Raw genomic sequence first — 72,089 nt, forward strand, 5'->3', positions numbered from 1 at the left:
TTAGATCATCAAGATCTACGATAGGTTCAATCTCACACACATTAAAATTAGTAAACTCAAATTCTTCGTAATTTATTCATGATTTCATTGGAGATTACAATAGGCTCAATCTCACACAAATTTTTTTTTCATACTAAAAATAATTACTTGTACAAATTATTCTAATTTATTAAGTATGTGATATACATATACATATAAATATATATATATATACACACACACACACATATATATAGGAGGGCTATCGTGAGAGCACCTCTTAAAATAAAAAATAACAACTACAAATAAAGTATGAATTTTATGTAGAACACATATCAATTCGCTGTATAAAGGTATGAATTGCGAAAAATAATTTTTTGCTACTTTTGGGATTCTGAGTTAGAATTTTATGTAGAACACATATCAATTCGCTGTATAAAGGTATGAATTGCGAAAAATAATTTTTTGCTACTTTGGGGATTCGAACTCAGGATCATGAATTCATCCAACAGGATGTTGAATCAACCGTAGATCTTGATGATCTAAGGGCTGAAAATGATTCTTATTTTATATTTTAAGAAGTGTACTTATTTTAGTCCGCCCTATATATATATATATATATATATATATATATATATATATTTGTAAATAAATCATATCATATATATATGAAAGCTCAACCAATTACATAAATAGTAACATATTGCCTAAGTTTATAATATTATGAAAAAATTTCATATTGCGTAAATTAAATTATTAGTTAATTTTTTTATCTTTTTAATATTTTATATTTGTTAGTCATACAGATAAATGAAAATAAATTGTCCAACCAAAGTTCATAATATTATGAAAATTTATATTGGTAATATATATTATTAAAATAGACTTTAAATTAAATAATATCATATTTTTGTATTAAATGATCACACATGTTCAGTAAATGTAAATAAAATATTTAGTAAGTATATGTATTAGAGATTTAACAAATGGTGGTGTTAATGATTGTTATGCATCTATCGATCTCCTTTAGTGTACATTGGCATTGCTTAATGCATCTAAAGTTTCAATAATAGACACTATTTCAAACATTTACACATCCTATTCTAACAACATCTGCGATCATTTTTATTTTGGTACATCACGAGCAATAATTGTTCCTACCCGTTTCTTGTATAACATAAAATTTTAACATTCATATAATATTATTTTCATAATTTAAATAAAAAAAATACTTTTACATAATATTTATTGTTAAATATAAAACGCTTCTCAAACAATCTTAAAGTCAGTGGATTGACTCATGTGTGCATGTGTTTCTAAAATTAAAAAAAAAATGTATATATGCAAGGACGATGTACGAAATTGTAAACCCTCTACCCTTGATAAAATATTGAACTATTTGTTTATAGTTAATGAATATTAAAAATTATGAATTAATTATATTTAATAAAGTATAGTTTATTTTCGTCAAGTTACCATACTAAAAGCTACAAAACTAATACAATCACTGTAGTTAAGCCGTTTTTTCGTATATATTAAGCAATAACTTTCATAATGCATTAAGATATCCACCGAAAAAGAATGAAAAGTACACAATATATTTTTAAATTGTGTTGGCGACCACTAAAGCTAAAGTTGTTATTCATATATATTTGTGAGCAAGAAAAATATATACTTCAATTGTAGCAATTGGACAAGAGGTGACAATTTCATTTACGTGTATTTATTTTTAAAATATAAAATTTCGACTCTTTATTTTTAGTTAATAAATATAAAAATTAATTATATTTCATACAATATATATAATTTATGAATTATGTTTATATTTAAATCACTTTACATATTATCAATCAAATGCGTACGAAAACTTTAGCTTAAAATGTATCCATTGAATTTAGTCTTTACATTTTCCTGTAAAAAATCATGAATTAATTATATTTAATATAATATAATTTATGAATTAAGTGTATATTTACTTTGATATTTAATAGAGACGTTTTTTTTTTGGACATGGAATAGTACATACGTATTAATACAACTTTAGTATACTTACTTTGATATCTATGTTTTTATGTTTAATTTGTTTCATATTTTTGTTTTTGTAATATTTTTTATTTAAATAAAGGGTGTGTTTACAAAAAAGAAAAGCATACATAAGAAAAATAAATGTAAAGAAACACTTCAGGAAAATAAAAGTAAAACATTTTAACAAAAAAAAATAAAAAAACGTAAATATCAAAGCATGATATTTACAAATTCATGATTGAGTAATTAAATACATTCATGTTGGTTTACAAAATATATTAATTTTACTTTGATATCTATGTTTTTATGTTTAATTTGTTTCATATTTTTGTTTTTGTAATAGTATTTTTTATTTAAATAAAGAGTGTGTTTACAAAAAAGAAAAGCATACATAACAAAAATAAAAGTAAAGAAACACTTCAGGAAAATAAAAGTAAAACATTTTAACAAAAAAAAATAAAAAACGTAAATATCAAAGCATGATATTTACAAATGCATGATTGAGTAATTAAATACATTCATGTTGGTTTACAAAATATATTATAAATTAGTCAAACTTCTCATTGAAAACACAAAAGTATTTATTGAAAATAATGTTCCCAATAATATATATACATATTTCATTAATATTAAAATGAAAAATACATAAAGGGTAAATATGTCTTTTTATGTTGAACATTAATTATTTTTTGGATTTGATCCGGATCAAATTGATCCAAATAGCAAGGTCCTTTTACTAAAAATAAAAATGAATAACAAAATTTGGGACAAACTAAAGTGGAAAATTGGATGCTAAAAGTTGGGAAGAGAGTTGAGTAATTACTAAAAATTAGTCTTTTTGAATGATTTTGCGAACTAATAAAAGTCGTTGTTGCATAGGATTACAAAGTCTAGGTGATAGTTTAGTTGTCCACATATATATATATATTCCACAAGTAGGCCAGTCCGCGTAACGATTTTTGTAGCTAGTAATCGTAAATCTTTATCTTTATATATATAAAAAGCAAAGTAAATGTAATTTAATTCAATTACAAGGTGTAATTGGAATTTATGGAAAAAAATTGCTTCATCCACTATTGAAAATGTTGACCACTTCCAACAAAAAGAAAACTGCCGTGTATATTGCTTTTTTAATTTCTTTTAACTTTTTTTGTTTCTTCCTCAAAAAAAAAAAAACTTTTTTGTTTCTTATTTCTCTTTTTTTATTTATTTATGATATTTTGATTATATTATGCATTTAGATTTATTTAATGCATATATTTTGTTAATGGAACAAAATAATATTACTATTAAAAAACATTAAAATATAAATTATAGTTTATTTTATGAAGGAAATTACAAAACGATGGCATCATAAAAGAATTATGTGAATATTCTTTAAAATAATAATAATATTGTATATATATATATATATATATATAGTTTGTAGAATGATAATAATATGGGAATTAAGTTCTTGAACATGTGGACGTCTCATCCGAATTTCCTGGATGCCGTGGCTGATTCATGGAACATGGGTGTTGATGTGAGATGCCCTATGTTATCTGTTATGTTGAAGTTAAAACGCTTAAAGGGGGTGTTACGTTGCTGGAATAAGTCGGTGTTTGGGAATGTGGACTCGGCCATTGCCCAAACTCAACATGATTTATCTGATATTCAGGCGACTATTGCGGATTTGGGTTACAATGATAGCAGATTTGATGCGGAAGTCAGTTGCGAAGCTAAGCTTAATAGATTTTTATCGCAAAAAAACAGTCTCCTCCAGCAGAAGAGTAGAGTCGCGTGGCTCATGGATGGTGATAAAAACACGAGCTTTTTTCACAATATGATCAAGTTCAGGAAAGATAAGCTTCATATTGGGCATTTGCGGATTGGCAATGATATTGTTTACGACTCGGATGTCATTGAGCAGCACATTATTGGTCACTTTACTTCTTTATTCACTAACACGGCCTCTGATGTGGTGGATTTGGCGGCTTTAGAGGCTAACGTGGATTTGGTTATTACTGAGGAGCAGAATAAGGGGCTTGTCTCTATTCCGGACGACACGGAAATCACTGCGGCGGTCTTTAGTTTGGATGGAAATAGCTCTCCTGGACCGGATGGATTTTCCGGCTTGTTTTTCCAAAACTGCTGGAGTGTGATTAAGAATGATGTGATCAAGGCGGTCAAGAGCTTCTTCTTGCACATGTATTTACCTGTGGGGTGTAATTCTAACACCTTGATTTTGATTCCGAAAAAAGATCTGGTGGAGTCGGTTTCTGATCTCAGGCCCATTGTCTTGGCAAATTTCCTGTTCAAAATCATCTCTAAGGTTCTTGCGTCCCGGCTCAGTTCGGTGGCGGCGGCTTCTGTTTCGCCAAATCAGTTTGGCTTTATTTCTGGGAGATCCATTCATGATTGCATTGCGATGGGTTCGGAAGGCTTCAATACCATGAATCGTATTAATCGTGGGTCAAACTTTGCCTGTAAAATTGACATCCATAAGGCTTTTGACACCATGCGCTGGGATTTCATCTTTGCTGCTCTCCGCGCCATGGGGTATCACGATCAGTTCATTCGTTGGATCGAGGTGATTTTTGAGTCGGCTCGTATCTCTATCTTATATAATGGGAGACTTAGCGGTTACTTCGCTTGTTCTCGTGGGGTTAGGCAGGGCGATCCTCTCTCCCCTATCCTTTTCGGTATTGCCGAGGATGTTCTTAGCCACATTATCAGGAATTGCGTCACCTCGCGTCATTTGGTGCCCATGGGTTTTGATAGAGTGTCGGATTTCCCGACACATCTTTTCTATGCAGACGATGTGCTTATTTTTTGCCGTGCTTCTGTCAGGAACGCGAAAAAAATTAAGCATATCTTGGACTTCTATGGGGAGCTTTCGGGCCAGATTTGCAGTCAAGCGAAGTCTAGAATCTTCTTTGGTCGTGGGGTGTCCTATACTATGACGCAAGGGATCAATAGAGTTCTGGGTTTCACTCAGGGATCTCTCCCGACCACGTATTTGGGCGTCCCTCTCTTTGTGGGGAGACCGCGTGCTTCTTACTTCATGAGTATCAAAGAGAGAATTGTGCAGAAATTCTCAAAATGGAAGGGATTACAGTTATCCATGGCGGGTCGTCTCTGTCTTGTCAACTCTGTGATTAGAAGCTCGATTGTTCACTCGATGATGGTCTTTCGCTGGCCAAGATCGCTGCTCCACGACCTGGATAGAAGTTGCCGCAACTTCATTTGGTCGGGCTCCATCGATAAAAAACCGACCTGTGCCGTGAGTTGGGGTCGGTGTTGCGCTCCCAAGGAGGAAGGAGGTCTAGGAGTTCGGTCCTTTGCGGTGATGAATCGCTGCTACATGATGAAGATGGCCTGGAAGTTGTTAAAGGGAGAGGATTTTATCTTCCGAATTCTCCGATCTCGTTATTTGAATAGTTTTGGCTTGGCTAAGGCGTCGGTGGTGGGTTCTTCTTTTTGGTTGAGTGTCAAATCGGAGGTTGATGAGTTAGTGGAGAATTCTTATGCTCTTGTGGGTAACGGGCAGCACACCCGTTTTTGGACGGATGATTGGCTCGGTTACAAAATTTGTGATAAAATTGCCATCCCTTCCTTCATGCACGAGTTTTTGCATCAATCGGTGGCAGATTACTTTTGCGATGGTGTCTGGCACTTCTCGGCGAATTTTATTGAATGCTATCCTGAGGTGGTGGTGGATATCATCACCTGCCAGTTCGTGGGGGAGAAAGATGGTCGGTTTTGGAAACCGTCTCTCCGTGGGGATGTGACCGCGGCTTTGGCTTTTGCCCAAATTGGGCATCGTTTTCCTAAGGTTATTTGGGGTTCTTGGATCTGGAATAAGGTTATTCCGGTGAGACGTTCGATTACCTGCTGGCGTATCATTCATGGGCGCCTTCCTACGATGGATAAATTGGTGCAGAATGGTCTTATTGCCCCAAATCGTTGCAGTTTGTGCATGGCGGATGCGGAGAATCTCGACCATATTTTCTGGAGCTGTCCTAGTGTGACCCCGATTTGGAATGAGTTCCTCACGTGGTTTCATATGCCACATCTTATGGCTTGTGTGGACATCAGTTCTTTCTTAGTTCAGACGTGGCAAGTTTCTTTCTGTTCTTTTATTCAGAACTTTTGGAAGCTGGGGATTGCTAACATTTTGTGGTGTATTTGGTCGTTACGTAATAAAGCTATTTTTGAAGACCAACCTTTTGAGCAGCGACGCGTCTTAGCTTTTGCAAAGGCGTCCTTCAAAGAAGTGGATGAGGAGTTCCCTAAACTTGGCCATACTTCTAATTTGTGGTCTGATTATCTGATCACTCGTTCCATAGGTGTTTCCATGCGGGCTGCTCCGCCTCCGAATTTTGTTAGCGTCAGCTGGTGGCCTCCTGTGGAGGATTGGATTAAGGTCAATACTGACGGGGCAGCGTCAGGTGCCCCAGGCGATATTGCGGCTGGGGGGGTTTATCGGGATAAGTTTTGTGTTGTCAGAGGCTGTTTTCACTTGAAAGGTGGCAAGGGTTATGCTTTTGAGGCGGAGTTACTTGCCGTTATCACCGCGGTTGCCATTGCGCACTCGCGTGGGTGGCACAAACTTTGGTTGGAGGCGGATTCTCTATATGTGGTGAAGCTTCTGGAAGATCGCTCGTTGGCTGTTCCCTGGCGTTTTTATGCGGCTTGGAAAGTCACTTTAGCTCGCCTTAATGACATAACTTTTCGTGTTTCTCATATCTTCCGTGAAGGAAATGCCGTGGCCGATACCATGGCCAATTTAACGCAGCCAGAGGGCTGGTGGCCGTTTGGGATAGAAGCTATTCGGAAGCCTGTGGTTGCGGACATCGCAACGCACAGCTTCTCTAGGAAGGTTCGGTGATGTTGGCTGTGGTTGGTGTCGGCTGTTTGTTGCGATCTTTCCTTTTCGGCTGGCTGGTTGATTGGGGCGGGCTGGTCCTGCTGCTGCTGGTCGCGGCTGTCTTGGCTGCTGGGGGTGATGTTGGCTGTGGTTGGTGTTTTTCGGCTGGTGGGATGGTTGGGGCGGGTTGGACCGCTGCTGGCTGCGACGGTCGTTGTTGCTGCTGCGGGCTGCCTGCTGTGGCGCGTTCGGGTCTGTCCTTAGGGCTCGGTGTCGGGTGTTTTGGTTCGCCTTTGTTGGGTGGAGCCGGGGTAGCTTGAGGGCGATGGTCCGGCCGGAGCTCTCGAAGCTACTCCTTCCGCTCCCTCGACGTTTTTTGTTTTCTTACGAGTACTCTTTTTCCGCTTTGAGGTTTTCCCTACGGGGTTTTTCTTTAAAGCGGTTTTAACGAGGCTCGGCCCTTAGTTTGCTTCTCTGTGCTCTCAAGGGTGTTTCGTTTGTTTTTCCTTTTCTTTCAATAAAACTCTATTTCATTCAATAATATGGGAAATATATATTCACCACTTCAGCATATTTAATATTCCAATTTAAATTCAATTTGAAGGATATAACTGGAATTGAAAAAACAAATATCCACTACCTAACTAGAACTGCCGATTTTTTTTTTTTGCACCACTAATTTGTTGGTTGCTTGTGTTGTAGAAGTTGTTTAAAATTTTAATTATCTTCCCATTTATCTCATTTTGAATATAAAATATATTTTTGTTATTTTCATATAATTATATTTTGGATAAAATATCTAATATACATGTTATATAAAATATCATGAAAGAACCCTTAATTTAATATATGCTATGTAAAAAATGAATTTAAAACGAGCAACTTATAGTAAATGAAAGTTTTAACATATTAAACTATTTATATTATTTTTCTAGAAACAAGAATCAATATTTTAAAATTCAGTAATTTTCTATAGTTTTTCTAATTCTAATATTTTAATTTTTTAAAATTATGTATTCCTATTTATTTTATAGTATTTAAAGTTATTAATAGGACATATGTAATTTATCATAAAATGGAAGGATAAAATTTAAATTAAAAAAAATAAGGAGTTAACAAATAAAAATCAAATTTAATATATTATTTAAAGTAATATATTATTTGAATGAAGTAACTTTTTATTTTTTTTATATTATATATTACTTGATTTGACTATTAATTTTGAATCTGAAAGTAGATGTTAATCAGGTTTATATCATTAGCAACTTATTATATAAGTGATACTATATCTATATATAAACAAATGTTATATTTTTGCATAAATTACATGATTATGGAGTAAAATATTAGATCAATTTGCAAATAATAAATTTGATAATAAAATTATTATTTTTAGGTTATACTAATAATTACTCTCTACGCCCACAAAAACAGTCACAACAAGAAACTGGGCGATTAGCGACGGAATTTTTCGTTGCTAATCGCCAAAATTCCGTTGCTAATTTCGATCACCGACGGATCAACGACGGCCGCCGTGTGTCGTTGTAAAAGTGGTCATAAAAAAATTACTGACGGAATTTCGCATCCGTCGCTAATTACCGACGGAAATACCGACGGATCGTCCGTAGGTAAGCACACGACGACGCCTGCGTCGTCTGAAATCAGCGACGGAAATAGCGATGAAAATGACCGTCGGTATTCGTCGCTATTTTTTTTACGAAAATAATATATATATATATATATATATTTTAAATATCAATCTAGCTTTATTCTCCACAAGTATTTTGGTATTTCTAATGTATTTTGAACTTAATTGCATACGTTAAAACGAACTTCCCATTGGGTCACCCATCTTAATTGTGCTCTAATTCAAGCACGCTTAACCTTGAAGTTCTTTTTGAATGGTCACCAGTACAGAACACGCGTATTATTGATATAACTATCACGTATTAATTCATTTAAACTCTATTTCAATATAAAATATCATTTATTCATAACCTTAGAATATGCTGAAGTCATATCTAAAACTTGTGGTGCCGACGAAAGAATGACGGTAAATATACGATCGAATTTAAAATAATAAAAAATATGAATATTATAGTTAGTTAAAAAAATATATATTATTGTTGAAAATAACAATAAATTTAAAATATTCTCAATAATTTAAAAATAAGAATAAATTAGAATATTAATTAAAAAATAATAAAAATATTAAAAAAAATAATAAAAATAACAAAAAAATTAATAATATTTACCGACGGAATTACCGACGGATTATTAATTAAAAAATAAATAATATTTAACGACGGAATATGTTCTGTCGTTAATAATTCCGTCGCTATTTTCGTCGGTAAATTAAAAATAATAATTAAAAAAATTTAAAAAAAATTAAAAAATAAAAATAAAAATAAATAATATTTAGCGACGGAAAATATTCCATCGCTATTTCCGTCGGTAAATTTAAAAAAATAATCAAAATATAAATTAAAAATAATAAATAAAATTTAACGACGGATTATTTTCCGTCGCTAATAATTCCGTCGGTAAAATTTTGAAAACGTCTTCGTCGGAATTCCGCCGTTGTTCCGTCGGTGATTACCAACGGATTATTTTCCGTTGGTAATTTCGTCGGTGTCCGATATGTTTTTTTGTAGTGAGTCTATTTTTACCATTTAAGGATGCCCACAAAAAATTAGTCTCATTATAGTTTTGGAAAGTTTGCATCACATGATGGATCTTTTTCTTCACTCACAATATAATTAATTAAATATTATTTATATTAATTTTTAAGTATGATCCTTTATTCTTTTACAATACACTAATCATTTTTATTAAAATATGTATCATCTCTTTCTAGGACTATTTTTAGTGGACGAAGAAAATATAAAATACATACACAATTTATACGAGTCTAAGATTACAATCACCGCGCATAGCGCGAGAAATACATTAGTATATAGAAAGACAAAAAAAGTGGGGAATAGAAGAAATTGATATGCTTGTGGATGTGACGAGAGGTAGAACTTTTTTTAAAAATGGTTGACTTGGAAGACCGAAGCAATTCGTGTATAATATTAATATATGTATCCAGTTATTTTATTTATAAAAAAATATAGTACTAATAGTTTAGTTCATAATTGGTGTCTCATTTTGTACTTAAGTACTAACCGTGGACTAAAAAGTTCCATCTCTAATAAATCACGTAGAGTTGTAGGCAATTAATTTGTTGATTCCTTGATGAGAAAAAATTAATGGAACGATTTTTTGCAAAATATATAGTTTTTTTTAAACTAAATATAAATTCAATTTGATTTGATCTTAGCAAAAAAAAAAAAAAAAACACACACACACACACACACATAAAATCTCCAATACACCCGGGTTGACCCGTACCAAGATCTTGACCCGTATGCTAATCGAAACCCGCATTCTAACCCAAATCGTGTAAATGATACTATTATGTTATACAAATGACACTGTTTATAATTGACACTATACAATTATATAAATGACACTGTAACATTTTAAAATGTTATAGTGTCATTTTCAATCTTATAGTGTTATTTAAAATTTTATAGTGTCAATTATAAGAAGTGTCATTTATATTTTTGAATAGTGTCAATTATACAGTGTCGTTTACAATGTTATAGTGTCATTTATACGCAGTGTCATTTGTATAACATAATAGTGTCAATTACAGACAGTGTCATTTGTATAACAAAAAGTATCATTTACACGATTTTAATCAGGATGCGAATTTGAATCAGGATGCAGGTCAATATCTGGGTACGAGTCAACCCGGATATACCCAAGACCACCTAAAAAAAAATCGCACTGAAAACTGAATGCACACTTCGAGACTCTAGTACCATTCAAAAATATTATGCCTTTAGGCCTATCATTAAACAATTTATATAATGTTGTATATATATTATACATACAACTCAGGACCAAATGAAACCCAATGCATTGAATGGCTGGCATTAAAAGCCAAAGATAATATATTTAGGATTGAGTATAAAATGATTTCTGGAAATTCTTATCAACCAGAAAATTAAACTTATTAATATCTGAATAGTAAAATAAAAGAAAAAGAAAATATCGCTGTTGTGTATGTGTGCATGTTGAAATTACAAATAGTGAAAGATGGTTTTGTCTGATTAGCAGCTAACCCCATTAATACGCTTAATGTGGAGACCAATTTAATATTCTAATGCTAATATTTAAGATAAGGATTGATTGGTCGAGCTTATAAGCTTTTTCCAAATAATTTTTAGTAAGGACTTAAGAAGGACCTCAGACAACGCTGTGTACCCCGCACGTTAAAGCCACATTTGAGTTCTATCATTTTCTTCCAATCCCAATCATCTAGGCCTACTTGTGGAATTTACAAAATATAGATTTATTGTTTGGTATGATGTATTAAAGTTAAAGTTAATGGTTAATATACAAATTCACCCATAAACTAGACACCCCTAGAACGTATACCTCCATTCTCGACCTTGGTCAAATACATCCCTAGAGTTCATAAAAAGAGTGCATTTAAACACAGCAAGTTAACGCCAATGCTATCCCCGAAGAATGTAAAAGAAAAAACTAAAAAAAACCAACTTGAAGCCCACCAAACTCAACCAAGTTGAACCTAGGGACGGACATGCCCATTTCAATCCACTAGCATGGGCCCAGCCAAGGCCCGCTATAAAGGTTATCCTGAGCCGAGCTGGGCCTAAATATTTAATAAACCTGACCCAGGCTATTATATGTAATATCCAAATACATAATTAATATTTGAATTTAAATCTCAACTAGTGTATCTCCCGCGCTATGCGCGGTGATTGTGATGTGGTGTGGATGAAAGGACACAGATTTTAAAAAATATTGAGATGTATATGTGAATGAAGTAGAGAAAGGTCACACCGATTTTTTTTGTTAGGTAATAAATAAAATGGTTCGTGAAATGAGTTTTTTTTGTAAATAATGTATGTGAGTGAGATAAAGTATCATGATATATCTTTGTAAATGGAATGACTACACTTATTGTGGACGTGCAAAAATGACAAAAAAGATCACACTAATAATAATTAACACATAACCTTCTTTATTTCACTTTGAACTTCACTCGTTATCAACTTATTTTGAAAAATTATCTACTAATTAAGTAATTGATCAATACTCTTTTATTTTTTAAATTTAATTGCATGTATTAATTTTATTGACTTATTAACTTATAATTATTTTAATATTTATTGATTTAAATAAATTATTAATCAATTCAATAATAAAGGATCCATGCGTATTATTATCTTTAAAATATTCGCAGACATTCTTTTGTAACATGACAACTTTATTATTTCCTTCTTAACATAAATTATACTAATATATAATATTATCTTCTTATAATAGTGAAATTATATCTTGTAACAAATTTTCGTTGTTAACTAAATAGAACTACATGAGCTCAAAAAAAACTACATAGAACTACATACTATGAAAATTGAAATGTCATTAAATAAGAAAACCATGAACAAACAATATTTAGAAAAAAATATTTAAGAATGTCAGTTGTCTCAAATTGGAAAAAATTAATTAAAAACTAAAAATAAATAGATAAATTAGTATATACAAATTTTAAACGGTCATAACTTGCTCGTTAAATTGATTTATAGTTTTCATGTATCAAAATAAGGTTATTCATGATATTTTGTTTAAGATACATAAGTAAATATTGCATATTTTATTATGAAGAAAATTATAAAAAAAAATTTAAATTGTACCATAAAGAAGAAAATTAAAAAAAAGTATATTGAATCTAAATAGTCCATAAGTAACAAAATAATTTGTACGATCCATATGAATTATATATTTAAAATATAACAATATTAAAATTTAACTTTTAATATTTATAGATTTAAAATAATAATAAATAATAAAATACAAACTATATAATATTATTGTTATTGTTAATATTATTTTAAAGAACGTTAACATAATCTTTTTATGATGCATCGTTTTGTAATTTCCTTCATAAAATAAACTATAATTTGATGTCTTTTGATAGTAATATTATTTTGTTCCATTAATAAAATTTATATATTAAATAAATTTAAATGAAAAATATAATAATCAAATTATCATAAATAAAAAAAGAAATAGAAATGAGAAACAATTTTTTAAAAGAAATTAAAATTCAATATACACGGCAGTTTTTCTTTTTTGTTGGAAGTGGACCAATATTTTTAATAATAAATTATACAATTTTTTTAAATTCCAAATTTACTCTTCAAATTAAATTTATTTCCACTCACTTCTCCTTGTATATATATAAAGATATAGATTAGAATTAGTCCAAAATTAATGTATTTATGTTTCAATTAACCCTTTTAAAAACTTATGTATAGTCTGTAAATATACTTCAAATTTTATACTCCCTCCGTCCCACTATAAGTGAGACCCCTTTTTGGGCACAAAAATTAAGAAATGTGTATTTTGTGTGTAGGTGAAAAAGTGAAAATGTGTTTAAAGAATAAAACTTTTATCCAAAAAAAAGAGTATCACTTATGGTGGGACATCCAAAATAGAAAGAGTCTCAATTATAGTGAAACGTAGGAAGTAGTTAAAAGAATTCGCATGATAGTGTGTTTATCAATAATTAAATATTTAATATTCAATTAAATTAGTAAAAAGATTATTTAATATTGAATTTGTTAGGTTCTTGTTCTCTTTTTCTTTTTTATATAATCGCATTTTAATAATAATATTGAATTAGTTAACTTATTTGGAGAGATAAAGGCTAACAGTACAGTAAAAATGTTCAATTTATTAATATTTATATTTATATTTATTTATCTTTTCGAAAGGGACAATAATTAAAAAAAAATCACACAAATCATTTAAGATTGATTTTTGCTAATACCGAACTCATTTTATTTTGTTTGCCTTGGTTATTAGTTAAAAAAATTGGACAGTGTTGTAGGATAGTAGCTATCGGCAGTTTTTATAAGTTTTTTAAATGACAGCGAAAAAAATGCATGGAAATAAATTTTATTGTTAGTTTTTCTTTTTCCAATATTTTCGGCAGTTTGAATTAGAGTAGTGGGTGTATTTTTTTCCCATAAATTCCAATTATATCCTTGCAATTGAACTAAATTACATTTACTTTGCTTTTTATATATATAAAGATTTATAATGATCATTTAAACTTGAATAGAGATTGGGAATATGGCAAAAAAAAAAATGCACAAACTTTCCAAAAAATTGTAATTTTCACCTGAATTGTCAATTAAGCAAAAAAAAAAAAAAATACATGAATTTATATTTTTGTTGCAATTTTCACATGAGTTTGATTTTTGACGAAATTAGAGTTTAATTGACAGTCATAAGTTCATTTGTTGTTGGTCTAACTTTTGATGATGAAGAGTATTTAGAAGCTCGGAGGTCTAAGAAGGCAATAATTAATATTTGTGACTTAATTTCGCTGGTCAATTAAGCATCTCCATTTCCAATTTCCCAAATCCAACTAGGTACTTCCCCTGGTATTTGGTTGTGAGACGTCCAAAAAGTTCAAGTTGGATTGTTTTAGAAAATGGGGAAATCTTTGTAGGTTGCAGGAAGATAGGCCCGATCAACTTCTTTAGTTGGGAAAATGTAGACCAATTTGAACTAGTGCTGCTTCCATCAACTTTATAATTCTAGTCATTTTGAAAATTACACGTCAAAAAAAAAAAGCAAAACAAAACCTTCAACTTACATTAACCTCTAAACAGCCTTGTTTATTTAAGAATCTAAATTGCATATCACCAACTTCTCTGCTGTCTCCTAACCTCATTCCTCATCTCTACTCTTCTTCTTCTTCTTCTTTCATGTCTTCTTCTCCTCGCTCTCTCGTAAAATATCTTGTCAACAATCTCTTCTATTTTCTCAAAATATCTTTCTCTGAAGCTTCTTTGGCATAAAAGTGTCCACGCAATGCTTCCCAATCCCACAACATAACCAAGCGCAGAAGATACATACTCCCACTCGATCTCGCTCTTCTCTTCCTCATTTTCATCTCCTTGTGGCGACAAATGATCATTGCCATCACTATCACTGCAGCTTATGTTGAGATTGAAACCACACAACCCCGCATTCCCTTTGAAGGAATCAGCTGAAAATGTTTGTAACTGACGCCCATTTGGGATCTCTCCAACCAGCTTATTGTAGGACAGATTCAAAAATGAAAGGAATGTGAGGCCTGCAAGCTCCACGGGGATCAACCCCGTCAGTCGGTTTCCAGAGAGATCGAGAGATTCGAGGTTCCTCAATTCACCAAATGAGTTTGGGATGCTTCCATTGAGGGCATTGTGGGAGAAGTTGAGCTGATGAAGTAAGGTAAGATTACCGATGGCAGTTGGTATCTCTCCTCCGAAATTATTGCAAGAGAAATCAATGTTACAAAACTCTGGCCTCTGAAACTCTAAATTTATCCCCTTCATGATTAATGCGACGCTTGGTGAACTCCACAATAGTGAGTAATACACTGAACTGTCCTGCCTCAACTGTTCACCACTCTGTAGCATCATTGTCTTCCAAGTAGAAAAGTTAATTGATTCCAGATTTCCACTGAAATGATTGGAAGATATATCTAGAATTTGAAGCTTTGGCCAGCTCATGTCATGACATCTCACCTCTCCATGGAATTTGTTGGAGCGCAAAACAAGAAAGCGCAACTTGGATGATAGCTTGCACGGGAAAGTGTCGTTGATGTTGTTGTTCCCAACGTTCATGAACTCCAACCACTCGCATCTTTCAAGGGACTTTGGGATTTTACCTTGTAAACTATTATTGTTAAGATCCAAATATTCTAGGTTACAATAAACCATGGGAAAATTATCTGGAATGCTACCGCTGATGTTGTTTTGGCTTAGATCTAACTCTGAAATGTTTTCAAGTAGCAGTAGGCAAGGGGGTATGCCGCCACTTAATTTATTGCGAGAAAAGTCAAGAACAGAGATAGTTGTGGCACTGCAAAGGGAGGTTGGAATTGATCCACTTAAACTGTTATTAGCAAGAGACAAGGAAAAGAGTTGAGATGCAGGTGGAATGGGCAGGTACAACTCACCCTTGAGCTGGTTAGACTGCAAGTATAGGTATACAAGAGAAGCAGGGATATGGTAAGGCTTTTGCAGATGTGTTAGAAGATTGAAAGAGAGGTTCAAATACTGAAGCTGTGTTCCCCAAATCCAACTAGGTATCTCCCCACCAATCCGATTGTCTGAGAGATCCACTTCTTCCATATCCAAATGTTTGATGAAATTAGGAAAATGGGACAAGTTGCAAGAAGTTAGTCTTAACACTTTTAGTTGGAGACTTCCATATGAAGTTGAACTGAGGTTGCCAACATCTACTGACAATCTATTGTGAGATAGATCAAGTCGGGTTAGATTGGCAAGGTTTTGACATTTGTCTAGTTGCAAAGTTCCATTAAACTGATTGTTGCTAAGATCAAGCCCCAACAATGAAGGAAGAGCAAAGAGAGAGTGGGGAATGTTGCCAGATAATGAATTACCTGACAAATCGAGACGAATCAGGTTGGTTAGGTTAGCAAAGGTGGGTGGAATCGAACCCTTCAAACGGCAGACATGAAGACTCAAGGTAGTTAAACTTGGAAAATTGGCGAACGAGTCCAGAACTTCTGTTGAAAGATCGTTCAAATCTAGTCGAAGGATGGAAAGGGAATGGAGTTGCCAAAAGGGCTTAGCTAAAGGGCCAGATAAACCACAATCAGCCAAGCTCAACGCGGTGAGGTTGGGTAAATATGATGATATAATGTGGCTCCATTTTCTCCTCTCATGAGAGGAAGTAACATTAACACGACCAAGATAGAGCTCTGAGAGCCGTGTTAGACTTTGGACAAGCATCTCCAAATTTGGGAGCTCAAGACCGAGAGCTGTCGGATACTCGGTTGAGATATCGAGACAAACCAACCTCCTCAAGGAGGAGAGTTGGAGTGGAACCTGCCCACGAAATTCAGCATTTGACAAATTCAAGTGTGTCAAATAAGTCAGATTGTGAATACCTCTTGGAATGGGAGTGTAGAAATAATTGTGGGCTAGATTTAGCTTCTGCAAGTGCACAAGTTTGAACAGACTCGATGAATCCTCGATTCCACCAGAAATGTACTCATTATCGAGCTGCAAACCAACGACGTAGCCAGAAGGATCACATTCCACACCGTGCCACTTGCAGCACTCATCACTTTGATTCCATTGCACAAGTTTTGTTGAAGCAGAAGAATCGAAGTTCAACTCATTCCTGAGCTGAAGCAACAAGGTTTTTTGATGGTGAAGGCACTGGGTATTATAAGAATGAGTAGTGAAAATGAAGGAGGAAATTAGTGTAGAAATGATGAAGAATAGCTTTGGAAGCATTGTGTGAGTGTGTTGTGAACTAAGTTGCTGCAATGAGATATGTAGCTTTATATTGCCACAGAAAAGTCTTATTAAGAAAGACTAATTAATATTAATATTTAATTCAATAACTTTTTTAGTACTCCCTCCGTCCCACTCCAATAGGCTAATTTTTTTTTGGTAAGGAGATTAAGAAAACTTGTAGGAAAGTGGTAGAAAAGTAGTGTGGTCCACACCAATTAAGTACACATTTTTTACTCAAAATGAAAAACGAGCTTATTAGAGTGGGACATCCCAAAAAGGAAAACGAGCCTATTGGAATGGGACGAGGGGTATTAGTTTATTTCAATATTATCCTATCTAGAAACTTTCCAATGCTTTGCATCAAAATTTCAAAGTCTGGGTCGTCCCACATTAATGTTAGCGCGTTGATTGAGTAGTTGCTACAAAACAGAGTCATCTTATGTCCATATATTTCACATGTAGGCCAATGCAAGATATGGTAGAAAGATTTCAACACAATTTTTTCTTTTATATTTAATTTTTTTCACAATTTTTAATTTAAGCTGCACTCATAACCCCTAGTTTCAAATACAAAATCAAATTATTTTTGCTTTTCTTTTGATAGTGCACTATACATTATAGAGAAGCCTACACTTTTCGATATAAGACTTAATACAAAATCAAATTAATGTAGCTTCTCTTTTTATGCTACACTGCACATTATAATTGTAATTTTTAATTTCTTTTTTTATATTTTAATTATTGTAATTTTCGATTGTAAAATTTGGTATCTACTTTATTTAGAATTTGATTTTTTAAATAATTAAATTAAAATCGATAATGCCCCTCATTGTGAAAGGGGTGGCTGTAAGAAGAGGTCCACCCCGTTAAGCCCTAGGGATAGCAATGGATTATGGACCCGGTCCAGATCCGCGGATCCAGATTCTTTTTAAAGGATCTGGACCTTGTAAAAAATCGACCCAATGGATTTGGACCGGATCTGGATCACTCCTAGGATTTGCGGATCTGGATCTGGAACAAAAGTTTTAAGACCCAGATCCGGTCCAGATCCGGCCCGTGAATCCAGTGATATATAAATAATACTCCCTCCGTCCACAATTTAATGCCCTATTTGGGTGTGGGCACGGAGACTAAGAAAGCTGAAAAAGGTGTTGTGGTGAAATATAAGGGTAGTTGACTAAAGTGATAAAGGTAGTTGACTAAAGTGATAAAGTGTAGTAAATATAGAATATAAAAGTGAAAAAGGTGTTTGAAGGTGGGTCCATTAGTGGCAAAGGGTAGTAAATATAGAAAAAGTAGGAGAGTAAAAGGGTACAAAAAGCAAAACAGGACATTAATTTGTGGACAGTTTTTTAAAGCCAAACAGGGCATTAAATTGTGGACGGAGGGAGTATATAATTTTATTTTATTGTTATTGAACTCTACCCTAAAATCTATTACTATTCTATACATCTATTTTCATAAATAATATATAATTCTATTAAAGATAACATTTTACTTATATCTTAATTTAAATTTTAGTTATTATTATTATTGATATTACTCTTATTTTTCTTTTTTCAATGTCAAAATAGAAGACACATTATTCCACTGTTACTAAATATTGTGGTGAAGATAGAGATGAAATTGATTTTAATGATGTTATAATTAATTTTCACCATTTTTTACATACACAATTACAATAAGTGTATATCTCATTATTTAGTACTTGATTATTATATTCTTACTTATTATGAATTTTTATAGTAATTTTTTATATAGATTATGATTTAGTTATTTATTTTTAATAGTTGTTGAAAGTCTAGATCAAATTCGATTTTAATTTGAGTTTATTTAAAATTCATAAATGTTTTAAAAAGAAAAAAACATATGGATCTGGGTCTGGACCCGAGACCCTGTGGACTTTATGGATCTGGACCTGGATCCTATTTTTTAGATCCAACGGATCTGGACCGGATCCGGGCCTAAGTAAGAAAATACGGATCTGAACCAAGTAGGATCCGTTCCAAATCTAGCCCATTGCCATCCCTATTCAGCCCACATGCAAGGGCATTTGCGTTAAAATGCTCTTACAAATTTCAAAGTCATTGTTGTTCCCAAAAAAAAAAAAAAAAAAAAATCAAAGTCATTGCTCTTAGAATTTAATATATTACTTTGAGAATTATCAAAAAACATACAAATTTTGGCTCATTTTATTTTTCTTATGAAATATATTGTTATTAAAAATTATCCAAATAATTTTTTTATTTTAAATTTTCTTCAAAACAGCAAACGAACTATATTTTATAATTTTAAAAAAATCATGCCACGAACTATATTTTATAATTTTAAAAAAATCATGCCATGAATAATTGTTGTCTATCATTCATTAAATTAATTAAACTAGCTAGTTAATCATAAAAAAATTATTTGAATAATTTTTCATAACAATATATTTTGTAAGAAAAATAAAATGAGTCAAAATTTATGTATTTTTTTGACAATTGTTAAAGTTCGTGGGAAAAAGCAAAATTAATCAAAGTTCGCGTATTTAGGCAACAAGACAACAACTCTGAAAAAATGCTAGAAGAAGGAGTTGAACCCAGAAAAGCAAAATTAAATATCTTTACCACCAAGCTATACTACACGCTTTAAAAATTATAAGGGTTGCAATAATTATATAAATACTTATATTAATCTATATTTTGGGAGCCCTATTTTTTGGGGATGATATTCAGTGTCCCATAATTTTATGTGTGCCACCGTGTCCCATGCTTATATCTATTATTTTAAAAATATTTTTTATAAAAATAAAATTTATTATAATATTATAATTATATTTAATTTTTATTTAAAAAAATCAATTTTTTTAAAAAGTATATACCATGATTTTGAATTTATCAACATATTATTAGCTAATAAAAATGAAATTAAATGATAAAAAATAATTAATGGAATAAACTCTAGTCAATAATCACAAAATTAAACTACAGCATGCAAAGTTGAAATTAAATAAAAAATATATAAAATAAATAAATAAAATTAAAAGTGGAACACAAAATGAGACATAAAATATGGTATGGTGAATCTCATTCCTATTTTTTGTCTCTTTCAACACTACGAGTGTTAGTTTAGGGTTCATTCCCTTTCTTCTTCTTCTTCTTCTAAATCTATCAATTTTTGATCGACGATCAATAATTCCGATGAGAAATGGCTTCTTGTGAAACGTAGCAATGTAAATCGTGCTATGTGTTACTTAACTCCTCTTTCTCCGCGAGATTTATCCGAAATCTCTGAAGAAAATTTCGACCTCCCTTTTTTGGATCCAAACCAACCCACTCGTTCCAACAGTTGCGAGGGTTTGTTGTTGGCTATGATTCCAAATCTTTGCAACCCCACAACCAAACAGGTTCAGATCTTTCCTCCCAAGGAAGCCTCTCCAATTCCAAATTACCTGACCTATTTGGCTGGTGCTTGTGTTGGCTATGATTCCAAATCTGATGATTACAAAATACTAAGAATTTGGGATCGTAATTACTGCGCGTCGGGGCCTTGTTACCCGATCCGAACTTTAGAGTTGTATTCGTTGAGAAACGATTCTTGGAAGGAGATTGCAATTCTGCTATTGGTAATATTACTTATGTTAGAGGTAAGTGTTACTGGCTTTCTTTGCCTGCCTCGAGAGTTATATCGTTCGATTATAGTGAGGAAAGCTTCTCTTACTTGCCTTTACCACGAAAGGCGTACGTTTTAGCCTTGTCAAGTTTTATGATGAAGATTTGTTAGGTATTGTTTTCTGTGGGCGACGAGGAGCTAGTTATAAAGTCCTTACGCCTTTGCCTTTGGGAGTGAAGCTGGTTATTATTTTGAGGTGTTGGGATACAATGTTTAATGTCTCTCTTGGTGGTGCTGTAGATGGAGTAGAGGGGACGATATACGGCCGATTCTTGTTTCTTCATGGAAGGAATGGCCAAAATTGCCGTCTAGTAGTTTATCATTGGAGTAAGAAAGAGTGCAAGGAACTTGGTGTTTATAATTATCACAATCCAATAGAGATTTTTTGTTATGTTGAGAGCAATGTTTATATGCGCCGTGGAAAGCCAATCAATGAATCCCCTGTTTTTACTTATCCTTATTTAGGCAAGGACGAACACGACGAGGAGGATGAGTGCCATGGCATATACACTTCTCCTTATGACTATGAGAAAGAGTATGACTCTTTCGATGAAGCCTGCGATGCAGATCTCGATGATTTTGCTGCTAATGGGTACGTTTCCTGACATTTTACAATTGAAACTAATTTTGAATGTATAGGTGATGCATATATCCATGGTGTTATGTTTGTATGAAGTTAGCTTGTTAAGTAGCATAAATATACTCTCTGTGTTTTAGATTAGTTTTATAATGCTGCATACAAAGATGCCCAGAGAATTGGCTGCCCCATCTTCCTCTTCTTTTCTGTCAGTATATAACCATTATTTTCTCACATTATAATTATGTTTTCATGGCTATTTCCCTTGTTAATGTGTTTGGCCAGTTGTGTGGTATGGCAGAAATGAGTGGCCAAGTGGATTTCCAAAGAGATATGGATTTAGATAGGAGTGGAAGCTTTCCTTTAAAGTGGCACATCATAAAGGATTTGTCACACTTAAATCCTTTTAGGGACAACATATTGCAGAACAATGAGAACATGCCAGTGATTGACAACAGAGACATACAAAGGGTATGTATATATATATATATATATATATATATAATTGTCTTGTCTTTGTCCTATGTCTTTGTTATGCATATCTTGTTAGAGCAACCAAGTCCATTTATGTGGAGAAGATGATCCTTTTTATTTTGTGTTTTTTTTTTTCCAGATAAGCTTCGATAAAGGTCTGGGTTTGTTTAGCTTATTCAAGGGCCATACGTCGAAGACATCCCTACTCTCCCCGGCCCATGAGTAGGTAGAGGGCAACAATGCATGAGAGGAGTAAGAGTTCATTTGAGAATGTCATAAGAGTTCAATTTTTATGAGTGTTAAAGTGATTAAAGTGGAGTAAGAGTTTCACTTACTTTTACTAAAAATAAAAATAAATATCAAAATATAAGACGAACTAAAATAGAAATATAGATACTAAAAGATATAAATGTGGGAGGGAGTATATTTTTTGACAATTTCAACTCAATTTTGATATAAACTTTTTTTTACAATTAACACACTGTTCATTTAATTGATTGCAGGGAAATAATTTCTTGATTTGCCACATTTTTTTGTTTCTCTCTTTCCGCTGCATATTAATACTCCAAGAGCGTCGCTGCATAGTTAGTCTTGCGCTCAACACGTCAGCCAGCGTCGTTGCGGCTTTTCATGGGTGGCGCTTCCGTCGGTTTCCGCCCGACTGGGCTGAACTCTTATGTATTCTACGCCCTTCTCATAATATTGTTGGTTGTGGGCAAGTTTTGTGCCGACGCCTTGCCGCCGCCGTCCAACACTATTGCTTGTTGTAAGCAAGTTTTGTGCCGATGCCGCCCTGTCGCCGTAGTTTTTGTTTTTTTAAAACTGCAGAGCAAGCGGCCTCTCTGTATAGGTTATGACTATGTTTATTTTTAATTCAAACCTTTTCAATTCCAATTTTGAATGTGTAGTGTACGTGCATGTTAAATTATGTGGACTTACAAGATCATGGAATCTTATAAGAAATTCAAAATGATTAAATGAAGAATGGATAATTCTTTTTGAACAAAGGGACTCGCTACAAAAAAAAATTGCGATTACGGGCGGCAGTTGCAGCTGGTAAATATAGTAATCCTGCCGGAATAATGATCACCGGCGGCGCCTCACCGCTGGTATTTCGCTCATCGGTGACACGTATACCGGCGGCAAAAGACGGCCGCCGGCCCCTCTATAGTATATTTATCATTTTTAGGATTCTAAAAAGAGTTTCAAATATACATCAAATATATTTTTTGGAAAAGCAATGCAATTAATAAATATTTTTTATAGTATTTTAATATCTAATAAATTAATATATTCTTCTAAATATATAATATAAAATTTACACAATCACCCTTAAAATTAATTGAAAAAACCTTTTCGGGTGCATTGCCTTCTTCTTATTTGCAACTATTTTAATAAAATCTGTCCAAGTTGATGAGAGCAAGAACATCTATTTCGTCATCCATATCCCAGTTGTGGGACTGCACCTCAGTTTTGATTTTGGAAAAAGACTACCAAAATTGAATGTATATAGACGGTGGCTTGCTGGTGGTGGTCGGGGCAGCATGTTTGTAGTTTAATTTCTTCGAATTTTAGATACAGAAATTAAAGAAACTGATGTTGAAAGACTCGAACGGAAAGAATGGAGAAAAGAAGAATTTGAGTGCAATTTATGCTTCAAGTAGTCGTATTCAAACACATGGTTTGTTTTTCATACTTGGCTTTACAAGGAATCATTTTAATTTATCTTGTCATAGCCTAATTCCTTGTGTAGATTATGATAGCTAGGGGTGTAATCGAACCGAGCCGAACCGGATAGTGATGTGCTCAAGTTTGGTTTGTTTAGTATCGAATCGAATCCCGAACTTTACTTATCGAATACTTTAAATTGAGGCTCACGAGCCTATACGAACTTTCTAAACTTATATTTATATTCAAAATATTGATTATTTTATTTTAAAAATAAATTATTTTATTCAAAATAATAAATATATTAATTATTTTCTTATAACAAATAAAGTTAATAAAAGATTTAATACAATTATTATTAATTTTAGTGGATAAATCTAAGTTGTATCTACTAATAATTTATATTTTTCAAACTGAATCACTTGACGAACATGTTCACGAGCTAACGAGCCGAATACTACTAAGCTCAAGTTTGGTTTGTTTATTTATCGAGCTTCTCTAAACGAACTTGAACGAGCTTTTTTCGAGCCAAGCTCTGAATAGTTCTCCATTATTCTTCCAACTTTATTGATGGTAGTTTAGGCACTAGCTTTCACCGAAAACCAAAGAAAACTACACTAGAAAATTTCGGAAATGATGTGAAACTAGATTGTTCAGTCATCATAGCACAAAAGCACAAAGCATAAAGACGAAAATGTTAGAGAATGATGAAATCTAAAGAATGTTGAAACTCTTTTGCAAAACTTGAAACACTTCACATGCATTGAATCAAAATTGCTGATACGAAAAGATAAAACTTGCGTCATAAGCGTAGCTACCAGCTCGATCACTCGGTATCACACGCAGGACCCACGATTAGATTGAATGGCACCTCAAATTTGCCTTTTGGTTCTCCCTTCTTTGCTTCTTCGATTTTCTTGGCAGACTGAACTGCAGAGAAGCGAACGCGTTCTATTTCCAATTTCTCAAGATGTGTTCCCAAACACTCTGGAATTTCTTTGAGGTTTTCACAGTTCTTAACCACAAGAATCCTGAGCTTAGGAAAGGAGTCGGTTGAGGCCTCCCAGAGAACTAGATCTGTGTAGAAAATGAGCAAGAGTTGGAGATTAGGAAAGCTGTCAAGACCAAGATTCCACAGCAGTCCAACGAATGCGTTGTCTTTCAACTTTAGGGCCTCGAGGCTTTTGATCATTGCCAAAGCGGACATGTGCTGCCAACCCAGGAATGTATTAGTTAATGTCAGCCTCTTGAGATATGGCGGGAAACGATTCTGTGGAAGGAGACTGTGCAGCTTATCTTCAGATGTCTGCTCATAAGCTACACTATTCACCAACTTCAACTTTTCTAGATGATGTAGATTTTCTAGGAACTTATTTTCAAAAACAGTGGCCACTTTGCCAGAAATCCCCAAGGTCTTGAGATTTTTAAGCTTTTTGGAGACGGCCTCCGTGCAAGATTCGGGTGACAACCTATTCAACGTATGAAGGTTCTGCCCTGCATCACCACTCCATTTACTGTCTAGGACAATGGCTGCTCTTGTCTCTAGATACCTCAACCGCACCATATTCCAGATATTTGCTTTCATTGTAATCGAACGAGTTTTGGTCTCGACTACAAAGGATTGTAGGTTCCGTAGCTGGGTGATTGGTTCCGGAATAATTTTCAGAGTTTCAATATATAGGGTGAGGTACCTGAGATGAATTAGTTTGGTAATCTTTGCTGGAAATTGGTTGAATATGATGCACCTGGACTCCAGAATCCTAAGCTTTTTGAAGCCGTCTGGTATAACTGTAACGTATTGTGGCTCCAACTTGACAGGCCGCTCGTAGAAACACAAAAACGAACGAATGTGTGGTCCACATGGGTTTTCCTCGAGGAACTTAGACAGACCAGAGCGGAAACAAAGACGATGAGAGTCTTTTATCTCAGAAACTGGAGCTTCAAGTGCGCCTGTCTTGGATGTTTTAATCTCGTGACATAAATTCTCGTCCTTGGATATCTTTATGCAGAATGCACGTACCATATCATGAACCCGGCACGTTTTAACTTTGCCCATGTGATTTCTTTTCTCGGCCTTTAACAAGTTCCTGCAAATGAGATCATTCATATTATCTTCAGCGCTTTCCTCCAAGCTTCTTCCATTTCTGGGAAGTACAAATCCTTCTGAGATCCACAGCCCGCACAACATCTTAGCTGGAATCTCATAGTCTTCTGGAAATACAGCCAAGAAAACAAAACATTCTCTCAAGTCATCAGGCAACCTTTGGTAGCTCAACTCTACAACTTCTCTTATGCGCTGCGACATCGTCTCCCATTCACTCGCAGCTGTAGATCGAACGGTGCGCAATTCTGGCGGGCAGTCTTCCAAACCAAACACTTCATATTGTAGGAACTTCAGATTGTCGGGAGCTTTGTAAACCCTAGATTTCTCTGCTACGTCTGTTTCTCGGGTGGTGATGAGGACTTTACCCTCCGCATTGTCTACTGGCAGCACCTCCTTGATCTGGTTCCATGCAACTACACTCCACACGTCATCCAAGACTAACAAGAATTTCTCTTTTTTTAAACATGCACGAACTGTTTGAGCCAAGTCGTTCAAGTTGAGGCTGGACGTGTCTCGGCTGGGGAAGAATTTTTTCAGGATTTGGAGGAACACATCCCTGCTGTCGAACACTTGAGAGATGTTAACCCAAATACGAATGGGGAAATGATAACCGATTTCATTGCTCTGATAAATCTTCCGTGCCAATGTAGTCTTCCCCAGTCCAGGCATGCCCACGATGGAGATAACGTCGAGCTTATCTGTTTTTTCCTTCAGATAGCCAGTAATGGTATCTTCCTCCTTGTCAAATCCTACTACTTTGTTTTGCCTGATTGGTGTATCCTGTGTGAATGTTACAAAAAGTAAGCATAGGCGACAACACCAATTTAATATTGAAACAAACAAGGGATAAGCTGTATCATGCAAGCCGGATCCTCGGTGATAAGATTTTGTGCATGTATAGAATATAATTTATGATTCTCGAGCAAAATTTATAGATGTTTTAAGTTTTCTTGATGTGTGGTTATTGAATAAAAGTAGATCGATGTTCACAATGATGTACTTAATAGAAAGGGTTCATGGTAAAACATATTCATTTTGAAAAAATATAGCACCATACTAAAAACATATAAAATATACAACATTTTATATGAATTGACAAGCATGCCCTTAATGCTCAAACAACGGAATTGCTGATTTATGGAGAATACTGTTCATGACTTGTGTATATAATCTAACCATTTATAACATCTATCTATTCGTATTTTAACCATGGTACCTAAATGTATAGATAATCATACTGCATAAAAATTTCTTGCGATTGAGGCATACCATGTTGGAAATTCATATGAATAATTAACATTACTTTTTGTCGAACAAACGATCACCTACCCACCGTGGGCATGCATAATATACCCACCATGATTTAAAATTGCCACATCAGTGGTGGGCACGTTATGTTTGCCCACGGTGGGTAGGTGATCAGTTCTGTTCCAAAGAATAGGGTAAAACTTGCCATATTTCAGAATTAATAGTATGAGAATGCGTATTTACCCGGCCTTTTGAATCGGCCAATGAATCCTGGACGACTCCAGATTTGAAATCAAGTGTAGCAAACTTATCAAGCAATGGTTTGATTCTGTCTTCTCTAATAGATTTCACCTCCTTGTCGAGTCTGACATTCTTGTGGATGGATTTGTTGGTGATAGCGTTGATCGAGCATGTGTCTATGGTGTCCTCCACCATGTAAACCGCATCCCTCATCTGCCTCTCCAGTAAAATCAACGGATCTTCCTTTTGCTTCTTCTCCGCCATCTGCTTGAGGAAACCCTTGAGTAAAGCCAGGTCGCTCTTCAACTGCTTCAACGCGTCCTTCACTTGCTCCAACAAGAATTCCACTGCAGCCTCCGCCATCTCAAAAACTTTTAAATACAAAAACTTTTAAACTAATTTTGTTAATCTCCTTCAATAGCAAGACTTTCCTCCTTTTATTACTAGATAGAGTCATATTGATATAGGTTGTCTAAACATCAATAATTAATATTTTACCTTTTTTAACTAAATATTTTTTATTCATTTAATTAATATTTACCTTTTTTTTACTCAATGTATAATTTTTTTTGTCCAAGTAAGGAAAATCATCTTCATGATTTCGGCAGATTTGTTACCTTAGTGAACGCGAACACCTTCAATTCACGGCTTCAAATTTCCATTCTCACAAGCTCTTGTTATAGCAACAGATTTATACTTATATTTTGTGGTTGGAATCAATAATTTGTTGCCTTTCGTTTACTCAAAGTAATTTGACGGCAAAAAAATTTCCATTCATGACAAAAGCCAACTCTATATAAAGAGTAAGCAAGAATCGCATAAAGTTTCATCTTGGTTTTTTTTTTATTTGGTGGTATTGGCTGGTGAGCTTCTTCACACTTCATGATGGCTAGAAACCAGTTTTTAAGTTGTGCATATTACTTGCTCGACGAATTGCTTGAGAGAATTTCTCTTTATCTTTAATCTTGCTCTCTTCGATTTTTTTTTTGTTCCTGATTAAAATTCTTATTTATGATTGCAGTGGAATAATTGATTGAACATATTTGTTAGTAATGGAGTTGCTGAGAGTAGTAATCGCAGTTGTCATAATTGTGTCATCGCAACTCCACCACGCATGCGGCGCCTGGTGGTCTTCCTCCGACAAAGCAGAGAATTTGACAGCAACTTATTTGGATAATCAGAAGCTGATTCTCAATGCGCAGACGGCCGCCATTGAAGGCCTTCGTCTGCTCACAGCCTCTCAATCACACGCACTCGAAGAAAGCAGGTATATTTGAAAGGGAAAATTGCCTTGCATGCAACCTTTGAAATTTGAAATAAAATACACACCAAGTTTTAATTTTTCCCCAATTTAAAAATCCCCCTAAATTTAAAACATTGGAGTTCAATATGAAAACAAAATTTTCTCTCGCAATCAAACATTAATTCACGAAAAAAAATATTAATTTTACTCACAAACTTTTAAATTTGAAATAAAATACACTAAATTTTAAACTATTATAATATATTTTCATTTTATTTTGAATTAAGTTTTGATTGCGAGCGAAGCTTTATTTTAATATTGAATTGTTGAATTGCAGAGTTCATTAAATGCATTATATCTACGAGTTATGAGCTTCCCGTGTTAGGTTGTAGTAGCAACTTTTTAAAAAGAAAAAAATTGTGGAAATTTTAAATCAGAGGAAAAATCGGGAAAAAGTTAAAACTTGGTGCATTTTATTTCAAATTTCAAAAGTCGTATGCAAAATCAAAATTCGTCCAAACTTTTTGTAATTTACGGCAATTTTCCCTCTTTCAAATTACGTAAACAGACATAGAGATAGAGATAGACTTGGTGTATTGAGTGTAGTGTACTTGCAGGGGGTGCTTTGCAGGAGTTGTCCGAATTCCTGAAGAGGCAGCAAGAGGAGCTGCTCAACCGTCATTGCAGAGAACTCAAAGAAAATACTAGCAACTCAGGTAATTACATCATTAATTCTTTCTGTTGTGGAATTGCTTAGGAAGAAAATCAACGCATCAAGAATAGAAAAGAAACGAATACAAGCAAGACTTACGTGGTTCGGATTTTTCAATCCTATATCCACGGAGAAGAAACGAAACAATTTCACTATCAACACTCAAGATTGTTTACAGATTACAAATTGAGAACTCTCAAGCTAGATGAAGTGTATAGCTATCAAATCTATCAAGATTACTATAATTCCTCACTTTCTAACTATGCTATTCTGTAATGAAAATCTAGAGCAACAACAACTCAAGAAAACTAGGTAAACTAAGCTTATAAAGGAGATGATATGCAGCTGGAAGAGAGCTGAGAAACCGTTCCTCTCAAACTGCAGAATAGATCCGTTAGATCTGTTTTAACCAATCTTACCAGCTTGTTTTAGAAGACTCCCTTAACTCTTACTTATTTGCTAACTAACCCCTGAGCTATAAACTAATTGCATATAGATACTATACTCACAATTCTCCACCTTATCTGTATGCAGTTAGAGCACACTAACTCACCTTCATGTACCTGCACAAATTACACAAGCAACTTGCTCTCCTCAAGAGAGCTCATACCAATCAAAGAACAACACTTTTGGAACTTAACAGTTGGTAAAGCTTTAGTATAAGCATATCTGAAGCATTATCATCAGTTGAAACTTTCTCTATCACAACTTCACCTTTTTCAACTAAATTCCTAACAAAATGAAATCTAACATCTACTCCCTCCGTCCCATTATTCATGGCACACTTTCCTTTTTGGGCTGTCCCATTATTCATGGCACGTTTCCTTTTTGGGAAAAAATAAGGGGTGGATTAAGCATTAAAATACTCCCTAATTACCCTTAAATAAATCATACTCCACCGCCTATCTCTATTCTCTCTCTCTCTCTCTCTCTCTCTCTCTCTCTCTCTCTCTCTCTCTCTCTCTCTCTCTCTCTCTCTCTCTCCTCCCCCCTACCAGTTGCCGCTTGCCTCCCTTCTCTCTTCAAACACCACCGCCCGTCGTCTCCACCGCCACCACCGCCCTCGCGCCCCCCACCACCCGGTCGCACCCGCGTCGCCGAAGGAGGGCGGCACCGCCGCCAAGAAGAAGAGGCGCGCCGTTCATCTTCTCCTTCATCCCGCGTCGTCCTTCCACGTCATCAACGTCCGCCGTTCATCTTCTCGTTTCTCCAGCGCGCCGCCCTCCTCTAGGCTCCGATTTGTGGAGTTGTGGATTCGAGAGGAGGCCGTGGATTTGGGAATATAGGGCTCCGATTTGGGGATTTAATTTCGAAACTTGTTTGGAATTAATTTTGATCTGGTTTCTGAAAATTTTGTTTGGTTTCTAAAAAATTTGTTTGGTTTCTTCGATTTCTTCGATTTGGTTTCTGCAATTTCTTCAATTTTGGGAAGAATTTTAATTTTTGTTTGGTTTCTGCCATGGAGAGAGGGAGAGTGAGGACGGGGGGGACGAAGAGGAGCCGACGAGGTGGCGCTCGCCGGCGCCGGCGCCGGCGCCACCGTGTACTGGTGAGGCAGAGAGAGAGGGAGTGTGTGTGACTGTGTGTGTGTTTTAATTAAAATAACACTACACATCTAATTCCCTTAATTCTACTCTTCTTAATCTCCGTGCCGAACAGTAAAATCCTACTATAAATGGGACGGAGGGAGTATATGTTTAGACCTCGCATGAAAAGATTGATGTTTAACAAGGTGAATAGCACTTTGGTTATCACAAAGAATAGAGACTACGTGTTGATTAATACCTAACTCAGATAGCATACCTCTCAGCCATATGCCTTCTTTCACTGCTTCTGTGACAGCCATAAATTCGGCTTCTGTAGTGGAAAGAGCTACCACAGATTGTAGTGTAGATTTCCAACTCACTGCTGTTCCATAAAGTGTAAATACATATCCAGATTGGGACTTCCTTGTATCTATACTTCCTGCATAATTAGAATCAGTAAAGCCAACTAGAGCTTGATTTAAATCAGTAGCTCCACCTTGAAATACAATTCCTTTATTCATAGTAGCTTTATGGCATCTTAAAACTCCTTTTAATGCAAGCCAATGTGGTTTTCCTGGATTTGCCATAAATCTACTTACAAGACTAACAACATGAGCCAAATCAGGCCGAGTACAAAGCATAGAATACATAATGCTTCCTACCACATTTGCATAAAGAATAACACTCATGTCTTTAAGCTCTTCACTAGTAACAGGACACTGACTACTAGACAGTTTAACATGTTGAGCTATAGGGACCTGAGCAACTTTTGCTTCATTCATATTGAATTTTAACAATACTTTCTTCAAGTAATCAGTTTGAACAAGCATAAGTTTCATATTTTTCCTATCTCTCTTGATATTCATACCAAGAATTCTTCTAGCAACCCCTAGATCTTTCATATCAAATTCAGCACTCAGTGATTGCTTTACTTTATCAATTTCAGTACTAGAACTACTAGCAATAAGCATATCATCAACATATAAGAGTAAGTAAACAACCACAGACTTAGCAACATCTTTCAAGTATACACACCTATCATGCAAAGTCCTTTTAAAACCTATACTCATGAATTCATCGAACCTCTTATTCCACTGTCTTGGACTCTGTTTCAGTCCATATAAGGATTTTTTCAAGAGACATACCTGACCTTCACAGCCAGCTGACTCATCCAGAAACACCTAGTGGATGGACTCGAATTTATACGAGGTCGTCCTAGGGCGGTAAGGTGACTCAAGTCGTCTCTCAAGGAAGGCTTAGCAGGGCTTCGATTGTGCTACTCACAGGAAACAGGAAAGAAAACCTAAACACTCTAATCGGGTAATTGGGTCTGGCACTCTCTCTTTAATCTAGGCGTAATTTAATAAAGCTTGTAGAATTATCTAGTGCAGAATCAACGGAAAGCATATAAATCTATCTAGGCGGAATGAAAAGGAAGCATATTAAGAACGCAGGAAACTAGTAAACCTAGGGTTCTAACTAGCGATCTAGAAAGCAATAGTAAATCAACAATCATAAACACTAATTATCTAGGCGAGATAGACGAACAAGCAATTCATCAATTGAGATCGAAGCAACATTAATCTATGCAGAGGAAATAAACTACCATTCAATTCTAAAGAAAACATAAACAGAGTTCTTACAGCGAGAACGATCCGGAAATCCAATCCAACGTAATGCAAATCGACATTAGCTTTAATCTAACGAATCAAAGATGTTTAAGACGTTTCTAACTATTCTAAACTAAGGGAAAACAAGGGAAAAACGTCTAGGGGGCTGCTGGGGTCGGAGCTGTGAAATAAAACCCTAAAAATCGGTTTTTATAGGGTGAAACGTAACTGCCGGAAATAGTCAGGGACGGCGGCGCCGTGGGACGGCGGCGCCGTGGACGGCGGCCGCCGTGGGACGGCGCTGCCGTGAGTGCCTTTCGCAGAAACCACCAAAATTGTACAGCCCGCGCCGTGGGGCCGCGGCCGGCGTCTGGACGGCTGCCGCCGTGAGACGGCGGCGCCGTGGACGGCGGCCGCCGTGACACGGCGGCGCCGTGGTCCATCTTCGCAGATTGCTTCCAAGGTTGCACGGCCCGCGCCATGGGGCCGCGGCCGCCGTCTCCACGGCGGCCGCCGCCGCCAGGCGGCGGCGGCCGTGAGCCTGACTCCAAAACATGTTCGAAACAATGCCAAAACGCTCGGCAACTCGCGAATCCTGCACGCGACAATAGTACATCCAAAAAGATCATCGAGCACGTGAAATATAGAGCAAAAAGGTACGAAACGAGCTCGAATGCACAGCAGGAAAACTCACAAAATCAACACAAAATAGGGCTAAACACCAGCTACCTCAAACCCTCTGGTTGATTCATGTAAATAGTTTCCTTTAACTCACCATTTAGAAAAGTTGTTTTAACATCCATCTCTTGCAATTCTAAGTCTAGGTGTGCAGTTAGAGCAAGTATATGTCTAATAGAACAGTGTTTAACAACAGGAGAAAAGATTTCATTAAAATCTATACTTTCTTGCTGAGAGAAACCTCTAGCAACTAACCTGGCTTTATACGTGATTACCTCAATGCCTTTGTGAACCTCCACCTTCTTCTTATACAGCCATCTACAAGTTACACACTTCTTATTCTTTGGTTTATCTACTAGTTTCCAAGTTTTATTTTTCAGCAATGATTCTATTTCTTCCTCTATAGCTTTGATCCAATGTTTGCTTTCTGAACTCTGAATAGCTTCTTTATAATTTCTTGGTTCTTTATAGCTTATTTCTTCAGCTACTGTGAATGCAAAGCTCACTTGGTCTGCCTCAGAATATCTGGCTGGAGGCTTGATTACTATTCTAACTTTATCTCGAGCTAAATGGTACTCAATGAGGTCATGTTGATCACCATCTTCCTACTTTACATCTGCTTCTGGTGCTCTTGGTATCTCAGTATCAGTAGCTGTACTGGTCTTATTCCTTTCCATATTTACTTCAACTTCTGTACTCTTACTGCTGGTGGTGGATGGAGCTTTTAATGGCATGACATTCTCCTTGAACACCACATCTCTGCTGACTAGAGTTTTCCCTTTACCAGACTCTATACACTAGAGTCTATATCCTTTTATACCTGTTGGATAACCCAACATGACACATCTTAAGGCCCGGGGTTCCAGCTTATCTTGCCTAATATGCACATAAGCTAAGCATCCAAACTTTCTTATATGTGAATAGTCAGCAACCCTGCCACTCCACCTTTCCTCAGGAGTTTTGAACTCTATAGCTGCAGATGGACATCTGTTGATAAGGTAAGAAGCAGTAGTCACTGCTTCTCCCCAGAATTTAGGTGGCATCCCTGAACTGTTTAGCATACATCTAACTCTCTCCAGAAGTGTTCGGTTCATTCTCTCTACTACCCCATTCTACTGGGGATTACCAGGACTTGTGTCTTTTTATGCCTCTTTCTTTACAGAACTCTTGAAACTTCTCAGAGGTAAACTCTAAGCCATTATCAGTCCTTAGACATTTCAGTTTACACCCCTTTTCATTTTCAACAACACTACACCACTCAACAAACTTGTTAAATGCATCAGATTTTTGTTTTAGAATATAAACCCAGACTTTCCTAGAGAAATCATCTATTAAAGACATAAAATAAGAACCTCCACCTATTGTGGTGGTCTTAGATGGCCCCCACAAATCACAGTGTACATATTGAAGTGGCATAGAAGATACATGTTTACCTACAGGATATGGAAGTTTCTTACTCTTACTTAGTGCACATGCTTCACAGTTGCTTAACATAGCATCAATAGAAACACTTAATATGCCCTGTTTTCCGAGTTCAACTAATCTTTTTTCACTAACATGGCCTAATCTATCATGCCAAAGTTCAACATCAGAGGTAGAAGCAATTTCAGATTCACCAATAATAGTATCAGCTAATAGATGATATAAAGTCTGTCTCCTAATGCGTTTCATAACAATTTTATCTCCTTTAAAACATGTAAATACTCTTCACATGATTTAAACTCATAACCTTTCAACTGTAATGAACCAAGAGAGATTAAGTTTCTTTTTAGACTAGGAATATATCTCACTTTAGTTAGAAGCCTTACAGAATTGTCATGGAGCTTTAACTTGATTGATCCAATGCCTTTTACTGAGCATACTAGATCATTTCCCAGGACTACTGATCCCATCTCCTTCATCTGTAATTCAGAAAACCAAGATTGGTTAGGGCACATATGAAAAGAACAACCTGAGTCTAAAATCCACTCGTTTCCAGTTTTAGAGGATATTATGTTTAAAGCTTCAGCTTCTTGAAATTCTTCAGCAATGTCTGCTGCATCTGAGGAGCCTTTTTGAGCTTGTTTCCTTTTCCAGCTGTAGCAATCTTTCTTGATATGCCCTGGCTTCTTGCAGTAGTGACATTTCCTGTTTTCCTTATCATCATCCTCCTTCTTGCCAGATCCAGCCTTCTTATCTTTGAATGGCTTCTTGGATTTTCCTTTGTTGAATTTAGCTTTGACATTGAGGCTTTCGCTTGCACTTTCTTGTTTGTTGTCAGAAGCTTTCTGCAACTCCTTAGATCTCAAGGCATTCATGACCTCTTCAAGGGAGATGGAAGTTTCCCTTCCATACAACATAGCATCCCTCATGTTGTCATAAGATTTAGGCAGTGCACTAAGAAGCTGGATTGCTTTGTCTTCATCTTCCAGCTCCACCTCAATATCAGCCAAGTCGTCAATAACTTTATTGAACTCATCCAGTTGGTCTAATAAGTTCTTTTCCTCTGAGACTCTAAAGGAGTACAATCTCCTCTTCAAGTATAGCCGATTAGCCAGAGATTTAGTCATGTATAGGCTCTCCAATTTAGCCCGTACACCAGATGCAGTTACTTCCTTTGACACCTCCCTTAGCACTTTATCACCTAGGTGCAGGATGATAGTACTATGTGCCTTTTTCTGCATTTTCGCAAACTTGACCTTGCCATCTCCTTCCTTAGGTGCCTTCTCTGGTGTCAAAACATCGTCTAGACCTTGTTGCACGAGGATGGCCTTCATCTTCAACCTCCACAGGGAGAAATCATTCTTCCCTATGAACTTTTCAGTGTCGTATTTTGCAATCGACATTGGTTGATCTCCAGTCTTGAGATTCAGCACGATGTAGCAGTGAAAAGATTGACGATTCCTCCACCGATCAGAAACTCCTCCGATTCAGATCTCCTCCGATTCAAATCTCAAACAGTTGGTGTGCGTCGATCTTCCTTTTTCCCACAGGCGGCGCCACTTGTTGTGGAATTGCTTGGGAAGACAATCAACACAGCAAGAATAGAAAAGAAACGAATACAAGCAAGACTTACGTGGTTCGGATTTTTCAATCCTACATCTACAGAGAAGAAACGAAACAATTTCACTATCAACACTCAAGATTGTTTACAGATTACAAATTGAGAACTCTCAAGCTAGATGAAGTGTATAGCTATCAAATCTATCAAGATTACTATAATTCCTCACTTTCTATCTATGCTATTCTGTAATGAAAATCTAGAGCAGCAACAACTCAAGAAAACTAGCTAAACTAAGCTTATAAAGGAGATGATATGCAGCTAGAAGAGAGCTGAGAAACCGTTCCTCTCAACCTGCAGAATAGATCCGTTAGATCTGTTTTAACCAATCTTACCAGCTTGTTTTAGAAGACTCCCTTAACTCTTACTTATTTGCTAACTAACCCATGAGCTATAAACTAATTGCATATAGATACTATACTCAGACTTTCCCGGCCATTTCCAACTCAAAATTTCTCATACATTCGTTTTGCAGGAAGCTTTTGAGTCAGAGAACTCAAAGAAAATACTAGCAACTCAGGTAATTACAACTTTAATTCATTCCATTTCCAACTCAAAATTTCTCATACATTCGTTTGCAGGAAGCTTTTGAGTGGAAGCAGGCAGCAATAATCAACACTTTATGCTTTGTTTATATATGTGCATGTGTATTTTTATTACCTTTCTTTATATTCAGAGAGAAATAGTTTGGAACAGTAGAAGAGGTGTTTGACATATGAGAAGACAATAGTTTTGGGGATTGTTTTTGCATATGCATGTTTTTATTTATGTCTTTATATTCAGAGTTTGGTCTGACAAAAAGACTTGTAATGAACATAATCTCATTGAATATATTTATCTTTAGCAGTTTAATCCTTTGAGAACAAAAAGATGCGACTTACTTTCCAAACAACCAATTTTTAATTATAAAATGTCCGATTAAACTTGAATTCAGTCAGAAGCTCTGTATATTATATCCAAAGTTATTATTTAATTATTTTTGAAATTTTAGTCCTGGCACACTTTTAGCGATGGAGATTGTAGACGATTGGCAAGCCTATGGTAAGAGATCTACATTGCATTGAATTTCGATGAGAGTATACACGCTCCATTCCACCAATTGAGAGTTGAGTCATACACATACCTTGTGAGATTCAATTGTTTAGAATGTCAAGGTTGATTTTGCTATATGTTGTGTTTATTGGTGAATTTTGTATAACACTTATGTTTCCATGGTTTTTAATGTTCATATGATGTCAATTTTGATAGAGAATTGAGTGTTAGATGATTATTTTGTGCTTAAATTGCTTTATCTTGTGAAATATGATACTTGCTCGTACTTTGATAAATTTTATAAAAAAATAGAGTCTGAATTTGGACGAGTGGTCTTAATGAAAGTTTTAATTCGTCTCGATATGAGTTCGTAGGAGCAAACGGTTCGCAAATCTGAGTTCGGACGAAAAAGATATTGTCGGAGCAAGAAAGTCGCGCGCAGCAGTGAATAGTGTCCGACGGGAATTTCCAAATTTTTGGGATTTTCGGATTTTATCAGTATTTTCGAGTTCTACACTGTATTTATCTCTCGTGCCTATATATAGGTCCTTTCCCTGACGTATTAGACATATCTCTTCACCTATTTTCTCCATCTTTTCATATTTTTCAGTTTTAGACTTAGAACTTTATAGCTTTCATAGATTAGATTTATTTTCTACAAGATTCAAGATTTCAGCTTGTCTGGCTAGTTCCTTTATCTGAACCTAGGGTTTGTATATAGTTGATTAAATATGTGTGCTTGATTTATTGATATCAATTTATCCTCCAGCTTGTGATTCATGATTCATAGTGCTTGTTTTCTTGTGAATTATCTGGCCAATAGTTTATATGTCTAGCTGTTCAGTTTGAGTTTTGAATGTGATAATTGTTCAGCCGATTCATGAATGCATGATATAGTGTTAGCCTTGAGTCTTGAATGCGATAGTGAAGCTATAGGAAGCTATTCTTTGTGTGATATTTGGAGTTAATTTATTCCTTAGAGTCTTGAATGCGAAAAGGGATTAATTAATCTACGTTCATAGGTGTTCGTTAGAGACGCTTGTGAATAATATAGTGATCTTTCATCAGGGCTGAATCAATAGGTTGAATACATGTGTTTGATTAATAACAATACATTCTTAGGGTCAAAGTATTTTATATTTGAGTTATCTATTTGATTTTTATTTGCTTTTGTTTGCAATTTAATTTTAATTAAAACTTATCGTTTGCCTGAATATTGTTAGAGTTTTATTAGGATTACTTAGAGTGGTTTCGTTTATCAGTCCATGTGGATACGATACTCGGTTACTGTTTATGTGCTACAATAGTACTATGTTAGTTGCAGTTTTTGTTGCTATAAAAATAATAATCAGACAGGAATTAATAAAATATGCATATTAATTATGATTGTGGTATCTACGTTGAGAGTTTAGTCTCACCATAGCCTTCCTTCAACATAGACATTTTTATCAATTTTAGGGTTTATTGCTTATTTTTATATCAGTTTGTGACAGTTCATAATCACCCTTGTGGTAAAGTTTATAGTTCAAGGACAAAATCATGAAAAACAATTGAGCACTGCGCGGATTTAGTTTCTTGTGGTGTAACGGGGATATTCAAGTACAAAATATGTTGGGTTTTTGATTAAAAAGTGAAACAAGATCAAATATAATTTGGAGGAAATATTATGAACTGTCTTCAATAGATGAATCTTGTTCACTCTTCTATTTCAAATGGTAGATCATAACAACTATTTATAGGATTACATAAGAGACTCTTCATTACAGTTCATGTATGTAGCAATAACTCTGATTCATGTATGTTGATGAATCTTCTCGAGATGGGTAGTTTGAACATCACTTTGGAATACAAATTATCCTTTTAACATAAATGTAGAGATTTTGGTGAATTGTGAATCCACTGTGTTGGTTTACAATAGTCAGAGTAATGTGTTCTGCCGTCCTAAGGTTTGTTGCAGTCACATGTCTATGTTGAAAGTTTAGTCTCGCTCGGAAGATTTATGAAAGATTGAAAAAATTAAATCTTTCAACATGATCATGAGTGATTTCATAGCATGGTATTTCTTAATAATTATGTTCAATGTACAGAACCGATCACCTACCCACCGTGGGCAAGCATAACGTGCCCACTATTGATGTGGCAATTTTAATTAGGAAAGATAACTAATAAATCTTACTCTAGTTAAAATTATCTTACTATAATTACAATTGCCACATCATGGTGGGCACATTATGCATGCCCACGGTGGGTAGGTGATCGGTTCTGGTTCAATGTATATATAGTTTGTTTTGATTATGCATAAATGGCTGCGTTTTGTTTCTCAAGTGATTTTCAAGAAGCTAATTTTTGTAGGGTTGGTAATTGGTTGAACCAATACTCATCTACCGTTTATTTTGGACAAAACCTTGCAGGAAAAGAGGATAAGTAGAAAATTAGCCAACTATCCCTTCTACTGGTGTCAATTCTCGGCCCATTTTAAGAAATTCGGGCTTACTTGCACGGACCGAGCATGTGACTGTACATCCAACACTTAAAGTAAAGTTTGAAACTTTTAAAATGGGTCGAGAATAATTCAGCGGGTGCATTAATTATTAATTAATTTCCTACTTTTGCTAGTTCAATTTTTTTTCCTAGTTTTTAAATCAATCTATGTTACTATCCCAAAAAACTCTCTAACTCTAAGAATTTGACTACGGACAAAGATATTAGGAAATAAGAGAAGAATTATTGAAAAGTTAGAAGGTTATATATAAACACTATAGAAATTGTGTTTCAATAACAATAGATTTTGATTTTTCATTAATTAATTTTGAAAAAGATACTGCCATGTTGGCCTTTTTTCTTAAGAGGTGGTCTTGGGTGCAACCGGTTGTACCGTGCAATCGGGTTGCACCCTCTCCCAGACTCTAGCCTGCACCCCCTGACCCGAATCATATAAATGACACTATTCAGTTATACAAATGACACTGCGTATAAATGACACTATAAAATTATAAATGATATTATGTACATAATTGACACTATTCGGTTATACGAATGACACTAACCGTGTAAATGATACTATTAATATTCGATTATACAAATGATACTGCCTATAATTGATATTATCCAGTTATACATATAATGTCATTTGTATAACTGGATAATGTCAATTATAGGCAGTATCATTTGTATAGCTGAATAGTGTAAATTATAGGCAGTATCATTTGTATAACCAAATAGCTAGTGTCATTTACACTATTTGGGTGAGGGTCTGGGTGTAGGTGCAACTGATTGCACCTAAGTTTTTATATTTTTTTGTTGGAGTTACAATGCTTGCGAGCGTATTACACTTTAAAAAAGAAATGTAGGAGATGAGATAACAAAGAAAAAACTGTATTGAAATTACAAAGAAACGAAACTAGGAAATACCATCCGAGTCAAGGAGGATCCTCTATCCGCAAGACGAGATACGCCCCGGTAGTACTCTCGGTGTGACGTGTCGTCTCCAAAGATGAAACGGCTTCGTCTCATGGGTAGTAGCACCGTAGACCAACGAGCTCTAGCGAACTGGAACGAGGCGAGAACAGAACTCTGATTATGATGCAGTAAGTGCGAGTATGCAGAGTTTCAGTACGTATGCAGCTAAGTTGTGTGTTGGATGCATGGAGGTTGTCATATTTATAGGCACAGACACATCAATGGGGGGAGCCGGTAGCGTTTAATTCCATTGATGAAATTCAAATGCTGTCAGAGGTTACGGGAGTAACAGCCGTAACAGTAAAACTGTTTTGAATCTGCCATCATGACTCCTCCGGAAGTTACGTTGGGGAAGCATCTCCTGGGAGACCAAGGGTTCTCCCGTTGGGTCAAGTCGGACGCGCCGAGCCGACTGCCCGACCGAGCTTAGCCCGAGCCCGAGCGCCGGGGCCGGGTCGGGCCGAGCGGGCGGCGGCGGCGGCGCGCGCGCGCGTGTGGGCTTTGTAGCCCATCTCCTGTGCACACAGTTATAGTACATGTACTACTGTTGTAGTTTATATACCGTAATAACAACTCTCCACAAATCAATGTGAGATAAGCATTAATTCTTCTTTAATGCTTATCTTTTCCCACAACTCCATGTTTCAAGTACCAACTTTAATTATTTATTTCTCACTCATCAGAAATCGGTTTTAAGTAAATAAATATACTACGATCATCTACTCGAAACGTAGATCGATCTTGTACTATTTAATTATGCTAAATTAAATATTTTCGACACTCAAAAAATTATAAAACATTGGTCACTCAATAACCAATTTCTAACAATCCCCCACATGAGTGGAAATAGCCAAAATGCATATGTAGACACAAGGTCTGTTCTCAAGAGACCTTAGTGCATTAGAATATGTGATTTGCAACCTTGAACCATCCTTAGTTAATACTATCGGATATACTGGTGAATTGGTAGAACTTGATGTCTTTGAACCATTTCTCCTTCGTGTATACCGAGACAACAGTATTAACACACTAACGCTTCAACCTCTCATTTTGTTCTCACGTTTTTCTCCGTTGCGGGCCTTAGACAACTCTTTGGATTCATAAGTGTTAGGTCAATGCGACCCTCACATCTCACTTATACAGGTGATTCTTTCCCGAGTATCCTGCTATACTCAACCTCCTCGAGGTGTTTAGGAATCATTAAAAGTCAAAGACTTAACCTTATCACTAAGCAGGCTTCAACACTCAGTTTCTCTCTAGGGAATGCAAGTAGTCGAGTATTCAATTCGGACACTTATAGCTTAGTTTTCTCATTGAACTAAGTTCTTGGGATTTCCAGTCATTATGGTTGGGTAACCACTATAATTATCCTTATTTTGTGGATTTTACACCCATTCCCTCTAGCAATTTATACATTTGATCTCGATTAAAAGCTTTAGTAAGAGGATCGGCCAGATTATCCATCGACCTTATATAGTCAATCAAGATAACTCATTTTTCGATCAAATATCTTACGATATTATATCATCGACGTATGTATCGAGACTTACCATTGTATAACCTACTTTTTGCCCTACCAATAGCTGCTTGGCTATCGCAGTTTATCAAAACTGGCGACACGAGTTTAGACCAACATGGAATATCTTCTAAGAACTTTCGCAACCATTCGGTTTCTTCACTTATTTTTGTCCCCAGTGATGAATTCTGATTCCATGGTGGATCTAGCAATACATGTCTGTTTTGTAGATCTCCACAAGATTGCTCCCCCTATAGTAAACACGTAGCCACTCGTTGATAACGAGTCTTTCGTGTCGGATATCCAATTAGCATCACAGTACCCTTCAAGTACCGGGGGTATCTCGTGTAGTGAATTCTAAAGTTTAGAGTATACTTCAAGTATCTCAAAACTCTCACAAGTGCTTTCTAGTGTTCTTTACTTGGATTACTTGTATAGCGATGATGAGCTCGAGATTTACACCCCTTTAATTCACGAAGAGAGGAATTCACCTGTGGTATGCGATGAATCGAGAGCAAGATGGAAATTGCTAAGGAATGAGAAAAAGGAATTATATTAAGTGTTTCAATAACGCGTGTTACATGTGTAGCCGCATTCCCTATTTATAGGAGTATACAATGGGTGTAAATGGGTAATTTTACATTCGATAACTACCTCGGTAGTTAGGAGGAAATCGTTAGTAAAAGTTGTCAGTAGCCGTCATGCATTCGGTCCCTTCCAGCGCTGCCCAAGTCTACCAGCCCTGAAGTTCTCCGCTGTAATCTTCCAGATCTGACTTTCGATCCGCCCCCCTCTTCCATGATCACGTCAGCCTTGTCACCCTCAGTGATATAATTATCTTTAAGTGACCCTGAAGCTTCTGTCCTTCATGCTTTCCCTCAAAAATGCTATTCAAGCGCTTCTCCATTCTTCTGTTCCCAGCGCTGATGACTCTGGTGCTGCTAGGTTTACCTTACGCATATTTTACTCCTTATCAAACGACTCAACTTATTCACTGGGCATGCAAGGTCAGGTCGAGTGCAATTTGTAATATACATAAGACACCCAATGATCATTGCATATTCTTCATGTGCAATAGGATCACCCGTACTCTTTTTCAAGTGAACATTGAGTTCCAATGGAGTTTTCATAGGCGTTTTATCAAAAGCATTGAACTTTTTTAGCACTTTCTCAATGTAGTGAGATTGTGTCAAAGTTATTCCATCAGCTGTCCTGAGAATTTTCATTCTAAGAATTACGTCAACTAACCCCATGTCTTTCATGTCGAAAATTCTTTTTAACATGTTCTTCGTATCATTAATAATACGATTATTGCTTCCCATAATCAACATATCATCTACATAAAGACATATCATAACGTACCCGTTATCTGTGCTTTTGATGAAGACACATTTATCACATTCGTTGATCTTGAAGCCATTTGACAACATGACATTGTCAAATTTCAAGTGCCACTACAAACGCGCTTGTTTTAATCCATATAGAGACTTTACTAGTGTGCATACCTTCTTTTCTTGTCTAGGTACTCCAAACTCTTCAGGTTGCTCCTATACTTCTTTTTCTAGATCACCGTTCAAGAACGCGGTTTTAACATCCATTTGGTGAATCTCAAGATTATGCAGGGCAGCAATCGCGAGAAGCACTCGAATGAAGTAATCCTTGTAACTGGTGAATAGGTATCGAAAAATCGTACCCCTCACGCTGCTTAAATCCTTTAACGACTAAGCGCGCTTTATATTTGTCTATTAATCCATTAACTTTGTATTTCCTTTCTAGGATCCACTTGCATCCTAAAGGTTTACAACCTTCTGGTAAATCAATCAACACCCAAGTGTGATTTTGCATGATGGAATCAATTTCACTCTGGATTGCTTTCCTCCAGAGTAATCCATCTGATCTAGAAAATGCCACTTTGATAGACGATGGTTCTTCATCTAGTATGAAGGCGATATCTTCTGGACCGAAGTCTTTGGCTATCCTGCCTCTCTTACTACGTCTTGGTTCTGATACTTCAAGGTCAGAGCCCGGTCGCTTTCGCGATTCGGGTATTGTCTCAACAGGATCAGAACTAGTAGATTCTTCTCTAGTACTGTTGTTTGTACTAGCTTCTTCATTTTCCTTGTCTTACAAGGAAAGATATTCTCAAAATAAACAACGTTATTTGATTCAATTGTCATACCCATAGTCATTGTTGGTATGTCTGACTTTTGAACCAAAAAATGATGTGCATTGCTGTTTAGTGCATACCCAATAAAGATACAATCGATTGTTTTAGGACCAATTGTAACTTGCTTGGGTGAAGGCACTTGCACCTTGTCTAAACACACCCACACTTTAATATATTTGTATGAGGGCTTTCTGCATTTCCACAACTCATAGGGAGTGACGTTCCTTCCCTTGAGTGGTATTTTATTGAGGATATAATTGGCTGATAAAACAGCCTCCCCCCACATGTTCTGGGATAACTCAGAACTAATCAACATGGCATTCATCATCTCCTTAAGAGTTCGATTCTTGCATTAAGCAATACCATTAGATTGAGGTGAATATGGAGCAGTTGTTTGATGTATTATACCACTAGCGTTGCATAATTTCTCAAACGGAGCTACATATTCTCCCCTTCTATCACTTCGAACCATCTTAATTCAACTACCAAGTTAATTCTCGGCTTCTGTTTTGAAGTTCTTGAAAGCTTCAATAGCCTCATCTTTACTTCTTAGAAGATAAAGATAGCAATGCCTTGTGCAATCATCAATAAAAGTGATAAAGTACTTTTTACCACCTCGAGTTTGCACAAACTTTAGATCACACACGTCTGTGTGAATTAATTCTAAAGGTTTGGTGCTCATTTCAATAGAATGAAATGGAGACTTCGTCATTTTTGCTTCAACACAAATTTGACATTTGTTTTGAGTGTTAAATTCATTTATTTTTAGTAAATCCATATTTACTACTCCCTCCGTTCGCCAAGATTATGTCAAATTGGTTGGGCACGAGATTTAATAAAATTGGTGATGATTTTGATGTAGTGGAGAAAGGGTCCCACCATTTTATGAGATGTGTAGTTGAGATTGAATTTTGGGTGGGTTTTTTTGTAAATAAAGAGTGTTAGTAAGGATAAAATATTAAAGAGGATGGTGGGACCATTGCCTTAAAAGGAAAGTGACATAATCTTGGCGGACGCCCGATATAGTAATTGTGACATAATCTTGGCAGACGTAGGGAGTAATTTTTTTATAGCATTTAAATTCACATTCTACCATGCCATAAACAACAACACTCAACCAAATAAGAACTCATAAGAAATAAATTTATTCTTATTTATTATTCATTTGATCAACCCAAAAGGATACAACCACTTGGACTCAAACACTAGTCTAAGTCTTCAAGTCATCTTGATCTTATTCATCGACACCTTTCTCAATGATGTTCGCATGCCGCTTCGCCTACTTCATTTTGGACTTGCAACAATCCTTTGCCAAATGGCCCGGTTCGCCACAATTGTAGCAATCTCCATAAAATGCTTTGGCCTTGCCTTTAGCATTTGAGCGAGCACGCTCTTTGTTGGAGGGTTCGTCTTTCTCCAACGGGCTTTTGAACATGTTTCTATGTTCCCTCGTGTCAGATTCAATGCGAAGCTTGACAATGATATCTTCAAGACTCATATCCTCTTGATAGTTCTTAAGGTAGCTCTTGAAGTTATCCCAACTTGGCGGGAGCTTCTCGATGACCGACGCAGAAATGAAAGCTTCGGGCAGATTCATCCCTTCAGACCCCAACTCGTGCAAGATGAGTTGGAACTCTTGCACTTGATCCATGATCAATTTACTATCGATCATTTTGAAGTCTAAGAACTTCGCTATTACAACATCACTATGATATTTCTTTTCAAATGTCTCCCAAACTTGTTTGGAGGTCTTTATATTGGTGTATACATTGTATAAACCCAAAATGAAATGTTTACAAAGGTAGTCGTCATAGCGCCAATCGTCATACCCGGCATGCACCAAAAAATTGGTCTCGTTCTTTGCCGCCACATGAGGCTCGTCTTTCCACAAGAAATCGACTAAGCCCAAGGTCGTGATGTAAAACATCATCTTGTGCTGCCATATTTTAGAGTGTGACCCACCAAACTTAGGTGGCATTTCTGCTAGCGGCAACATTCTCGAAGATATTTGCGGCGCCGAAATCGTTCCACTCCCAGAACCATCATTTTGGGATGAACCAAACATGAACTCCGACAAAGTTGGTCCAGTTCCATTCCCGGAACTATCATCTCCTCCAAAGCTCATGAAAGGTGTTGGAGTAGGATCATGTGAGACAAGATTGTTCACATCATGGGATCCACCCAAGAAGGTTGAGGCAGCAACATTGGTGGCAACAACCACAGATTCATATGTAGATGTGGCGGCAACAACCGCGTCGGCAGTGACAGCAACAGCAGTTGTGGCAGACGCCACGGTTGAGTTGGTCGCGGTGGCAGCAGCAACGACGGTAGCGGCGGCAATAACGGCGTTGGCAGCCTCGGTGGAGTTTGCAGGACCGGTCGACATCTCCAACAAAGGTATTAGGTTTCGAAAGTTCTTAAGTTCAAATTACAAGTTAAAATCTCCCACTTTGCAAGCTTATCTCGTCTTGCGATTGTTGGAGTTACAATGTTTGCGGGCATATTACACTTTAAAAAAGAAATGTAGGCGATGAGATTACAAAGGAAAAACTGTATTGAAATTATAAAAAAATGAAACCAGGAAATAACAGCCGAGTCGAGGAGGATCCTCTATCCTCAAGACGAGATACGCCCCGGTAGTGCTCTCGGTGTGGCGTGTCGTCTCTAAAGATGAAACAACTTCGTTTTGTGGGTAGCAGCACTGCAGACCAACGAGCTCTGACAAACTGGAACAAGGCGAGAACAGATGCAGTGAGTGCGAGTATGCAGAGTTTCAGTACGTATGCGGCTAAGTTGTATGTTGGATGCATGGAGGTTGTCCTATTTATAGGCACAGACCACATCAATGGGGGGAGCCTGCAGCGTTTAATTCCATTGATGGAATTCAAATGTTGTCAGGGGTTACGGGAGTAACAGCCGTAACAGCAAGACTGTTTTGAATCTGCCATCATGACTCGTCCGGTAGTTACATTGGGGAAGCTTTTCCAGAGAGACCAAGGGTTCTCCCGTCGGGTCAAGTCGGACGTGCCGAGTCCCGAACTTTGTGTGCGTGCGTGTAGGCCCAACCGGGTTGGGCCTCGTTCTTTGGACCGAGTAACCGTTGGTCCAAAAAGATTAATTGGGCCCAATTGCCAAGATCCAAGTCCAAGTCCACGGACCGGACCAACTGATCGACCGAGCTGAGCCCGGGGCTGGGCAGCGGCGCTCGCGCGCGCGTGTGTGGGCTTTGCAGCCCATCTCCTATGCACACAGTTTTATTATATGTACTACTGTTGTAGTTTATATACTGTAATAACAACTCCCCACAAATCAACGTGGGATAAGCATTAATTCTTCTTTAATGTTTATCTTTTTACAACTCCATGTTTCAAGTACCCAACTTTAATTAATTATTTCTTACTCACCGGAAATCGGTTTTGAGTAAATAAATATACTATGATCATTTACTCGGAACGTAGATCGATCATGTACCATTTAATTTTGCTAAATTAAATGTTTTCGGTACTCAACAAATTATCAAACATTGGTCACTCAATAACCAATTTCCAACATTTTTAATTCTCAAATCTGCTTTATTTTTTATCTTTCTTAAAAGGTGCATATTGGTTTTTAAATTAGTAAAAATACGAAGTTAAAAAATTATATGCATATTAGATTGAGGTTCTTTATTGAGTAATTAAAATTATGATTCAATTTTATTGGTCTGGACTATTTTATTTACAAATGATAATTAGTATTAATTAAAAATAATAATTAGTATTAATTTATTTAAATTATCATTTAATATCAATATGATTCTATTCATATCCCCCATTTTACTTCTTATAGTCACCTTTTAAAATATTAATAATAATTATTTAGAAATTAATAAGAAAGACCCTGAAAAGAAAGGGTTAGATGGTTGGCGGCGACATCGCTGGTCGGCGGTGCCATTAATGTCGACAGAGGGGCTATGAAAGCAAATGGCAAATGGGGGTTATGAATGCAAATGGCAAATGTGGGCTATGAAGTATGAACGCAAATGGGGCTATCAATATTAAGATAAAAAATAGTAGTAAAAAGAAATTGAAGTGATGAATTAATTTAAAATTTAATAAAATTTGGGGCTATACAACATAGAGTAAAATAGTAAATTTTTAATTAATTATTATTAATATTTTAAAAAGGGGCTCTAAGGAGTAAAATAGAGCTATGAATAAAATCACCCTAAAATCAATGCACGCTCACACAAGTTAAATTGAGCCCATATCGCACGGGAAACTTAAATACTACAAAAACCAAAACCCTCGCCTCTTCAAGTACAAAAACCAATAATCCTCGAAACATATACCGAAGCTTTGGCTATGGAGATCGCAAAAAGTAGTCGAAAGACTCTCCATCTTCCCCAAGAAATCATCGAAGAAATTCAGTCAAGATTGCCGGTGAAATCACTCTTGAGATTCAGGTGCGTCTCGAAATCATGGCGGTCATTAATTGGCCGCAAACGCTTCATCAAAACCCAGCATCAAAATTCAATGAAAAACCCATCTTTACCCCATCGAAGGGTCATTATACAGAAGGATCTTTCTGCTAATCCTGTGCAATGTTCTCTGCTATCGGTTTTGAGCGAACAAACGAATACTATCCCTACATCTCCTCTACCCAATCCAACGAATACTACATCAATGCGATTTCTAATTATGGGGAGCTGTAATGGGTTGCTCTGCATTCATGAGAAACCAAGTATTGGGGAACAAAGTAGATTTCACTTGTGGAACCCATCCACTAGAATCTCCAAGAAACTGCCACAAATTTCTAATTGCGGCTATGTTACAGCTGTGGGGTTCGGTTGGGTTGAATCGAGTGATGAGTACAAGGTGTTTGTGAGTTTTGGTAATTTAGATTATGATACGCGGCAGACAAAATCAGTTTGTAAAGTTTATAGTTCAAAGACAAAATCATGGAAAACAATGGAGCACTGCGCGTATTTATATTCATGTGGTGTAGCGGGGATATTTGCAGGTGGGAAGCTTTACTGGAAGAACGAACATGAAAAAGTTATTACTTTCTTGGACTTGAAGAGTGAGGTGTTTGGAAGGATTGAGATTCCCCTCGGTCAAGAGAAGTACTGTATTGTGGGTGTGCTTGGTGGTTTCCTTTGTGCGCTATGTTATATTGACTCGTCTAGAGAAGTCATTCGAGTTTGGGTTATGAAGGAAGAAGCTTGGAAGAGAGTGGCGACGTTTGCTAATCTTGTTGAGCTTCTTCAACCAACACCATTGGTGGTGGGTCCAAAGGGCGAGATTTTGGTAAATTTTGGATCCATCTTGTTGGTTTACGATCGTCAGGATAATGTTTTCCGTTGCCCTATGGTTAATTTCCTTTACAGTCCACGTGTCTACGTTGAAAGTTTAGTCTCGCCAGAAGATGTATGAAAGATTGAAATAAAATCTTAGGACATGATGATGAGTGATTTCATAGCATGCTATTTCTTGACAATATTATGTTGAGTATACATATAGTTTGATTTGATCTACATAGATTGAAGAAATCCATGTCGTCAAAACACAAGTAAAAGCATCTTGTGATTTTGATGAACTTTAAATCTGTTGCATGATTTTGTGCTTATATATTTTTGTGTTTCCTATTTGACTATTTAAGAAGAAGCTAATTTATGCAATGCCACTTGCATGATTAATTAGCCGCATCTGTATTTGTTGTTAATAACAAAGTGTACATGACAATTATTGAAGATAATATAAAACAGTATAAGATCAAATTTCTGAAACAATATATGTGGTCTGTATGTGAAGATGGTGAGCAGTAAGATCGAATGAAAAGAAGATCTAACAATTTTGATTTCTGAATTTCCTTTGCTTGCACCAGTTAGCTGCAGCCATCAACACTCTTAAATGAAATTCTCGATTATTGGTTATGATTGTATTAAATGATGGGTTGATTATTATCGTTTCAATTTAGGATTTCTATTAGCTGAAATCATTTTAGAGCTCAGTTGATAATAGCAAGTTCACTTCAATTCTTTTCCACATTTTGAGTGCTTCTCTTTTTCAACTTTTAATCTTACTACAAAATATGATAGATATATCTTGATTGATAGACTAAATTAAAGTGTTAACATCTTCTGCAATTTTCAGACTGTTTTCTCATATGGATGACACGTATGTTCGCTCATAGGACTCCTGAAAGGCTGATACTGCTTTAATTGCAATCAGGGCCGGCCCTGACATTTCGGGGGCCCTAGGCGAAAATAAAAAAAGGGGCCCTATAGTTAAATACCCCCTACGTTCCGTGAAGCTTGAGCAGTTTCTTTTCGGCATGAGTTTTAAAGTGTCAATATTTTGTGCGTTAAGTGCGGTAGGTCAAAAAATGAAAAGGTGAATATAGAGAAAAAAAATTCCTACAAAGAAAGTGCTGAAGTTTCGCGGGACAACTCAAAAAGAAATACTGCTCAAACTTCGTGGGACAGAGGAAGTATGATTTTATCAATTTTAACTTTGAAAAACTTATTTCAGCTGAAACTACAGTAATCGATATAGTCAACAATATCCTATATGCAATAGAATCATTAGAAAAACAATATGAAAGTTTAACAAACTCAAGAACTTCGAACTTCATTTGTGGTAAACATATTTGTAACACTTGTAATTCAGAAAATAAATCTTGAGCATCAATGTCAAATTTATCATTATGTTTTAGGGCATCTTAAAGTTAACACAATATTTATGCAACGTTTCCCATCCAATAAAATTAGTATCTTATGATTAGTAATATAAATTTATGCAATAGAGAGTCATTTTATGTTCTGTTACCATTTAAGATTAGGAATTTGAAATATAATTTTTTTTTATCTTGCTGTTGATTGCTGACCTATAGGTAGTGAAATATATATATATATTTTTAATTAAGGTATAACATTAGTATTGGATCTATATTTTGGGGGCCCCAAAAATTTGGGGCCCTAGGCCATTGCCCCACTTGATACACACAAGGGCCGGCCCTGATTGCAATAATTTTATGACTTTGTTTTTAATTAAGTTTGTTGCTTAGTCATTGTCCAATATTTAGGTGAATTAGAGAATAACAACATGTTGTTGAATTAGCTAGTGTTGGGTCTGTGAAATGAAAATATTAGTTCAAGATTACTTTTCCTAATTTATAATATCTGCATTGGTTAAGCCTCATAGTTTTGTGGATTGATCAAGTGACATTGTTTCAAAATATTTTCTTTTTTGAGGAAATATAATTCTCTTTCCCTTATGGACTCTCAATGTTCTCTGCTTCTTCTCCTTGTTAAGTTGTAGAGATCAATTTGGTCTGTGAAAACATTTTATTTGACAAATTCTCTTTTTCTCGCTGGTGTTATAAGTAGTATATGATGATCATCCCGTTATTCATCGAATCTATCGTTTACATCTGGAGATGATGCCACAAAGTATGAGCTCCTAACTGCTCATTGTTGGTTTTAAAAAATAATATATATAACTACGGATTTACGATGGAATATATAAAAAAATTAAAAAATATAATATATACAGACACGGATTTACGACAGAATATATAAAAAAATAAAAATAATACAATATATATAGCTATGGATTTACAATGGAATATTAAAAAAAAATAATACAATATATGTAGGGTTAATTGCCAATAAAATACTGAACTTTTGTCCAATTCTAGTTTTGCACACAAACTTTGAACTGTAGCGTGAAAATTACTAAACTTTAGATTTTATCTTATTTTGCTATTAATCCAAATTCCGATCAAATATCAGGCTAATATGACGTGCCAATATTTGACGAGACGTATTTATTGTTAATTTCTTATTAAAAAAAGAACACTAATATATCAAATCAAATAATAATATTTTTAAATTCTCAAGTTTAAATCAATTTTTTTCTAGTTCACTATTACACAACTGATTACTCCAATATATAAAATAGAAGTCATTCAAATAGTATAAATATATATATAGTTTATAAAAAAACCTTAGATAATGAAAATTTAATAAACTTTATTACTTAGCTAAATAATTTTTTTTATATATTAAGTTATTGATAATTAAAATATTCTTTGGCTGACACACCTAAATTCGAAGATTCCCCTTACTATTATTGAATTTATTCAATTAATTAATTAATTCAACTAAAAAAAATACAATTATTTGATCTGATATATTAAATTATTGACAATTTGAGTTATTTGCTTTGTGTTCTTTTTTTATTGATAAGAAATTAAAAAAAAATATTATTTTGCCAACTAATTGTTACGCAAGAATAAATACGCCATGTCAAAATTGGCACACAATATAATATATTAGCTTGGTATTTGGCTGGAATTTGGATTAGTACCAAAATCAGATAAAATCAAAAGTTTAGTAATTATCACGCCACAATTTAAAGTTTGTGTGCAAAACCAGAAATGGATGAAAGTTCAGTATTTTATGGGCAATTAACCCATATATATACCTATGGATTTACGATTTACGATGGAATATTAAAAAATATACTATGTATATAGCTACGGATTTACAACGGAAAATAATAAAAAAATGTCGGTTAACTACGGAATTCCATCATTAAATTTAACGACTATAAGTATTCGTCGTAGGTGAACAGTACGACCAAGCATAACCCAATGCTTGGTATACTGACGTTAAATTTTAATTTTCCGTCGTTAACGATATATGGCTACGGATTAACTATCGAAATTTTTGCCGGTAATTTTGAATTTTTGTTGTGAATGATTTACTGGGAGGAGTTGGAGAAGTAGGCAAACAAAATGAATGAAAGCTTGAAGATTTGGGGATCGTAGTTGGGCCAAAGTTTTTGTTGGTCTCGTCAAGTATAAAAATTATGAATTATGAAATTATTTTACGGTTATTTTTAATAATGTTGTGCATCTAGAATTGTTAGAAATGGATATTGGGTCATGCCTCACTTCAATATAAGGGAGAGGGTTGCCTCACCATATAAAGTGGCTCATGCCACCATCTCGGACTATCCCAAACGCCATCTGTTGACAACGATATTGGGGAGCCCATCATTGGATTGGGTTGGCTCTGATGCCATGTTATAAATGGATATTTGACTCATTCCTCCCTTAAAAGGCCTTATTACACTACAACAAAAACTCAAATAGAAACCACTAAAAAGAAACCGGTTTTGACTAAAAATCGGTTTCGTAGCCTAAAAAACCGGTTTCGTAGATATAACCGGTTTCTTTTATAAAAAAAAAGCGCTAATAGAAACCGGTATTTTATTACCGGTTTCTTTGTTGTGGTGTCGTAGTTATATTACGAAACCGATTTTACTTAAACTCTATCAAACCGGTTAAAAACCGATTTTATAGCCTATTTTCAATTTATTTTACTGTAAGATATTAAAAATAAAAAAAGGTAAAGTTATGAATTAGATTTCAGCCCTAGAGCCAACCTATCATTCCCAGCCACCTCCATCTTCTTTCCAATCCTCTCCCCGACCTCCCTGCGCCACCCTACTCCGGGCGACTCAACAACTTCCCTATGCCGCCTCCATATCTTTTCCCCCGCCATTTTATCGGCCGACGCAACATCTCGTGCCTCTCTCATGTGGTGTTGCTTCTCAATGTTTCAGCCCCTAACTCTCGAACCCTAGGTGGTCGCCGCTGCTCCTATCACCTTCGGTCACCCCATGGCGCCTCGGAGCCGCTCCGCCGTTGACTCCATCGCTCCGCCACCTGACTCTCAGTGAGATCCACCCAGCCATTTTACTCGATTGAGAAGCCCGAGGCGCGAGCTCTCCTTTCTCCAAGCCGGCTCAAGTCTGCGATTTCTCTACGATTTCAATCCGAGGTACTGGTTTTTGGTGTCTTCACCAACGTATCTCTGTCTCTCTCTCTTGTTCTTTTCTGTCTATTGTTCTTAGTCGAGGGAGGTAAATTTTTCATTCTCTATGACTAGTTAGTGTTCCCTAATTAGAATGGATGAACTCGTGAACTACGTGGGAAGACGAATCCATTACAATTACTACAAGGCAATTATATTATTATGAACTATGAGCAAAGTTACAGATACGCAGAGCATATTAAATTATGTTTGTTTCTTGAACTAGTTGCATTTGGAATATAGTGTGTGTGTGAGTGCATTGCTTATGAGAAACTATTTACCACTGCTCTTTATCTTAACTCAGGTGAAGCTGCAGAAACTAGGTGTTGTCGCGTCGATCATTAGGGAGGATTACTCGAGGAGGTTGGGGTCTTGTGATTTTCAATTACTCGCTATTGAATTTTCTATTAACGTTAGTGATTCAATATTTTTGTCATTTAAAATTTGAAATTTGGTTTCGTTATCTCCGTGGTTTGGTTATATGAGGTGTTTTACCTGGAGATGATACATAATATACGTTGTTGATGGTGTATGATTGAGTTTCCTGCTGTTTCAAGTGATGGTTTCATGTTGTAGATGCACATAGCTTAATTCATATTATAACAAACAAGAACAGTACTTGAGCTATCTATACCTTGTTTAAAAATGAAGGAAGTGCTTCTCTATATTACTTGATATCGGACTATGGAATGGTATCCTGATATGAATGTGAAGAAGATTCTTTTAACTTCTCATTGATTTGAATTAATTCGACTGCAGGTGGTTTTAGGGTATACTTGTTGTGATGCTTGTGGAAGATTGTTTGTTAAGGAAAACTATTGCCCTCTCTGTATAAAGGTAAACTTCAATGCTCATCAGTCAATGTCAAATAGTATATATACAATATATTCTACATTTAATAAAACTAAGTAATTTGAAATTTTTGTAATAAGAAGTGATAATAATCGAATTCCACATATATGTTATGTGGTAATGAATGATCATATTTTGTCTTTGATTATTTGGAAGTTTTAATCTGCTTACATATATATAGATGACTTACTTGCATCTATAAAATGAAATTAATATATAAAATAAACATTATTAGCATATAGAGTAAATTTACTACTTTGAAAAATTTAGCATTCGTTCTGTTTAAACATTCGTCCTGAGGTGAGATCTATATGGTTTTGAAGCTTTGGCGAGGAAAAAAGATGATGCAAGAATTGCTAATTACTTAGAAAAAATGGAAGTTTTGGTTTTTAGTTGCTATCTAACCATTTCTTGATTTTCTCTCCTTCCTTGGGTTTTGCAGGTAATACGACAATGCTAGCTTGAATGCAGAAGGGAGAAATGCCATATGTAGTTGAAAAAGTTGGTATTCGAAGAACATTGCATCTTTAGAATTTGTTTTTGAAACTTTTTATTAGATTTTGTAAAATTGTTAGGTTCACATTTGAGATTTTGTGCAAGACATTTTAAAATTGTAATGAATATTGATGATAATTGATTATATGAAATTTATATTCTCTGTTTATTGTTTTAGTTATTAATTAAATTTTATTTTATTAAAAAGCCCTTTTTATAGGGGCTACAAAATAATTTTTTTCCCCCCCAAACACCCTACGAAACCGGTTAAAAACCGGTTTCTATTAGCGTTATTATGTAGTGGTGTCTATTAATGTAAAACACACCACTAAAAAACGCATGAATAGAAACCGGTTAAAAACCGGTGTCTTACATACCTACGAAACCGGTTAATCAAACCGGTAACCGGTTTGTATTAGCATTTTTTTTAGGACACCTACGAAACCGCTAGCTACGAAACCGGTAGTTTGTGCAAATAGAAACCGGTTTTTATTAGCATTTTTCTTGTAGTGTTATAAGGGAGAGAGTTGCCTTACCATATAAAGTGGCTCATGCCACCATCTCCAATCCAATGTGGGACAATTCAATAAGAATAGTTGATTTCCAGATTTTATATTGCATTTCATCTTCAAATAGTAGCTTTCTAACTCCATTCTTGGTGTTGAGACATAGCAAGCAATTTCCTTGCCGCTCTCTTCTCTCCTGAGTGATATTAGTGACTTAGTGACCTGATCTGCAAAACATCGAGTGTTATAATCTCGTTGAGTTTTATTGTGGAAAATTGATGGGAGCAACACATATATTTATTACACTCTTTTGTTGAGGTGAGGCCTCCTCTTAGGTGCTTCATTGATGATGCCGAATGGAAGCGGTAGTAAGAGACATTTAAAAATCAAAGCTCGTCTCATTCCAGTAATAATCAAATCAAATACTTTCGAATTACACCAAAAATATCAAATTTGGGGATGAGCACAATACTTAGAAATATTGAACTAATTCAAAAGGCAACTTGAAGGAGTAGAAAACATAACATAACTAAAGACACAAAAGCAAATTTGCAACGATGAAACTACTACCACGGGCTCCATGAAGACGCACAAGAGCTATCGCCAACACCGTGGGTACCACTCGGCATTGCTGCAACATTCTTCCCCGGGAACTTGAGTTTTTCCTACAATAATGAAGTGGAAGTATTTTGCAATGACACGAGCGTCTGCCCTTAGAGATCCGGCGATGCAAATGAGATCTGTTCGGCAGCAAATCTCTTTATCCAAACCTTGTTCATCAACAAAATGAAAAGGAATATAAATAACGGCAATCGAAGGCTGAAGCATAAAGGATTTGACCAAAAAACTGGACAAATCATGCGTGTCGGAGCAATTTTTATTTTCTGATTTAGTGTGCTAACAATATTTTTATTCAGCCAAAATATCAAGCTCCTTGCAAGAAAACCATCTACTTCAAGAAAAGACTATTCAATGAAGAAAAGATATGACAAAACAATAGTAAAAGATTTTACCGGGAAAATATTAACCAGTTGTTTCATATAATATTTAGATATTAAATTATTGACAATTTGGGTTATTTGCTATGAGTTTTTTTTTAATTACTATTGATAAGAAATTAAATAAAAAATATTATTTTTCCAACTAATTGCCACACAATAATAAATACGTCACGTCAAATATTATCTTTAATAGAATTATATAGTATTATTTATGAAAAGTGATGTATAGATTAGTAATAGATTTTAGGGTAGAGTTCAATAACAATAAAATAAATTATATATTTTTTTATATATCACTGGATCCGCGGGCCGGATATGGACAAGATCTGGGTCTTAAAACTTTTGCTTCAGATCCAGATTCGCAAATCATAGGATTAATTCACATCCGGTCCAGACTCATCGGATTCATTTTTTACAAGGCCCAGATCCTTTTTTTAAATGATCTGATCCGCGGATCTGGACGGGGTCCAAGATCCATTGTCATCCCTATGTGAGATAGATACCTATATTACCCTAATCTACTATTTGCTTTCAAAAATCAAAGCCTTTTATAAATTAATAATGGTCCATTATTTACTATTCATATCTTTTAGATTCTGTACGTATCACACTTGAATATTGATGCACGTAACAATATTACGAATATTGAGAGTGTGTCCATCATAAATTTCCATATACTATTTGAGATTTAATATGTACTAGTCTTTTATTAAATTTATTATTATTTTAAAACATAAAGTATAGTATCAATAATGTTATGGGCCGGAAAGAGTCGTGGGAACTTCACCGCAGTTTATGAATTTTAGGGTTTATTTTGGTTCCATGCCTTTGAATCTCATGCGTAACCCTTTCTTTAAGAGAGAGACTTAACCGCACTGCCGCTTCTCCATAGTGACGCCGTCGAATGCCACCACACCCATACCATCATCTTCCTTGATTTTCTAAGGTAACCACCAGCTAATAGTTGATTTGCTATTCTTCGATTCTTCGTTATTTTGATTTCATTATTGTCATGGAAACTTTAACATAGATGAATGAGAAGAAAGTTCAACAATTTCTTTCAAGAAGTGCTAGAATAGGCAGAAGAAGAAGAAGAATAAGAAGAAGAAGAAGAAGAAGAGGAAGAAGAGGACGAAGAAGAAGAAGAAATCAGCAATCTCTCCATCTTCCAGAAGAAATCATCGAAGAAATACTGTCGAGACTTGCGGTGAAATCGCTGTTGAGATTAAGGTGCGTTTCGAAAACATGGCGGTCTTTAATAGGCAGCAAACGCTTCATCAAAGCCCATCATCAAAATTCAATGAAAAATCCATGTTTCCCCCATCAAAGGTTCATTATACGGGAGATGTCGAATGATAGGCTTGAGGAATGTTCTCTGCAGTCGTTGCTGAGTGAACCACCTATCAGTCGATATTCACTTGATGATGCGTTGGCGACATTGCTGCCATATCAAATTTTGGGATGCTGTAATGGGCTGTTTTGCGTTCTCAAGAAATCAAGAAAACGTGCAACAATAGTTTACTTGTGGAACCCATCGACTCGGACCTCCAAGAAACTGCCAGAAATTTCTAGTCCCGGCAATGTTCGTAATTACGGATTCGGTTGGGTTGAATCGAGTGATGAGTACAAGGTGTTTGTTGTTGTGGAAAATTTTCATATCTACAATTCGAAACGGGTTGTTAAAGTTTATAGTTCAAAGACAAAATCATGGAAAACAATTGAGCTATCCGGTTATTTACGTCTAAGTTGGGGAGGCGGGGTGTTTGCAGGTGGGAAGCTTTACTGGAGGAATAGTATAAATTTATATAAAGAAGAAATTAATTCCTTGGACTTGAAAAGTGAGGTGTTTGGAAGGATTGAGCTTCCCTTTGATCACGAGTTTTGCAGGAAATGGTACTGGTTTGTGGGTGTGCTTGGTGGCTTACTTTGTGTGCTATGTCATATTGAATTTAATAGCAATGTCGTTCGAGTTTGGGTTATGAAGGAGTCTTGGAAGAGAGTGGCGACTTTTGCTCATCTTGTTGAGCTTCTTCAACCAGCACCATTGCTGGTGGGTCGTAAGGGACAGATTTTGCTCAATTGTGGATCCACTTTGTTGGTTTATGATTGCGGAGATAATGTGTTCCGTCGTCGTGATGAGGTTTGTTACCAGTCACGTGTCTATGTTGAAAGTTTAGTCTCGCCAGAAGATTTATGAAAGATGGGAACAAAATCTTAGAACATGATCATGAGTGATTTTGTAGCATACTATTTCTTCACAATTATATATTGTTTGATTTGATTATACCTAAATGGATGCGTATTGTTTCTAAAGTGATTGTCAAGAAGTTAATTTTTATAGAGTTGAGATTGGTTGAACCTAATCTCAGCTCCCTATCTCGTGACACATCCAATGCCTTCTATGATTTAACATACAGAAGCACGAGTTTATCTTGATTACATTTAGGTGAGACTCGTTGCAAATAGAATGTTAATGTTTGCCTTCTCCAAAAATTCAAGGCGTTTATTTTGTTTGATAGATTTGATTGGAACAAATACTCACTTTGTTCATAAAAAATGTATTATAATTTGGGGGCATCAGTTTAAATTATTAGTTGAGAGGCTACAAAAAATGCAGTTGGACACCGACAGAATCACCGATCATTAGTGATTACCGACGAAAAAGTCATGTATTTTATTTATTTTTATTTATTCTTGCCGACTGATGTGTCCGTCGGTAATGTTAATGTTAACTAACATACATCCAGCGCACGACAACTCCCCCTCCGCCTGCGACACCGCCAATCCTAACGTCGCTGCCCCGCTATCTGCCAACGCCATAATCGCTGCAAACTTCTCCTTTCTCGCACAGCAAATCAAGCCCTAGTCTCTCGGCCCCTGCAATCAACAGTGATATGAACCTCCCCACCCGCGCCACCTACCCCGCTGCACACCGCCAAAGCGTGAAACATGCACAGCACCATTTTAAATTAATGTAGTTTTCATTTTTAGAATTGTCTTGTTTAAATTTTTCATTTTAAATTTGAGTAATTTAAATCAAATCAAAAAGTCAAAATCGAAAATCGTAGTGCAGGGGTATGAGTTTTAGTAAATAGTTAAAAAATGTGTTTAATGTGGAGAAAATAACCCATTAAAATTGAGCGGAAAACAGATCCATCAAAATGGATGTGTTAAATGAGTTCGCTTTTTGTAAATATTAAGAATGAGAAATTTAACATATAAGGGCTAGTTAAAAAAGAACACAATATTAATAGAAACAATGTAGTCAAATGGCCATAATGAAAATTGAAAATCAATATTTGGCCTCTAATATTAAAACATCAAAATATGGCTATTAATTAGGCGGTATGCTTAATTTGCCCTTTTTACTCGGCCGCTGAGGTGATTGCGCGGCCGCTGGATGATTGTGCGGCCGCTGGAAGGTTATGGGTGAGTTGCGCGCTTGCGAGGAAAAGCCAGCGCCCGCTGCGCGTATGGCACTTATGGCACGCATCATTTTATTACTTGGTTTTATTTTGGAATTAGTGCCATAAGTGCTAAAATGACCATTTTAAACACTTTCCCGTAGGGTTTAGATGTTCCATTTAGGGTTTAGATTATCAATTTAGGGTTTAGATGATCCATTTATGATTTCTTAATTCTATTGCTGTTGTTTCTGTATTTGTGTTGCACGTATGACACTTATGGCACTATTAGTGCCATAAGTGCCAAAAGGACCATTTTACTTGGTTTTATTTTGGATTTCCGTAGTGCCAACGGAAATCCAAAATAAAACTAAAGTAAAATCTTGGCACTTATGACACTATTAGCTAGTGTCATAAGTGTCTAACCCGACTCGGCACGCGACCCGCGTGCCTGATCCTACCCGGTCCGCCTCATTAAGGGTAAAAACATCCAAATCAATAAAAATGGCCAAATTTTATGGTTTTTCAATGTGTGGCCATAAATTGTGTTTTATACTTCATTTTGACTACTTCAAAATTTTACTCATATTAATAAGTGGATGAAAGTAATAATAAGACTATAGTTTGGTGGACAATGGACAAATTCAAACATAGCCCCCAAATCCCGAGTTCGAGGGTTTTTTAGGACAATAACTTAGATTGATTTGGAAATTAGGACAATAACTTTCGGACTTGTAAAAATAGGACACTAATTATTTTTTAGAGTAAATTAGGACACTAATTAATAAGTGTTGCATCCGCAGGACATTTTTCAGTCAATTATATGCTGAAAAATGTCCTATTTTTACGACGCTTATTAATTAGTGTCCTATTTTATTCTAAACAATAATTAGTGTCCTATTTTTACAAGTCCGAAAGTTATTGTCCTAATTTCCAAATCAATCTAAGTTACTGTCCTAAAAAATCCCCTGACTCCCCAAATCCCTCACTGTAGCCCCCTAATTGCTAGAATGCCTCAAAAAGATGGTGCTCATCTTGACCCTTTCCTATTTTTTATTTCTTAGCCCTAAGAAACATATATCACAGCATTGGGTATTGAGATTGAAAGCAATCTCTTCATCTTCCTAAAGAAATCATCGAAGAAATATTGTCGAGAATTGCGGTGAAATCACTAATTGGCAGCAAACGCTTCATAAAAAAACACCACCAAAATTCGATGAACAACCCATCTTCCCCCAACAAAGGGTCATTATACAGAAGAATATGGTTGAATGGCCTATGCAATGTTCTCTGTTGTCGATTTTGAGTGGACCAACAAATACTATCCCTTTATCTCCTTTAGCTAATCCAATGAATACTACAGTGACGGGATATCAAATTATAGGGTGCTGTAATGGGTTGCTCTGCATTCTCAAAGATCAAAGAATATTTCAGTTGTGGAACCCATCCACTAGAATCTCCAAGAAACTGCCAGAAATTTCTAATCCCGACTCTCATGTTAGGAATTTGGGGTTTGGTTGGGTTGAATCGAGTGATGAGTAGAAGGTGCAGTGTTTGTGAGTGTGGTTGATGACAACTCCAGCTTTGGTAATCATGGAAAACGATTGAGCTCTGCTATGAATTTGTTCACTGTTGGCCATTGGAGGTGTTTGTAGGTGGGAAGCTTTACTTGAAAGAACGAACATGAAAAAGTTATTATTTTCTGGGACTTGAAGAGTGAGGTGTTTGGAAGGATTGAGCTTCCCTTTTGATCAAGATGTGTATGGCATTGTGGGTGTGCTTGGTGGTTTCCTTTGTGTGCTATGTTTTAATGATCAAATTACACGATTTCCAGCATGTAATTAGTATATGTGAGTTAAATTTACCGTTAAATAATTAATAAGATTCTGTTAAAAATTTATCGTTAAATGTTTCATTATTAAACTGGTTCTTTATATAATATATAGATATATAGATTCTAGTAGTTGGATTTCAATTTTATTAACATGATGATAACAATAATTCTATCGGTCAATCGTGAGTGGATACGTGCCGAACAACTTGAATAAAAATTATTTTATACATATTTAAATTTTAATTTACAATGTTCACGAATAACAATTTTTATTAGTGGGTTAGTGGAAAAAAGATTTTAAACATAAGACATATGTCATTCACTAAAATAAAATATAAATGGTTTCAATAAATTTAAATTACGTGCTACTATAAATTACATTATTATTCTATCGAAAAAAGTCAAACACACAAAAAGAAATGCAAACTAACATATTAAAAAACTCTTATCGTGATCTTTAATTAGAGAAACATATCGAATATTTGTCATAATCGAAACTACACAATTTTTGGATGAAAGAAAAAGAAAAAGATACATAAAGGAAAAAAAAACTATAAAAAACTGAAAAATACTCCGTCCGTCCCATGAATCTTGATGCATTTATTTTTGGCACGAAAATTAAGTTGTAGATTAGTGCTTTAAGTGTGTAGGTAATAAAGTAGAAAAATGATAAAGTAGAAGTGTGTAGGTATAAAGTAGAAAAATGATAAATTAGAAAGGTGTGTAGCTAATAAAGTGATAAAGTAGGTAATTAAGAACCCTTATTTTTTGCTAATTGTTACTATATTTAGAAATGCATCAAGTTTTGTGGGTCGGTCCAAAAAAGAACATATATCAAGATTCGTGGGACAGGGGCAGTATTATATAGATATAGATTTATATTCTAAAGATATAAATTTTTATTGCATATAATTTTTTTATTAATAAGAAATATTCAATATATATCTCAATTTAAAAATCATGATAAACCTTTAATTTGATACTACTATAAAAATTATCACAAATAAATTTAAAATAAATAAGATATGATTATTTCAAAAAAATATACTCCCTCCGTCCACGAATTAAAGCCCCATTTGAGGGTGGGCACGGAGACTAAGAAAGCTGAAAAAGGTGTTGTGGATGAAATATAAGGGTAGTTGACTAAAGTGATAAAGTAGTTGACTAAAGTGTTAAAGGTGTTGTGTGATGGGTCCACTAGTGATAAAGTGTAATAAATATAGAATATAAAAATGATAAAGTAGTTGTAAGGTGGGTCCATTAGTGGCAAAGGGTAGTAAATATAGGAAAAGAAGAAGAGTAAAAAGGTCCATAAAGCACAATAGGGCTTTAATTGGTGGACAAAAATTTAAGTGCAAGTAGGGCTTTAATTCGTGGACGGAGGGAGTATTTTCTCTGCTTTTTTCTCTCTCCTCCCTCTTTTGTCTCCCATCTTACCTCACATTTTACGGTTATTTATCTTCTCTCATCTCCTCTTTCCTCTCTAATACATTGTCGTCAATTAATATTAGTAATTGCTAGAATGCCACAAAAAGATGCTGCTCATCTTGACCCTTTCCTATTTATTTTTTCTTCTTAGTCCTCAGAAACATATATCGCAGCATTGGGTATGGAGATCGAAAGCAGTAGTCAGCAATCTCTCCATCTTCCGGAAGAAATCATTGGAGAAATACTGTCAAGACTGCCGGTGAAATCACTGTTGAGATTCAGGTGCGTTTCGAAATCATGGGGCTCTTTAATTGGCAGCGAAAGATTAATAAAAAAACACCACCAAAATTCGATGAAAAACCCATCTTTCCTCCAACAAAGGTTCATTGTAGAGACGGATTCGGTTGAATGGCCTCAGCAATGTTCTCTGCTGTCGGTTTTGAGCGGACCGATAAATACTATCCCTTTTTCTCCTTTAGCTTATCCAACGAATAACGCATTGCCGATGGGATATCACTTTGCTTATCCAAGGAATACTACATTGTCGATCGGATATGAAATTGTGGGGAGCTGTAATGGGCTTCTCTGCATTGTCGATGATGAAAATATATTTCACTTGTGGAACCCATCCACTAGAATAATCTCCAAGAAACTGCCAGAAATTTCACTTGTTAATTATCTCGACGATTTTGATAATTTCGGGTTCGGTTGGGTTGAATCGAGTGATGAGTACAAGGTGTTTGTGAATGTGGTTAAATCTGACTCCAGCGTCGGTGAAATTTATAGTACAAGGACAAAATCATGGAAAACAATTGATCTCTGCCCATATTTCCTTCCATTTAGGAAGGGGGGAGTGTTTGCAGGTGGGAAGCTTTACTGGATGTATGAAGATGATAAAGTTATTATTTTCTTGGACTTGAAGAGTGAGGAGTTTGGAAGGATTGAGATTCCCTTTGATCAAGAGATGTATGGAGAGTTTGAACAAGATAATTACGGCATTGTGGGTGTGCTTGGTGGTTTCGTTTGTGTGCTATGTTTTAATTATCAAATTAGAGGCTATCGAGTTTGGGTTATGAAAGAGTCTTGGGAGAAAGTGTTGACTCTTTCTCATCTTCTCGAGCTTCTTCAACCACCATTGGTGAAAGGTCTAAATGGAGACATTTTGGTAAATTGTGGATCCACTGTGGTGGTCTATGATTGTCGGGATAATGTGTTCCGCGACCTCAAGTATTGTTCTTGTTGTGAGGATACTGGGTTCAGCAGCCACGAGGATTGTGTCGATTCAATTTCACATGATGTCTATGTTGAAAGTTTAGTCTCGCCGGAAGATTTTTGAAACAAGTCTTAGAACATGATTGTGAGTGGTTTCATAGCTTTTTTGATGATAGGTGTTTTATTTCGATGCTTTATATATATAAATATATATTTTGATCTTGTAGATCCTAGTATTTATTTATAATGTTAAATACAAATATTTATTTATGAATTGTGTTAGATATTTGTAAATAAACCATAAGAAATCCAGAATATTATTCATGGTTTATCTGAGTAGAACATGCTTGTTATATATAGTTAATATTCTGGATTTCTTATGGTTTATCATAGAATGTGTTTCCTTTGGAGTTTTACACTCGTGCATTTGAATAATATATTCCAAATAGAACATGCTTGCTATAGTAAATGTCATAAAGTAAATGATTGATGAAATTAGATACTTGTATTCTTGTTTGTTTTCATTAACTTGAGTTTCATATGTATCTATTGCCTACTTTTGAATACTTTTTATTTTATGGAAAAGTTATTGTATCCAATGTTTATTTTGATAGGAGAAGAGGGGAAAGGATTGTGGGGCAGATAGATTCTCGTAGTATGTAGTTCAATTTTGAATATAGAATTGCACTATTCCAACTTTTATTAGCTTCCCAAAGTTTTAAGTTCTTGCTTGCTTGCTTATGATTTGTAGACTGGTTTTTAATCTAGGTCTTTACTCTACTTTTAGTCATCTTGTGAACTCTAGCCCTTTTTGTTGGATAGTTTGTCATCTTGTGAACTCTAGCCCTTTTTGTTTTAATTCCGAATTTGGTGATTTTTCTCTTCTTGTGTTTGTACTACTGCTACATGAAAGTATTTCGCTTCCCCAAATTCGATGGTGCTTAGAATTATTTATTTATTTATTTTTGGCTGTTTCTTTATGTTGTGATATCTCATATTCATATTTTGCACACTTTCATAACTTTGTATTACTGGGAGATTTATACTTTCGGTTCCAAAAATATTTTCCCATATTGTAAATACAAAAACCTAACGATGGCCTCTTCAAGAGCAAAAATCCTAACACCCTCGGAAATATCGGATCAAAAGCCTAAAACCTAAAAGTGCTCAGAATATTGTTATAGGTGGCAGTTATAGAATGCCTCGGAATATTGTTATAGGTGGCATGCAGTTATCAAATTAGAGTAATATATATAAGCATCAGATATGCAATTGTAATTAATCTCAAGCAAATTCATATTTCACAAATCAGAATACAAGTTTATCTTTCCTCTCTTTCATTTCTCACTCTTTTCTGCACACCACCAATTCTCATTGGATATATTCCTTGTGATGCATTGGATTTTTGATACAACCGTTGCTGAGGAAGCTCAAGCCCAAAGTGTGGACGGCCCAATAGCAGCAGACCGGCCCACTCGTGAGAAGAAAATACCAATCCGTTATCAAGACTTTGTTATGAAGTAGCTAAGGAACAGGTGGCATCTAGGGTCCCTTGGTCCCCACCTTTCTGTTATGTTTTTCAGTAGTTTGTTGAATCAAGCCGTTTTGGCAGTAGAATTAATAGGGAGCAAGATGTACATTGGAGCAGACAATTAATGAAATATCTGTTCTCTTCCCTATCTCTCTTCTCTATCTGGAGTTAGACTCACTCAAAGTAGTCTTCATTTATTCACTTCTTATCATTGGTGCTTTCATTGTTGCTCTCTCTCATGGCTGATTCCGATATTTTGGCTGCTATCAAAGCCCTTGAAGGTCAGATCGCCGCCACCAACTCCACGCTCACCACTTTTATGTCCGCTGTGGACTCACGTTTTCTCACCCTCCACACCACGTCGTCGTTCGGTCAACACCCACCGCCGCCACCACCGCCCGACCCTCATGGCCCACTTCCATTCCGATCCATGAAAATGGAGGTTCCGACTTTTGATGGTGCAGATCCCACGGGATGGATTTTTCGCATCGAGGAGTTTTTTGCTTTCCACCAGACGCCGAAAGATCAGCGGCTGCGCATCGTCTCCTTTCACATGGAAGGTCGCGCTGCCGCCTGGTTCCAATGGATGAAGTCCAACCAGCTGATTTCGACATGGCCGGTGTTTCTCCATAGTGTGCGCCACCGTTTTGGAGGGTCTCTTTACGACGACCCCCAAGGCAGCTTGTCCAAGCTCACCCAGAAATCCACCGTTGCCGATTTTCAGGCAGAATTTGAGGATCTAATGAACAAAGTTACGGGCATCTCCGAACCCTTGCTAGTAAGTTTCTTTGTCACTGGTCTCAAGGCAGATATTCGACGCGAGCTCTCCTTCGCCAAACCTTCATCTCTTATGGAGGCTTTTGCCTTGGCCCGTGCGCATGAGGCTCGACTCGAGGAGTCCCGCGCTTACCAACGTTGGTTTGGTCGTTCATCGGTAAGGGCCACTCCGATCTCTACTGTTCCACCTATCACTCCGTCCTCTGCTCTGGTTCCACCCAAGATTTCTGCTTCGCCATCATCATCTTCCCAGATCTCATCTCCAAAGACTCCGACCGCACCTTTGTTACCGACTCCGACCCTTCCGATCCGTCGTCTCTCGCAACAAGAGCTTCGCGAGAAACGTGAGCGCGGACTCTGTTATAATTGCGATCAGAAATGGTCCACTTCACATCGTTGCCGGAGTCGTTTCTACGGTCTATTTGGCACAGACGATGACATCAATCCCACTGATGCTCCACCGGCCGATGAGGTTTCGACGGAAGATATACCAGATCCAGTTATCTGCGGCGACATCTCTACTTTGAATACTCTTTCAGGTTTGGGACGCCCTCGGTCTCTACATCTTATGGGCTCCATTCAGCGTCACGCCGCCCGTGTGCTTGTGGATAGCGGTAGCACCCACAATTTCTTGCAGCCGAAGGTTGCCCAGTCCCTTCAACTTCCTACACGCCCTATTCCCCCTTTTCGTGTGTTTGTGGGCAACGGGGACTTTATTGAGTGTGACCGGATCTGCCCCGACGTCACCATCGATATTCAGGGCCACCAAATCACCGTCGACCTCCACTTATTGAAGATAGCTGGCCCGACGATTGTTCTCGGTATCCAATGGCTGCAAACTCTGGGCCCGGTGACCCACAATTATGCCGCTCAGACGATGGAATTCCAAGTAGACGGAGTGAAGAAAACCTTGATCGGTGACCCGATTGTGGATATCCAACCCGGAGGAGTTACTGCTCAGTTCCCTGTGGATTCGACTCTGGACTTACCACTAGCTAGTCTAGTTGTGGGCACATGATTATTTATTTGCACAAAGCTCAAACGACAGCTTCGTCAAATTGGCGCCGTTGCCGGGGAACTGAGAGCGCTAGTAATTTCTTTTGTGATTTTTGTGTGAGTTTTGCCTTCACGTTTGTGTATGCGTCGTACCAGGAGTGCAGGTAACGAAGATCTTCTGTACCACGAGGATATCAAGCTAATTGCTCGAGAGAACAACGCTGCCAGACGCAGGGCAGAACAAGAGGCACAGGCAAGAGAGAGACAGTTAGAGGCAGAAAGAGAGATGGCAGAAAATCCGAAAGGGCAGAATGACCATAACAACAACAACAGGACCCTTCGAGACATGATGTTTCCAAGCAACCTGAATCTCAGGCCGTCAACCATAATACTACCGGAGATCACTGGAAATTGGGAGCTGAAACATACTCTTATCCAGATTTTGCCCAAGTACAGTGATATGCCCGGAGAGGACCCTCAAAGACATCTCCAAGACTTTGAGATGGCATGTGGAACAGTGCGCACCGCTAGTCAAGCACTTGGCGAATACATCCGACTCCTTACTTTTCCGTTCTCTCTGTTAGAAGGAGCGAGGAAGTGGTTGTATGATTTGCCAGAAGGAAGCATACGGACCTGGCAGGAGTTACAGAGCAAGTTTTTGGAAAGATACTTCCCTGCTGCCCGAATCCAGAATTTGAGGACTCGAATAAGTAACATCAAAATGGGGACGGGAGAAATCCTCTATGAATACTGGGGAAGGTTCAAGCAGATGTTGGCCAAATGCCCACAACACCAAATACCGGATCATGATCTTATTCGGTATTTCGTGGGAGGACTCCGAAGGCAGGATAGGCAATGGTTACACGCTGCATGTGGAGGATCGATTTTAAACAAATCTGCAGCGGAAGCTTTCAAGCTCATAGCCGACATGGCAGAGGAATCAAGAGATGAAGAAGGAACTATAGTCAGAACTACTCCGGTGCCGAACCCTTCTGCCCAAGACGACAAGTCGGACAAACTGTTCAACATGTTTGAGAAATTCATGACGAATCAAGGAACGCCCAATCAAGGGATTCCCAACATTCGGAAGCCTGTGAAGGCATGCCAGCTTTGCATGGCAACTTCACATGCAACCGATGAATGTCCACAACTTTTCGAAGATGAAGAGCTTAATGCTATTGGGCAACAGCCAGGAGGAAACAACGGAGGGCAGAACCAGAAACCTTTTGAGCCCTACAAGCAGCAGTACAACAATCAAGGATGGAGGCAACATGAGAACCTTAGGTATGGCAACAACAACTTTTTGGGGCCAAACCAAGGGCAGACGAGTAACCCACCACAATACTCGCAACAACCGCAACAAGCAAGAGGATCCTCCCTATCAGAGCTCGTGCATCAAATGGCCCAACAACAAGTGAAGTTCCAGCAAGAGACCGAAAAGTTCATAATGGAGACTAGAGGAGGAATGCAGAATGTGAACTCCCAACTATCACATCTTGCCCAAGCAGTCGCCAGACTTGAAAGCAAACAAGGGGCACTTCCATCCCAAGTGGAGGTGAAGAATGTGAATGCCATGACACTCAGAGGAGGGAAGGAGTTACCAGAGGTTGATAAGGAGAAAAACAAAGAAAAGCCAGAGATCAACGAGCAAGTCGGAATGGGATCAACAGATGAGGAGGAATTTGCTCGAGAGAAAGAGGCAAAGAGAAAGACGACAAGGAAGGGAAAAGAGAAATCAAACCAGACCGAGCCCATACTTCCTTTCCCAGGCAGAGCAGCCAAGGAACAAGAGAAAGAAGAATTAACCGAGTTGGTTAAAATCTTCAAGAAGGTGGAGGTCAATATGCCCCTTTTGGTCGCGCTACGCTCTATGCCCAGATGTGCGAAATTTCTCAAAGAACTCTGCACTCGGAAGGTCAAATACACGGATGATGCAAAATTTCAAGTGGGCGAGTCTGTATCCGCGGTCTTACAAAGAGATATGCCAATAAAGTGTGGAGATCCTGGCATGTTCTACATTCCTTGTGTAATAGGAACCATGAAAGTGGAGAAGGCAATGCTCGACTTAGGAGCATCCATCAACGTTATGCCCTTATCCATGTACCAAGACCTGGAGATAGGTCCGCTGAAGCCTACCCGAGTAGTGATCCAACTGGCAGATCGATCAAGTGTCTACCCAGATGGGATATTGGAAGACGTGCTGGTCAAAGTGGAAGAACTTATCTTTCCAGCGGATTTTTACATTCTCCACATGGGGAAGTCAAAAGCACGAGATCCGGTCATGCTTTTGGGCAGACCATTTCTAAAGACTGTCAGGACACGCATAGATTGTGATACGGGGAAGCTAACATGTCAGTTCGAATGGGAGACAGTAACCTTCGACATATACAATGCCATGAAACATCCAGCCGATACAGAGATGGTGAGAAGTGTCGACATGATTGAGAAAGTTGTTGAGGAGGTTTTGCCCAGAATAGCATTCAAGGAGCCATATGACATTATAATCCAGAATAGCATAACCGAGGAGGACTTGCAAGAGGAGCATTTGCAAGAGGCGGTGAAGGTACTTAATGCGTGGAGCGAAGAGGTCAACCACACTGAAGCGCTGAAAATCCCAACCTTGAAGGAGGAAGACCGACTGGTGCCTTCGATCCAAAGGGCACCCAAGCTCGAGCTGAAGTCTTTGCCCAAACACCTCAAGTATATCTTCCTGGGCGAGGATGACACTCTACCCGTAATTATCAACTCAAAATTGACACTCGAGGACGAGAACAAAGTCAAGATGACTTTGGGGAAGTACAAGGAAGCAATTGGATGGACCCTAGCCGACATTAAGGGCATAAGCCCTACTGTATGCATGCACCGCATATTATTAGAAGATGATGCAATTCCAGTCAGAGACCATCAGAGGAAACTGAATCCAGCCATGAAGGAAGTGGTGATGAAAGAGATACTCAAATTATTGGATTTGGGCATAATATACCTAGTATCCGATAGCAGGTGGGTGAGCCCAGTACACGTTGTGCCCAAGAAGTCGGGCATACAAGTGGTGGAAAATGAATTCCAAGAATTGATTGCTACAAGGTTGCAGACCGGCTGTAGGGTGTGTATTGACTACCGCAAGCTCAACCAAAAGACGAGGAAGGATCACTTCCCTTTGCCCTTCATCGATGAGATGCTGGAAAGACTTGCGGGAAATCAATATTTTTGCTTTCTAGATGGATACTCAGGATACATGCAGATTTGGGTCGCGGAGGAGGACCAGGGCAAAACAACATTCACCTGTCCTTTTGGGACGTTTGCCTACCGAAGGATGCCATTTGAGCTATGCAACGCTCCGGGCACATTCCAAAGATGCATGATGAGCATATTCTCGGATCTCCTAGAGAACTGCATCGAAGTCTTCATGGATGATTTCACGGTGTATGGACAAACCTTCGACTCATACATAGCCAATCTGGAGAAGGTGCTGAAGAGGTGCGTTGACAAGAGTTTGGTGTTGAACTACGAAAAATGCCACTTTATGGTCAAAGAAGGTATTGTGCTCGGACATGTGATTTCAGGCAGAGGAATAGAAGTGGACAAAGCAAAAATCGAAATCATTGCCAAGCTACCATACCCAACGAATATCAAGCAGTTGCGAGGATTCCTTGGGCATGCTGGATTCTAAAGGAGGTTCGTGAAGGACTTTGCAAAGATTGCTCAACCTATGACAAGGCTGCTACAAAACGAAGTAGAGTGGAATTTTGATGAGGATTGCAAGGAGGCTTTCCAGATCTTGAAGAATAATCTGATCTCTGCACCCATAATACAACCCCCTGACTGGGGTATGCCCTTCGAGGTGATGTGCGACGCCAGTGGATATGCCATAGGAGCAGTTCTTGGGTAAAAGCGGGGAAAGGAGAGTCATGTCATCTATTATGCCTCGAAGACATTGAATGGAGCCCAAGTCAACTATTCCACGACTGAGAAGGA

At 36.5% G+C, this 72,089-nt stretch overlaps 7 protein-coding genes and 1 long non-coding RNA gene across 10 annotated transcripts; 6 read left to right on the top strand and 2 right to left on the bottom strand.

Moving 5' to 3' along the window:
• Positions 1-3,445: 3,445 nt before the first annotated feature.
• On the top strand, positions 3,446-6,877 carry LOC131018344 (uncharacterized). Its single transcript, XM_057947071.1, has one exon. It carries the CDS (start codon positions 3,446-3,448, stop codon positions 6,875-6,877), a length of 3,432 nt encoding a protein of 1,143 aa, XP_057803054.1.
• A 7,772-nt stretch (positions 6,878-14,649) lies between these two features.
• Positions 14,650-17,262, bottom strand: LOC131018345 (receptor-like protein 19). Its single transcript, XM_057947072.1, has one exon. It carries the CDS (start codon positions 17,260-17,262, stop codon positions 14,650-14,652), a length of 2,613 nt encoding a protein of 870 aa, XP_057803055.1.
• Positions 17,263-21,652: 4,390 nt separating this feature from the next.
• LOC131017618 (YTH domain-containing protein ECT1-like) lies at positions 21,653-22,864 on the top strand. 3 transcript variants are annotated; one of them, XR_009099689.1, is made up of 3 exons: positions 21,653-21,967; positions 22,110-22,222; positions 22,474-22,864. XR_009099689.1 is itself a non-coding variant. In XM_057946436.1 (2 exons), the coding sequence occupies exons 1-2, from the start codon at positions 21,749-21,751 to the stop codon at positions 22,194-22,196; spliced, it is 306 nt and encodes a 101-aa protein (XP_057802419.1). In that variant the 5' UTR covers positions 21,653-21,748; the 3' UTR covers positions 22,197-22,864. The 3 variants fall into 3 exon arrangements, 1 of the variants encoding a protein (XP_057802419.1); XR_009099690.1 differs by lacking the exon at positions 22,110-22,222; XM_057946436.1 differs by having other exon boundaries at positions 22,110-22,864.
• A 1,411-nt stretch (positions 22,865-24,275) lies between these two features.
• Positions 24,276-27,540, bottom strand: LOC131017532 (putative late blight resistance protein homolog R1B-16). Its single transcript, XM_057946318.1, has 2 exons — positions 27,234-27,540; positions 24,276-26,522 (listed from the first exon to the last, which is right to left on the bottom strand). Exons 1-2 carry the CDS (start codon positions 27,492-27,494, stop codon positions 24,465-24,467), a joined length of 2,319 nt encoding a protein of 772 aa, XP_057802301.1. The 5' UTR covers positions 27,495-27,540; the 3' UTR covers positions 24,276-24,464.
• A 21,008-nt stretch (positions 27,541-48,548) lies between these two features.
• On the top strand, positions 48,549-49,666 carry LOC131017578 (F-box/kelch-repeat protein At3g23880-like). The gene has a single exon (XM_057946382.1). It carries the CDS (start codon positions 48,557-48,559, stop codon positions 49,625-49,627), a length of 1,071 nt encoding a protein of 356 aa, XP_057802365.1. The 5' UTR covers positions 48,549-48,556; the 3' UTR covers positions 49,628-49,666.
• Positions 49,667-53,370: 3,704 nt separating this feature from the next.
• Positions 53,371-55,594, top strand: LOC131017623 (uncharacterized). Its single transcript, XR_009099702.1, has 3 exons — positions 53,371-54,441; positions 54,838-54,915; positions 55,373-55,594. It is a non-coding gene; the product is annotated as an uncharacterized LOC131017623 (long non-coding RNA).
• Positions 55,595-57,962: 2,368 nt separating this feature from the next.
• On the top strand, positions 57,963-59,224 carry LOC131018346 (F-box/kelch-repeat protein At3g23880-like). Its single transcript, XM_057947074.1, has one exon. The coding sequence runs from the start codon at positions 57,963-57,965 to the stop codon at positions 59,127-59,129; it is 1,167 nt and encodes a 388-aa protein (XP_057803057.1). The 3' UTR covers positions 59,130-59,224.
• Positions 59,225-63,693: 4,469 nt separating this feature from the next.
• Positions 63,694-65,529, top strand: LOC131017567 (F-box/kelch-repeat protein At3g06240-like). Its single transcript, XM_057946368.1, has one exon. The coding sequence runs from the start codon at positions 63,780-63,782 to the stop codon at positions 64,932-64,934; it is 1,155 nt and encodes a 384-aa protein (XP_057802351.1). The 5' UTR covers positions 63,694-63,779; the 3' UTR covers positions 64,935-65,529.
• The last annotated feature ends 6,560 nt before the right edge of the window (positions 65,530-72,089 follow it).

Source organism: Salvia miltiorrhiza, chromosome 3, assembly GCF_028751815.1.
Source record: "Salvia miltiorrhiza cultivar Shanhuang (shh) chromosome 3, IMPLAD_Smil_shh, whole genome shotgun sequence".
In the NCBI taxonomy this organism is placed as follows: domain Eukaryota; kingdom Viridiplantae; phylum Streptophyta; class Magnoliopsida; order Lamiales; family Lamiaceae; genus Salvia; species Salvia miltiorrhiza.

What these genes read in the sequence shown, in the direction of transcription:
- LOC131018344 (XM_057947071.1), top strand. Translation starts at nt 3,446, where the DNA reads ATGGGAATTAAGTTCTTGAACATGTGGACGTCTCATCCGAATTTCCTG.
- LOC131018345 (XM_057947072.1), bottom strand. Translation starts at nt 17,262, where the DNA reads ATGCTTCCAAAGCTATTCTTCATCATTTCTACACTAATTTCCTCCTTC.
- LOC131017618 (XM_057946436.1), top strand. Translation starts at nt 21,749, where the DNA reads ATGGCTATTTCCCTTGTTAATGTGTTTGGCCAGTTGTGTGGTATGGCA. An exon ending in ACAACAGAGACATACAAAGG is followed by an intron (nt 21,968 to 22,109) that starts GTATGTATATAT and finishes TTTTTTTTCCAG; the next exon opens with ATAAGCTTCGATAAAGGTCT.
- LOC131017532 (XM_057946318.1), bottom strand. Translation starts at nt 27,494, where the DNA reads ATGGCGGAGAAGAAGCAAAAGGAAGATCCGTTGATTTTACTGGAGAGG. An exon ending in TGGCCGATTCAAAAGGCCGG is followed by an intron (nt 26,523 to 27,233) that starts GTAAATACGCAT and finishes ACATTCACACAG; the next exon opens with GATACACCAATCAGGCAAAA.
- LOC131017578 (XM_057946382.1), top strand. Translation starts at nt 48,557, where the DNA reads ATGGAGATCGCAAAAAGTAGTCGAAAGACTCTCCATCTTCCCCAAGAA.
- LOC131018346 (XM_057947074.1), top strand. Translation starts at nt 57,963, where the DNA reads ATGAATGAGAAGAAAGTTCAACAATTTCTTTCAAGAAGTGCTAGAATA.
- LOC131017567 (XM_057946368.1), top strand. Translation starts at nt 63,780, where the DNA reads ATGGAGATCGAAAGCAGTAGTCAGCAATCTCTCCATCTTCCGGAAGAA.